Below are 63226 nucleotides of genomic sequence, written 5' to 3' on the forward strand. Positions count from 1 at the left end.
AACCTGATGGACGTGCGGTCATTGTGGTACCAAAGCTGCGGAAAAGAGCCCTCGCTGTGTTTGTTCATATTGTCAAATACCACTTCGCATAGACCCATGTTTCAGAAAATTTCATGGCAAGTAATTGTGAACAATCATTGTAACAAGAGAAGTAAATTTATCAAACAAATATGACATATATTGAAAAAGTTGTTTTTGTCATTTAACCCCATGGAAGGGCAGTGGAAAGAATACTTCCCACCTTATTGTGTGACATCACTTTCACAGTTGGAGCAAATTTGATATTCTGTATGATAAATACACCTATCTGTTAACTACCATCTGATCTCCGTTCATTAAAAAAAACTGCTCAATAATTTTGCCCACGAAAGGGTTAACGTTTACGGCATATGCGTGGCTAGATGACAGCGATTTTGTCAAACGAGTCTGATAGTTTGGGGGGATCTTCGAGACAGGCTCGCCCACAGCGTGCAAATACGACCGAACTTCCAGCCCGGCGCGGAGAAAACCTGCCGAGTGGCGCGCCAGGTCGAGGCCGAGCCGCCGATGGCGCAGACTGTTCCAGAAGGTCTGTTTCCGTACGACCGACCGTGACGTCGCGGCTCGCAATTGGACGGCGCGCCTCCGCGACCGGGCGGGCCCCTCTCCCGTGTATATAGAGGCGGGCGCAGCGCCGCGCGCGCGCCAGTGGCGGCATGGCGTACTACCGACGCAACACGCTGCGCTGCGAGTTCGCGGGCGGCGCCGACCGGCCGACGGAGCGCGACGTGCACCGCTGGGTGCGCACGCAGCTGCGCGTGCCCGACGCCGAGCTGAAGGCGCTGCAGCTGCACACCCAGCACGCCGTCGCCTTCCTCAAGCTGCGCTCGGACGCCGCCTTCCTGCAGCTGGCGGAGCGCCTCTGCGGCGGCGGCGGCGGCGCCGCGCTGCAGCTGCAGTCGGGCAAGCTGACGCCCGTGCGCGTCTCCGTGGCCGACGACGACGGCGGCGTCGAGGTGCGCGTCTTCGACGTGCCGCTCGAGGTGCCGGACGCCGAGTTCCGGCGCGCGCTGGCGCCCTACGGCAAGGTGCGTCCACTGACGGCAGCAATCGATTCGTAACAATCCAGTTGTCGGTAAGCAATCGACTCGTTCAGATATAGTTTTACGTGTCTGTCAGATTACTAACCATTCGCTCCTTTCGAGTGAAACAAGTGTGTGAGAACAAACGAATGAACAATCGATATAGTCCGTTGTAGCTTTGCACGCTGATTGAATTATTCGTTCTACATTTTCACACGGGGCTACGGCCTTGCCGCAGTGGATACACCGGTTCCCGTGATATCACCGAAATTAAGCGCTGTCGGGCGTGGTCGGCACTTGGATGGGTGACCGTCTGGGCTGCCATGCGCTGTTGCCATTTTTAGGGGTGCACTCAGCCTAATGAAGCCAATTGAGGAGCTACGCGACCGAACAGGAGCGGTTTCGGTCAAGAATACCATCATAACTGCTGGGAGAGCGGTGTGCTGACCCCACACCCCTCCTATTCGCATCCTCCTGAGGATGACACGGCGGTCGGATGATCCCGATAGGCCACTCGTGGCCTGAAGACGGAGTGCTTTTTTTTAACATATATTTTCAAACGAAATCAGTCTGTATTCTTCCTCTTGGTCCTGACGGCAAGTCTGAATGCGATTTTCTAGTGGTTTCCACAAGGCGAATATTGGGCTGGTCAACCGTCCAAGGAATATTAACAAATAACAAAATATTTTTGACGAAAAAATTCTTCCGAACAATGGCAGTATGCGCTTAAAAAGTCACCAAACAAACGAATGAACAATCGGTAAAGTCCGTTGTAGCTTTGCATGTTGACTGAATTATTCGCTCTTTATTTTCAAACGAAATCAGTCTGAACTCTTCCTCTTGGTCCTGACGGCAAGTCTGAATGCGATTTTCGAGCGGTTTCCACAAGGTGAATATTGGGCTTGTCAACTGTCCAAGGAATATTAACAAATGATAACAAAATATTTTTGACGAAAAAATACTTCCGAAAAATGGCAGTATGTGCTTAAAAAGTCACCAAACAATTTAAAAATAGTGGTATTTACGAGCTTTCTCTTGATATAGCGGAGATGTTGAGTCGCAGATAGGCACAACAAAAAGACTGTCACAAAATGAGCTTTCGGCCAACAAGGGCTTTGTCGAAGAAAGACAACAGATACACACACACACACACACACACACACACACACACACACACACACTCACACACTCTCATGCAAACACAACTGACCGACACGTGACCACAATCTCTAGCCTCAACATTTAGCGAAACAGGTTATCAATGTTGGACACAAAAACGGGGCCGGCCGCAGTGGCCGACCGGTTCTAGGCGCTTCAGTCTGAAAACGCGTGACCGCTACGGTCGCAGGTTCGAATCCTGCCTCGGGCATGGATGTGTGTGATGTCCTTAGGTTAGTTAGGTTTAATTAGTTTTAAGTTATAGGGGATTGATGACCTCAGATGTTAAGTCCCATAGTGCTCAGAGCCACTTGAACCAGCCACAAAAACGGGGGGAGGGGGGCGGGAGATGAGGAGAGAGCTTTAATAAATTTAAATTACGAAAGTAATTGTTCAATTATCTAAACATAAATTACAATGTAGCAGCAGTAATTATACCTCATAAATCAACTGAAAATCGTTATTTAATGCCACAACTACGAAAAATTCGTGCTTGAGTTCATAAATATACAAATTTTGAAACTGCTTCATTTATAAAAATCTACTTTAGCTCCTCCAGGCGGAGGATATGTTATTTTCACCAGAAAAAGTAGGCATCCCTAGCCGTAGCTCATACACAGCGTGATTCGTTGACGATGTTACAAATTTCCAGAGACAATGGAGAACGGTAAATGTATGTCTGAGGTAAGGGACCCTTGTCCTGAGAGTGATACCTCTGACACTGGAACAAACGCACCAGTACTGTCGGTGCTAAGACTGCACAATAGGCAGTTTTTAGAGATGGTAGTACGGACCAAATAAGAAAAAATATCTAGTAAACATGGACTCTAAACTGTATACCTGAACAGCTATGAGCACTTGTTCATCTTCGTTACTGTGGAAACCCATCATGTAACATACTGCGCATACATAGGAAAAGAAAGCCACTACTTTACAGCTACACCATCGATGACAAACAGCTGGAGACAGCGTCTGCCGTAAAATATCTACACCTAAGTATCCAGAGCGACCTTAAGTGGAATGACCACATAAAACAGATAGTGGGAAAAGTAGACACCAGACTCAGATTCATCGGGAGAATCATAAGGAAATGTAATACATTCACAAAAGAAGTGGCTTATAAGGCGCTTGTTCGCCCGATTCTTGAGTATTGTTCATCTATCTGGGATCCCTGTCAGGTAAGACTGGTATGGGAGATAGAGAAGATCCAACGGAGAGCGGCGCGTTTCGTCACGGGGTCGTTTAGCTGGCGAGAGAGCGTTACGGAGATGCTAAACAAACTCCACTGGCAGACGTTACAAGAGAGGCGCTGTGCATCACGGCGTGATTTACTATTGAAATTTCGGGACGGCACTTTTCAGGAGGAGTCGGGCAGCATGTTACTTCCCCCCACATACATCTCGTGTATTTACCACGAGAAGAAAATTCGAGACATTAGACCCAATACAGAGGCTTACCGACAATCATTCTCCCCATGCACTATTCGCGAGTGGAACAGGGTTGGAGGGATCAGATAGCGCTAAAGTACCCTCCGCCACACACCATTAGGAGGCTTTCGAAGTATGATGTAGATGTATTGAGCGAGTGCCTGTTGCCATTAAGATACGCGTTTTAGAGCCCATATTTACTGGACTTTGTTTTCATTGTTTTGGTCTTCACTACCTCCTTCAAAAATACTATGAAAACAAAAGACTTTGCGGTAGAACATATGTGCTTGACAGTATCACAGATGAACAAGCTCTTAAGGTATACATTTCATATCCTATGTCTCTTAAGGTATACATTTCATATCCTATGTTTACTACACATCTTTTCTTGTTCTCGTCATAGCACACCTCTGAAAGTTGCCTATCCTGCTATCTTACCAACAACAATACCGGTACATGTATTCCACTCTCAGAAGTATCACAACGATTTTGGCTTGTAACTTTCGACTGGCCAGGGTAAAACGTGCAGAGTGAGCGAGAAACAGTCATACACAGTGTTTGAAAAAACCTGAGACATATTACAGGATGTAGGTGAAAACTGCTAGAAAAGTTACTATGCTAAAAAAATAACATGTCTGGAAACCAATGCCTGTTGAGATATGGGTCACTTCACTTGTGACGAGTACTGTGTAGTATTCAGTCGTGCACGACATCTCACTGCTGCAATGAATTACCAGCGCTATTGGAGAATGTTACCCTTGCACAATGACAACAACTGTATGTATGCGTTACGGGACACCACCCTGTTATCTGCAGATCGTATGATAGTACCTCACCGTGACTTCCCATGGACGATAGTTTGGTAGAAGATGTCTGATAGTTTGGCTCGTTCATTGGACTTGAGCTGTTGTATTTCTGCATATGGAGCTATTTAAAAGCAATGATATATGCCCAGCCAGTCGACAATGCGCGGTTGTTACAGGAAATTGCGATCAATGCATGTGGACAAATCCGAATGGAACCACATGCATTTGAAAGAGTGTGTGATTCACTGAGAAACAGATTTCAGGGATGCGTTGCGATGGACGGTAAACGCATGCAACAAAGCCTATCGTTATTTTAAAAATGTCTGAAAGACATAGATGACGATATTGCAGCTGTACTACATTTATGAAATTTTACAGTTGTGAAGAAATTTCGTAAACTGAGAGCAACCTGGTGCAGTTCACCCAGTAAGGAAAAATTCCTGGTAGACTCCACAGAGGGTACGATGGCCAATGCGCACACACCATTTTTGTCCAAAGCACTGGGCGAGGCGAGTTCATTGATTAGTTCAGAAGGGGGTCCCAGTATTGTTTGCCCTCTTTCGGTCGGTCGACGACAAAAGTGTCTACGCGCACCCCCTTAAATCTTTCACAAACTATTTTAAAGAAGCTATTCGATAACAATATTTTATTCTTGGCTTACTTATAGCTTTGTATATCAGCTTCATGATGACATGCCCATCATTTCTTTAATGGTCATAATTATTGCGACATTTGCTTTTAAGTAAGACACCATGCGAAATTCAGAAAAGTTAGCAATGAAAAATAGGGGTCTCTTTGATTTTGCGTTTGGCGCATATTATATAATACGTCGCTATGTGAGATTCAGCTAACATATTGAATTTTTCTGTAGAGTTGGGTGGAGGTCTCTATCTGTCACCAATCTTGAGAAAGTTGATCTGATGTAGAGCACTCATTTGTGACCATACGCGCCAGCTAAAAAGCTAGAATGAAATATTCCTCATATTTCTGAAATACGGAAACGACATTTTTTGCAAATGATAGCTCGCAAAGAGGAGAAGAGTATTTTGGCATACTATTATCATGAAAAACTTCATTACTAAGGATCGTCTATAGTTCATGAAAGGAGAAATACTGTGTATTTTGGTGCAACACAAGTGAAGACATTAACTTTTTTTTTTTTACCAAGAATGCTTTTTTATAATCTATTGACCTTACTTTTCCTCGTCTCCTCACTTAATAAAGTTATAAACCATTGTTTCAGAATTCTCTCGCAGTTGCATCTGCGTAACATGTTTTGCGTTTTGGCAAAAGAAGCAAATTTTAACATGACAGCAAGGCAAATGTAAAATTTACTCAAAATTCGGCACCCATGACGCGTCTCTGACAGTAACAAGCCAGGCGAAAATAAATCGTTATTTTTGTTGCATTTTCAGCAGAACCCGTTTTAAATACCAACCAGCACAGAGGTGACAGCAGACCCTTTCGAATGGTCATCATGCAACCGAGGCTGTGGAGGGGCTCCACTTAATATTTGCAAAGAATGAGAGCACAGGTTCAGCTTAGACCGTCATTTCTCCTCTGGTGCTCGGCACTTCCCATACAGTGCCTGTCTGCAATCCCCATCACTACCACTTTACCCACACATGCTCTGCCGACTGCGCCTCTACCGGTTATGTTATTCTGTGTACACACCAGTACTGGGTAGATGTCACATAGCTACCGTGCTGGCATACTCGGCAATTTAGACGGACAACCGCATGTGGGTACTGAAATTTAGATCGACTGTTGATCTGCTACTTCTACATCTACATCTACATTTATACTCCGCAAGCCTCCCAATAGTGTGTGGCGGAGGGCACTTTGAGTGCCACTGTCATTACCTTCCTTTCCTTTTCCAGTCGCGTATGGTTCGCGGGAAGAACAACTGCCGGAAAGCCTCCGTGCGCGCTCGAATCTCTCTAATTTTACGTTCGTGATCTCCTCGGGAGGTGTAAGCAGGGGGAAACAATATATTCGATACCTCATCCAGAAACGCACCCTCTCGAAACCTGGACAGCAAGCTACACCGCGATGCAGAGCGCCTCTCTTGCAGAGTCTGTCAATTGAGTTTGCTAAACATCTCCGTAACGCTATCACGCTTACCAAATAACCCCTGTGACGAAACGCGCCGCTCTTCTTTGGATCTTCTCTATCTCCTCTGTCAACCCGACCTGGTACGGATCCCACACTGATGAGCAATACTCAAGTATAGGTCGAACTAGAGTTTTGTAAGCCACCTCCTTTGTTGATGGACTACATTTTGTAAGGACTCTCCCAATGAATTTCAACCTGGCACCCGCCTTACCAACAATTAATTTTATATGATCATTCCCCTTCAAATCGTTCCGTACGCATAATCCCAGATATTTTGCAGAAGTAACTGCTACCAGTGTTTGTTCCCCTATCATATAATCATACAATAAAGGATCCTTCTTTCTACGTATTCGGAATACATTACATTTGTCTATGTTAAGGGTCAGTTGCCAATACCTGCACCAAGTGCCTATCCGCTGCAGATCTTCCTGCATTTCGGTGCAATTTTCTAATGCTGCAACTTCTCTGTATGCTACAGCATCATCCGCGAAAAGCTGCATGAAACTTCCGAGGTCATTTATATATATTGTGAAAAACAATGGTCCCATAACACTCCCCTGTGGCACGCCAGAGGTTACAAAGCCGTACTGCTCCGTCATCTTGTCTCGAATTTCCAGCCCATTTGCGTACGAATATGTGACACTTTATTAAACACTCTGTGTATCTGATGTGGTGTAGAGGCTAGTTTTGTTGGGTTGTTCCATTCGAACGGAAAAAACGGTGGGGTAGCTGTCTGTTACACTACTGGCCATTAAAATTGCTACACGACAAAGACGACGCGCTACGGACGCGAAATTTAACCGACAGGAAGAAGATACTGTGATATGCAAATGATTAGCTTTTCAGAGCATTCACACAACGTTGCTGACATGAGGAAAGTTTCTAACCGATTTGTCATACACAAACAGAAGTGGATCGGCGTTGCCTGGTGAAGCGTTGTTGTGATGCCTCGTGTAAGGAGGAGAAATGCGTACCATCACGTTTCCGACTTTGATAAAGGTCGGATTGTAGCCTATCGCGATTGCGGTTTATCGTATCGCGACAATGCTGCTCGCGTTGGTCGAGATCCAATGACTGTTAGCAGAATACGGAATCGGTGGGTTCAGGAGGGTAATACGGAACACCGTGCTGGATCCCAACGGCGTCGTATCACTAACAGTCGAGATGACAGGCATCTTATCCACATGGCTGTAACGGATCGTGCAGCCACGTCTCGATCCCTGAGTCAACAGATGGGGTGTTTGCAAAACAACAACCATCTGCACGAACAGTTCGACGACGTTTGCCGCAGCATGGACTATGAGCTCGGAGACCATGGCTGCGATTACCCTTGACGCTGCATTACGGACAGGAGCGCCTGCGATGGTGTATTCAACGCTGAATCTGTCTGCACGAATGGCATAACGTCATTTTTTCGGATGAATGCAGGTTCTGTTTCATGGTCGCATCCGTGTTTGGCGACATCGCGGTGAACGCACATTGCGAAGCGTGTATTCGTCATCGCCATACTGGCGTATCACCCGGCGTGATGGTATGGGGTGCTATCGGTTACACGTCTCGGTCACCTCTTGTTCGCATTGACGGCACTTTGAACAGTGGACGTTACATTTCAGATGTGTTACGACCCGTGGCTCTACCCTTCATTCGATTCCTGCGAAACCCTACATTTCAGCACGATAATGCTCGACCGCATGTTGCAGGTCCTGTACGGGCCTTTTTGGATACAGAAAATGTTCGGCTGCTGGCCAGCACGTTCTCCAGATCTCTCACCAATTGAAAACGTCTGGTCAATGGTGACCGAGCAACTGGCTCGTCACAATACGCCAGTCACTACTCTTGATGAACTGTGGTATCGTGTTGAAGCTGCATGGGCAGCTGTACCTGTACACGCCATCCAGTCTCTGTTTGACTCAATGCCCAGGCGTATCAAGGCCTTAACGGCCAGAGGTGGATGTTCTGGGTACCGATTTCTCAGGATCTATGCACCCAAACTGCGTGAAAATGTAATCACATGTCAGTTGTAGTATAATATATTTGCCCAATGAATACCCGTTTATCATCTACAGTTGTTCTTGGTGTAGCAATTTTAATGGCCAGTAGTGTATTAAGAGCACTGGGTTGTCCCCTGAGCAGGTGCGCCACGTGCGGCGCGAGGTGTCGGCGCCCGGCTGCGAGTACCGCGTCGCGACGGGCGTGCGTTCCCTGCGGCTGGTGCCGCGCGACGGCGACGGCGCCGGCTGGGACCCGCCGCTGCAGCTGCCGGCGACGCTGGAGATCGGCGGGCACCGGGGGGCGCTGCAGCTGAGCCGCGAGGCGTCGTGGTGCGCCACGTCGAGCCGCGAGGACGGCGCCTGCCGCGGCTGCGACGCCGGGTCGCCGGTGCGGCCGCCGCGCCGCTGCCCCAGGGACGTGGCGCTGGTGCGCGCCTTCCTGGCGCACAGCGGCGAGTGGCCGCCGCCCGATGACGTCACGGGCGCCGCGCCCGCCGAGGACGCCTGCCACCTGGAACAGCGGCGCGCCGCATAGCCGCACGGCCCACTCTGCCCCGCAGGGTGGGATACCGAACGAGTCGCCGCGACCGGCGCTCACTTCTGTGCAATCGTCCACAGCAGCGAAGAGGTCAGCAGAAGTGATAGTCCAATATCAACCTGAGCCGTCTGTTCACCACACTCTTGCAGTATCGTCTACGATATAACACCCGGCATACCAGAGCGCGTTAACGGAATGGAGGGGAATATCACTCTCGAATGGCTCTGTGTTCACGTCAGACGCAACGTAACTTATCTTAGCCCATTACTGACAGGTGTAAGTGAGTATATGATTATCCATCTGCATTATACAGTGTCTGAATATACACTACTGGCCGTTAAAATTGCTACACCAAGAAGAAATGCAGATAATAAAAGGGGATTCATTGGACAAATATATTATATTAGAACTGACATGTGATTACATTTTCACGCAGTTTGGGTGCATAGATCCTAAGAAATCAGTACCCAGAACAACCACCTCTGGACGTAATAACGGTCTTGACACGCCTGGGCATTGAGTCAAACAGAACTTGGATAGCGTGTACAGGTACAGCTGCTCATGCAGCTTCAACACGATACCACAGTTCATCAAGAGCAGTGACTGGCGTATTGTGACGGGCCAGTTGCTCGGCCACCATTGACCAGACGTTTTCAATTGGTGAGAGATCTGGAGAATGTGCTGGCCAGGGCAGGAGTCGAACATTTTCTGTATCCAGAAAGGCCCGTACAGGATCTGCAACATGTGGTCGTGCATTATCCTGCTGAAATGTTGGGTTTCGCAGGGATAGAATGAAGCGTAGAGCCACGGGTCGTAACACATCTGAAATGTAACCTCCACTGTTCAAAGTGCCGTCAATGCGAACAAGAGGTGACCGAGACGTGTAACCAATGGTACCCCATACCATCACGCCGGGTGATACGCCAGTATGGCGAGGACGAATACACGCTTCCAGTGTGCGTTCACCGCGATGTCGCCAAACACGGATGCAGCCATCATGATGCTGTAAACAGAACCTGGATTCATCCGAAAGAATGACGTTTTGCCATTCGTGCACCCAGGTTCGTCGTTGAGTACACCATCGCAGGCGCTCCTGTCTGTGATGCAGCGTCAACCGTAACCGCAGCCATGGTCTTAGAACTCATAGTCCATGGTGCTGCAAACGTCGTCGAACTGTTCGTGCAGATGGTTGTTGCCCCTTGCAAACGTCCCCATCTGTTTACTCAGGGATCGAGACGTGGCTGCAAGATCCGTTACAGCCATGCGGATAAGATCCCTGTCATCTCGACTGTTAGTGATACGAGGCCGTTGGGATCCAGCACGGCGTTCCGTATTACCCTCCTGAACGTACCGATTCCATATTCTGCTAACACTCATTGGATTTCGATCAACGCGAGCAGCAATGTCGCGATACGATAAACCGCAATCGCGATAGGTTATAATCCGACCTTTATCAAAATCGGAAACGTGATGGTACGCATTTCTCCTCCTTACACGAGGCATCACAACAACGTTTCACCAGGCAACGCCGGTCAACTGCTGTTTGTTTATGAGAAATCGGTTGGAAACTTTCCTCATGCCAGCACGTTGTAGGTGTCACCACCGGCGCCAACCTTGTGTGAATGCTCCGAAAAGCTAATCATTTGCGTATCACAGCATCTTCATCCTGTCGGTTAAATATCGCGTCTGTAGCACGTCATCTTCGTTGTGTAGGAATTTTAATGGCCCGTTGTGTAGTATTAGGATTTAGGCACTAGCACTGCAGGTGTCCTCTTCTCGGCGACTCACTGAGGTCTCATTCTAAAGAGAACTACTTTAGTTACTTTAATGTTTTATAATGACACAGCGTAATATCCAAAATTATTTTCTTCAGACAGACATGGTCGTGAAAGCCTGTGAACGTATGTTCCATACAGCTGAGAAGTGAAGGAATGGGAAAAATGCCCTCTCTCCAAACATTTGGAAAGCGTTTCAACATCTGTTTTATCACGAAAATGAGATATGCAACAATGTCCAACAACATTTACAAGGCAATAGCTACCGCCATTTTATTTTACCGTCGGAGTCTTCTTTTCTTTCCGAGTGCCAAAAAAGCTCAAATAAACTGTGTTTCTCTTCTTCATCAATGTTTCCATGCTTCATCAGAGCTGAAAAAACCTATATCTCACGAACTTGTTTTAGCCTACTGCTGTTTGCATTCATTCATAGTGTTGGCCTTTCGTTTGTCCAAGTATTATAAAGACTACTGGTGTCTCTGAGTACTGGTAAAACGTTTGGCTGGAAAATGAAAGGTCGCGGTGTCGAATCCCACACAGACCACGGAATTTTCAGTCTGAGTTTAACCTAGCCTTCATCTCTCAGTGAGGTGAGCATCTGCCAGAACCGAAACGTGGTTCCAAGTTAAATTGTAGATAGTGTATGAGTACAGCGGCAGGTTAGGAACACGGTAGTCGTCCAAGTCACGTACAATCGAGAGATTTGTACAAGGCCACTGAGCCACTCGAAATTATTATTTTTCACATTTTACATATATTTGGCCTATTTGGTGTCAGAAAAATCATAGAAAAAATATGAGTTTCAAAGCACTCTACGCGTAACGTAATGAGAACGGGGTACGTATTTCTATGATCTTTTCATTCTGAATGGTCGACAGTTTCAGGTGTTGAATTATGACCGTTTCTCCCAGAACCATCCTGAATAACTTTTAAGTTTTGTTCTCCTAAATGCGAAGCCCGGCATTAGTTACGTCCTACTCACGCAGTGTAAATGGCAGGGCAAGGTGATGCGCGTGTTCTGAGTCACGATTTTATTGTCTACGAGAACGATGGAATTTTGGCAGTGTACAGAATGCTGTATTCGTAAAAATACCTGTGCTGTTTGCTAAACTTAACGTGTATTTACAATGTTTCCTTCTTTCTTGAGGTACATTGTGATATACATTTTATACTATAAAGCTGTATAGAACATCAAAAATTCAGACAGTGCTGATTTTGACATATTGTATACTTTAAGTGTCGTCTAGTCAGGTGGTTTGTATGGTGCCTAACAATGTATTTCAGCTCAGTTTCTGTGTTGAATATATTATAATGCCATACTAAAAAACTATGTGTCAGTTTTCAACCTGCTTCACTACAGAATGTCCTTCTGTCTCATATCTGGCAGCATTACGTGCGCATCTGCAATGTGCCTTGTTCTAGCCACAGACTTACCTGTTCATTTTACTCTGATTTTGGATCTCATTTTTCTTCCTCAAATTTTCAGACCGACGTATCAATTCCTTAAATTTTTCAGGATACTCTTAATTTTTGTAACGTAGAAGTTTAGATCTGAAAATATGTGGTTAAACAGCAGAATAGTAACTGCTTAATTAAGGAGTGACATTTTGCATAGTTAAAGATGTTATAGCTGGTGCTCCTGACTGCATTATAAGCTCTTGAAACTGACTTGTAAGATGAATGGAGGAAAAAAGAGCAAAGTTAATCAGTATGGATTAGTCAACGAAAGTGGAAGTGCAAAATTGCCTTACGCAAAAGTGTACAGAGTTTCATACAATCTTCCATTTACGCGTAGAATTACTAGACTTTTTTTTATTGAAGCACTTGTTTACACCATTGTCGGAGTATATTATTTTTTAACCATTACGCTCCAAGGTCTCGAAAAATTCGGAAACAAAGTTAAGAAACGAATATCGCATAATTTTTTGTACATGGCTGCACGTTCAGAAGCCGTGAACAGCACCAATTGAAAGAGAAACAGCCCTCGGTCACTGTATTTTTAACAAATTAACCTAGTTTCAACACTGCTAGGAGTGTCTTCTTCAGAGTTTAAAACAAAGAATGATCTATAACATGGTCACAGAATAATGACTAAAAACATATGATAGGGTATAAGTACGGAATCATCGTAAAAGCCGTTACTCGATATCTGACTTCGGGTCTCCTTGTGCAGGTTGCTGAAATGTTCTTTTCCTTCTAAGGTAGTCCTATGTTTTTCAATAATCAAATGTTTCTTGGCTGCATTTTACGTCAATATTGCTTTATACAAATTGTCATTCAGTCCTATCTACATTTTAATAATGATGTTTTCATGTTTTATCTTACTGTTATAAGCTTTGATGTAGACAAAATGTTATATTGTATGCTACTATCAAACAAACATTGCTTTCCATTATGTACCAATTACTGTTCATTTATAATCATTTCTGCCTATATTTCAATGTGAAGTAGCCTAATTGTATCTATGGCTACTAGATGGCGCGCTCGTTGCAGTGCCATGTTCACCTGGCCGCATTTGTTAACGCGGGCACCTCAGTCCGTTTTGCAACCTGCACCACGCAAGTAACGTGCAGCCTTTAGTGGCTCGCCATCACAGTTTTCTTTATCATTGTGACTAATGCCCTTTTGGCATATTTTTTATTTTATAAATGACATATAAGTGCTGTCAGTCTTTTACGATGATTCCGTACTTACGCCCTATCATACGTTATTAGTCATTATTCTGTGGCCATTTTATAGAATATAGATCATTCTTTGTTTTAAATTCTGAAGAAGACACTCCTAGCAGTGTTGAAACCAGATTAATTTGTTAAAAATATAGTGACCGAGGGCTGTTTCTCTTTCAATTGGAATATCGCATACATCTCTTCCGCGGATATTAGCGAGCAATGAGTAGGAGGTACAAGGATTCTTAATTTCAAAGTGAAATTTTCAACCTGCAGTGGCGTGTGAGCTTATATGCAACTTCCTGGCGGATTAAAACTGCGTGTCGGACTGAGACTCAAACTCGAGAACTGTGGCTTTCGCGGGCACTGCCGACAGCGCTACCCAAGCACGACTCACGATCCCTCCTCATAGGTGTACTTCCACCAGTACCACCTCACCTAACTTCCATACTTCACACAAGCTCTCCTGAGAAACTGCGAGGAGCGGCCGTGGGTCGTGCTTAGGTAGCTCAGCCCGCCAAAGTCAAAGGTCCCGAATTTGAGCCTCAGTCCGGCACACAGTTTTAATCTGCAGGAAGTTTCAGCTCGTCATTTGTTTACAACACATTACAAGTACGGGATTGTCACATACTGTGCAGTGGAGACGGGATGCAAAGAAAGAACATCTAAAGGACCAGAACAACAGTTCAACACTTCCAGTAAATGTCTCGTTTATGCACATCACATTCCGTGATAATTTTGTAGTAAAAAATTAAAATAGCAAAAAGTAACAGAAATTCAGCGAAAATTGTAGTAGAAGAAACACAGTCCGCTACGAACGCATCTGTAAATATTATGAAGTTAATGAATTTCAGGTACGTATGCAGCTAAGACGAGTTATGTTGTATAGGTGAAATAAAATAGTTTGACTCAGCGACAACTATTTTTTTTCTATTTTATTTACAAATGTAGTAGCATGAAAAGAGTTCCGTCTCTGATACATGTAACAATAACAGCGCTTTTAATATTTAAGGTAAGGTAATATGAGCATGGCTCATCATAATATGTAAGAACATAAAACTTTTCATTTCATTTCTCGAACATGTTTCCAGTTCCCAAAGGACTAGCTATTTACCCTAAAGCTAAACCAACACTCAGCTGGTATAATAAATTACAAGTTTGTTTCATCTCAAATAGTGAAATTTGACAGCAATCCAAGATACACGATCACAGTCTGCTACATTTTCCAACTTACAGGCTTAAAGTCGCCTAAAATATAGCCATGTGAGGAATGGTTCTGCTTTACAAGAATAATCATGAAAGTTTTAGTGGCTTCCTAGCAAAGTCACAATTGGAACATGCAATGAGAAACTCTAGACATACAGATTTTCCAAGTAACTTGAGTCAAACTGGAGATCACACAAAGGAATCACATTTTAAATTTGGTATAAAGCCAGAAATCTGGAATTGAAATTAAATAGATCGAGAGAAAATTCTTATGGATGGTGTAAAGTCATAACGGATTGGCGTTTTAATGTCATCTAAATCAGAAATGACCAGTAATTAAAAGACAAATAAATATTTCAACAGGCATTACAACTGCAACTTTAACTCATTCACTACATATGCAAACACCTTTGGATATACAGACATGTCAACACCACTTATCACTCTAATGCAGGTTCCCAAACTTTTCCTCTGACAAACACTTTGAGAATTCTGTTACTTTGATGGAAAACCTTTTTTATTTTAAAAGATAACGAAATTTTTAAAAATGAGACAAATTTGTTTTATTCATTGGTTACTTTAATTTTAAATCATACTTAATAACACAGAAACCATAGCAAAATTTTAGAAAAATGATTAGTATCGTCAAAACGTCGAAAAAAACCGCCATGTTATCAACAGTTTTTCCGGCGCACTTGTTCACATCCCGCAGAACGCCTACAGCAGCTCCGACGGCAATTAACAAGTGTGACCTGAATATCCTCTACTCATGCTGTGTATTTAAACTCTGATTGCAGGAGTGTACTATGCCAGCGTAGATACTTTAATGATTCGATATACGATGTGACCATCACAACGCTTACCTGACTGAATGTACTTCTTTTGTTAATTTCTGATTAACAAGGAAAACTTCCAACCCGAGCGGATGTATTTATTCAAATATGTGGCAGCCAGCGATCTTTTTACGTCTTAATTATGTGATCAATGCGACACACACATATACTCACACTCACGCTTACAGAGCATAGAATACAATAAAGATATAACACATAAAATTCACAAAATATTATAACTGCTGCTGCTGTTCTAATTGCTGCCAGTTAATGGTAAGGTGTGGAAGGAGCTAGATGTGTGGGAGAGATTCTCAAAATACGGTTTCTGGAATGATTATACAGAAAATAAGTGAACAAGATAGATTTGCGGATTTGTGTCGGAAGGCCAGTGTACTAAAAGTTCAGATCATCGTAATAACGAAGTGTCAGGTATTGTGTGGAGTAGTAGCATATGACGATCTGAGTCCTAACTGGAATTAGATTAATTGTAACGCTGATTAGTCCTTGAATTCAATGAAAGTTAATGTCATCTCTGTATGTAGTCTCAACTTAAACTAGACGTCAACCAAACGAAAGTCTTCTGTTAAATTTCACTGCAAGATATAACTTTAATTTTATTTTACATGAGTAAATTTCTATAGTCTTTAATTCCATCTGTAGCTTTCTCAAAACGTTTTAAATAAGTAATTCTCGCACCGTCAAGGTTTGACAGTAAGGAAGGAAGAAGATATTACTCCATGTATAACCTCTGAGCTAAACACAAATCCGATTATGTCATCTGATTGTGTTCTCACTGAGATGGAAAATCATATGTACTAATGCAACTCATATTCGTATTAAGATTGTTCCTTAGTTCTGAAGATAATACTATCATTGTCTGTGCAATTCGTCTCACATTATCTGTTATTAGAATAAAGATTCCGTTGTTACTTGATATAAAGAAAGATGTATTCGTTCGTCTAAGCTGACTCGCCGCTGCCATGAAGGGTGTCTCTGGATCCGGCGCTATGTTGTTCTTGAAGACTGCTGGTCTGCTGCAAGATGAAGGTGATAATTAGTAAAATGTTAACGAAACATGAAATAAAATTTTACAGTTGCCTCGTCGCGTCGATTAACTGCAGAGCACACAAAAGAAATGAACTTTAACTGTTGTCAGACTGGATGTGGGACTGGATCGAATCTGTGACCCGTACTGCACATCCGAGTTACTTACTTGAACCAAATGTGCTCATCAGTTGTCTCAAACTTTTACAACGTGTCATTTTTTTTCTACTGGGTCCAAGCTTAGGGAAACACACTGTAAGACAAAAAAAGGTCACACCACAAAATCTATGCACCGAGGGATATTTAGTTCTTCTCTACCAGCACGCGAGACGAGCGTTAAGAATTGCGCCACCACGTCCAGTTAACTAACTAATAATACCTTTTGTAACATTTAAAACACTCCCTGTTTTTAAGAATATTAGTAAAAAGCTTGCCTGGAAAACGATGTTTTTTACTGATGTAATGTCCCATGGCAATCTAGAAGTCGTTTGGAGGGAAACAGGACACTCAGAAAAAATGGAAATGAAGTTACATACAAAAATGATGGCATATAGAATATTTACATATGAAAGCATTACATTTCTTTTTTGTCATGGAGAAATAGATAAATTTATTAAAAAATTATACAAAGTCCTTTCTGTGGATACACTTTTAACAACTGATGAAACACAGTTGAATTTACAATTTGAATCTAGTATTTGTAACCGAAACATAATTTAACACAGAGGAAAAACGTAACGGAGTTTGTTCATGTAATATTAAGAGGCATTCTGTATGACATATTTGTTGATTTCCGTGGATTTTCTCTATTTCCAGTAGGGTCACCAGAATGTAAAAATTCAAGTTCTACATCATAAGAATGATTTCATGTTAAAAATTATCTGCAAAGGCTGAATCTTTCTATGTTAGTCTTCAGCTTCTCTCCTGTTCAGATAACGTAATTGCCACAGATCTGCCAGACTGACCAGTATACAATTTTCGACAGTTATTATAAGCGATTTTATACACACTACTCTGAGCAGAGGGTTGCAATTTGTCTTTAGTATCGAATAAAAGTCTGGTGTGCAGTTGGTATTATAAAATGCAGGTGTATAGTTGCTAGTTTAACATTTTTAGCTGTCTGTCTGAAATTTTGCCAAGATGTGAGATGATGCACCAGTTTTTGTAACCACTAATTAATTTCTGTTGGCACCATACAGAGTTGGTGTAACTCAACGCATTTTATCTTTTCGTTATGAAAATAATAACAGCAACAATAATGATATCCATAACTTGTTTGAACAAAGAAAGAATTATTCTTGTGGAACTGCTGTCTTGTACATAAATAAGTGCAGTGTAGGTCAAGAACGAAATAATGTTTAATCTTCCACTACCCACCGTTTTGCATTTTTGTTCAAGTTCACAAACATATGTATTATGCAAAGAATTAACTTCCAGATTGAAAATAAGAATTCTTACCTTGTAACCAAGTAACAACTTGACGCTTATTGTATACAGGTTTGTTAAATGTTCGCTTGTAGTAATGGTTATTTAATTTCGGCACTCTCTCAGTCAGGGGACCTGGCCTGGTAGGCTATAGCTCCTTTGCGGCTAACTTTTCCTGGTAATTTTCTTTTCTGTTACCACTCAAAACAGATACAACAGAGTTCATGCTGACACTACATACAAATGTCGATTCCTTCACAGTAAACAATCAGCTCCAAACACTAACTACCGTTTGCCGAAATGATTAAATTCAAGTAGTAATACCTTCCAACATGGTCACTTGACCAGCATACAAATGAGGCGCTCAGAACCATAAGGGCCGAAAGCACACCGTCGTCGATCCAACTTTTTAGTGACTATCAGAAAAACCAGTCAGACAGCTTTTAGTGAATGTTCATATATATAGATATAATATAGATAGCCTGCCGCGGTGGTCTCGCGGTTCTAGGCGCTCAGTCCGGATCCGCGCGACTGCTACGGTCGCAGGTTCGAATCCTGCCTCGGGCATGGATGTGTGTGATGTCCTTAGGTTAGCTAGGTTTAAGTAGCTCTAAGTTGTAGGGGATTGATTACCACAGATGTTAAGTCCCATAGTGCTCAGAGCCATTTGAACAATTTTTTTTATGACACAGATAAACCTGACCAACCATAAGATCAACTGATGAATACGTGCTAAGTCTCACAATCGACGATGATGTGCTTTATGGTTCTCAGCGCCTAAGACGGATTACAGTACGATAAAATCCAAAAGTTAATATACCATAGCTCATTCAGATTACCCACAAAATAGGTTTTTTCTATCAATATAATTATAACATGTGCTGAGTATAAAGTCAAATGAAACGAAAGTAGAAGTTGCTATGATGCCGCAAATTCTTCCCTTATTCGCAATGGAAATACAAATCTGGACTAAATTTTCTCATATTCAGAGCTCAGAAGTAGCGACGTATGTTTTACTTGGGAAAAACTTTCAGCAGTCGGGATCTTATATATTGATTTTACTATACAGTGAGTGATACGGCAATCTGAGGAGTGCACTACCTTCTAGCGGGAAAAAAAATCTGCTGCAGTGTGCGTACTACAATCTGGTGGTACTGACGTAAGTTACGTGTAGGTGAGGGCACGCCCGTAACAGTGTACGTTGCTGATTAGTTCCGTATGTATTTGGCCCACAAGACTATTACATCACGCCATATGCACATGCGCAAAAGCCCCTTAAAACGTGCACAACCCGAGGTGTGCTCGCGACCCTGATGCCAAGTTTCACAGAGTCTAGAGAAGTAGCAATGTAGTATAGTACAGTACATTTAGTGCCGTGAATTTCAGATTATCGCATCTACATTACACTGAACAGCATTCAAAGAAAAATAAGCAATAAATCCATAAGGTGCCAAGAGTTAAGGTGTTTATGTGCTCTTACACATCCGCCGCTGAGCGGGTATGTTTAATGGTCTGTAGTTCTCTTTGAAAGGCTAATTCAGATAATGGAACAGATATGAGGCGATTCACAATCGAATGGAAAGTACCGACGGAAAATTCAGCCAATGTTATGAAGTTAACAACTACTTATAATACACTACTGGCCATTGAAATTGCTACACCACGAAGATGACGTGCTACAGACGCGAAATTTAACCGACAGGAAGAAGATGCTGTGATATGCAAATGATTAGCTTCTCCAGAGCATTCACACAAGGTTGGCGCCGGTGGCGACACCTACAACGTGCTGACATGAGGAAAGTTTCCAACCGATTTCTCATAAACAGCAGTCGAACGGCGTTGCCTGGTGAAGCGTTGTTGTGATGCCTCGTGTAAGGAGGAGAAATGCGTACCATCACGTTTCCGACTTTGATAAAGGTCGGATTGTAGCCTATCACGATTGCGGTTTATCGTATCGCGACATTGCTGCTCGCGTTGGTCGAGATCCAATGACTGCTAGCAGAACATGGAATCGGTGGATTCAGGAGGGTAATACGGAACGCCGTGCTGGATCCCAACGGGCTCACATCGCTAGCAGTCGAGATGACAGGCATCTTATCCGCATGGCTGTAACGGGTCGTGCAGCCACGTCTCGATCCCTGAGTCAACAGATGGGGACGTTTGTAAGACAACAACCATCTGCACGAACAGTTCGACGACGTTTGCAGCAGCAGGAACTATCAGCTCTAAGACCACGGCTGCGGTTACGCTTGACGCTACATCACAGACAGGAGCGCTTGCGATGGTGTACTCAACGACGAACCTGGGTGCACGAATGGCAAAACGTCATTCTTTCGGATGAATCCAGGTTCTGTTTACAGCATCATGATGGTCACATCCGTGTTCGGCGACATCGCGGTGAACGCACATTGGAAACGTGTATTCGTTATCGCCATACTGGCGTATCACCCGGCGTGATGGTATGGGGCACAGTCCAATATAACGTCGCGACACTCACTGCTCTAAAAGTTGTTGCCGTTTGACAGGTGGAGCGACACTAGCGCTCCAAGCGGCAGGTAAGGTGAACGTCAGATGCGTCGTAAGCATAATGTTTGTTTGCATCCATTTCCTACGTTATTTCCGAATTATTCGAGTTAGTTTCTTGCCTCCAAGAGTTTGTGTAGTATCAGAAGGCATATATGTTTCTAAAAATGATTCTAAAATAAGCGCAAGTATGGACAAAAACCATGAATATAGTGGCAAGTTACAACACATTCGTGAAGAAACACTTGTGACATTGGACAGAATTGCAGCTTACCACGTCGATATCAAAAGAATATAAACACACAGAATCAAATGTAAGAAGCACAGACATGTACCTCTACATGCAAAAGCGATGGACAGCTCGTTTATCGTTCTGTATGCCTACTGTGTTTGTCATTGTCGCCTGTTGCCACAAGTACGACCTTCATCTTTATATTATTCTAAGTGGGACAAGCAACTAACAAATAGTGGGAGAAATATGCTGAAAATATTATAATTAGCTGATTATATTACATTTCACGCAAAACCAAATATTTGAATAATTTTCAAACACTCTGTCTGTAGGCACTTTCCTTGTCCCATGATAGTTTCGCTCGAAGTCTAGCGATCTGCACATTCTGACACTACACACGCTTTTGTAAGACACGAACAGCTGCACTTAATCTAACCACTTCATCGTCAAAGCAGGTCTGTGTTGATGATTCTCACGAATCTGGCACTAATACATGGAGAGTTGAACTGGCTGCTTCTGTGTCATAGGACTGTTTTGCAGCTTTAGATTGACTGTCGAACCTTTGTGGCAGTTTCCTCTTCATCGTCAGTTGAGGTGGCTTATTTGGAATGTCAAACAGTGTGAGTACTGCATTCCACACGAGTTTGTTATTGTCTGCGTTCATGAACTGGTTTTGTTCGAAATGCAGCGAACAAAACCTAATATTATTATACAGGTAAACCGGGTCTTTCTTCATAAGGTCTTCTCGTCTGCTATTAACTAGCCATTTTTTGCTCCTAAAACGAAACATTCATCATTTATACAGATACAGTTTGCAAGTGAATCCTGACGATACACTTTAGTAACATGATGGTAAATACCTCTCAGGATTCTTAGGAAACCTGAAAAAGACAGCTGTGGTGTCTTCTTCCTATTGCTGCTGCAATTTATTGCGCTACAAACGCTCCCGATGGTAAAAACTGTTGTGTCTAGACAAGACAGCCTAGACACAATGAGAGGAAGCCGAAAGCCACGCGCTACGCTCACGCAGATGGGCGTGAGGTCTGAAACAGGATACGTAATGAATACTATAAAGAAAAGTACGTAGCTTCTGGAATACTTAACTTTAATCCATCCTTTTGGTACATCTGGAGATTGTGGCGATACAAGTGAGACTCTAGATACATGCAATGTTACTAATGGCGCCTTGCTAGGTCGTAGCCATTGACTTAGCTGAAGGCTATTCTAACTATCGGCTCGGCAAAGGAGCGAGGCTTCGTCAGTATAGTCGCTAGCTACGTCGTCCGTACAACTGGGGCGAGTGCTAGTCCGTATCTCGAGACCTGCCTTGTGGTGGCGCTCGGTCTGCGATCACACAGTGGCGACACGCGGGTCCGACATGTACTAACGGACCGCGGCCGATTTAAAACTACCACCTAGCAAGTGTGGTGTCTGGCGGTTACACCACAAAAACCATTGTGTAAATCAAAATAAACAGTAACTATTCGATTCCACGATCGCGCCGAACTCTCAGTTCAACCTACCGGCCGCTTGGGGCGCTGCTGGCACTGAAGGCAAAAAATCTAGGCGAAGTGTCGTGACTGTTATGTTAGACTGTGGTATGGGGTGCGATTAGTTACACGTCTCGGTCACCTCTTGTTCGCATTGACGGCACTTTGAACAGTGGACGTTACATTTCAGATGTGTTACGACCCGTGGCTCTACCCTTCGTTCTATCCCTGCGAAACCCTACATTTCAGCAGGATAATGCAGGACCGCATGTTGCAGGTCCTGTACGGGCCTTTTTGGATACAGAAAATGTTCGACTGCTGCCCTGGCCAGCACACTCTCCAGATCTCTCACCAGTTGGAAACGCCTGGTCAATGCTGGCCGAGCAACTGGCTTGTCTCAATACACCATTCACTACTCTTGATGAACTGTGGCATCGTGTTGAAGCTGCATGGGCAGCTGTACCTGTACACGCAATCCAAGCTCTGTTTGGCTCAATGCCCATGCGTATCAAGGCCGTTATTACGGCCAGAGGTGGTTGTTCTGGGTGTTGATTTCTCAGGATGTATGCACCCAAATTGCGTGAAAATGTAATCACATGTCAGTTCTAGTATAATATATTTGTCCAATGAATACCCATTTATCATCTGCATTTCTTCTTGGTGTAGCAATTTTAATGGTCAGTAGTGTACATGATAATGATAATTCTTACTCTCCGATCTGCAGGTTGTGTCAAACTGTTGAGGTTCTGCCTTACGTGCCATTTACGAAACACATAGTGTCTCAAGGTAATTACAAAAGCTTTTAATCGGTAAACATTTCTTTCTCTCTCTTTTTAGAATGAAAGAGAGCGATCAGTATCAGAAAAGAAAATATAGTCAACGTTCACCCAATGGGGGACAATGGTGGGATTAACGACAGGCCACAAACTCGAACTGGACAAGACTCAGGTGAAAGGGTCAGGAGTCACATGAAGATAACACCTGGATTACATCGTGGTGTGACAGAGATTCCGAAGCTAGATATTGTATTTTAAGTATATGCAGGAAGAAATATAAACTGAAATCGCTATTTAAGAATGGTGAGAACTAGGCTGAAGGCGAAGAGGATCGACAGAAAGGATGAACCTACAAGAAAATGGGATGCTGAAATACTGAGGAACATTGATATTGATTCGAAGTTCGTTGAGACGGTAGATACTGCTATACTGATTACGACAGTCAGCAGTTCTGTTGAGGAGAAATGAACATCTCTAAAAAGTGTAATCACAATAGTTGGACAGGCAAATATAGGTATCAGAAAGTAAATGTAAAGAAATCGTGGCTAACATAATTATTCGACGAAAGATGAAAACATAACAATGGTCTGGAAAAGAAAAGAACATAGGAATATAATTCGTTAATGAAATCAATATAAAGTGCACGTAGACTAAAGTGTAATGGCTCCAGGAACAATGTCAAGAATTTAGTGAGTCAACCCGGTGAAGAAGTTAAGTTGTACAGCTGAAGGCTCAAGATACTGTTCCTGAAGTAGCCTATCATCCATTAGTACAGGGTTATTACAAATGATTGAAGCGATTTCACAGATCTACAATAACTTTATTATTTGAGATATTTTCACAATGCTTTGCACACACATACAAAAACTCAAAAGGTTTTTTTAGGCATTCGCAAATGTTCGATACGTGCCCCTTTAGTGATTCGGCAGACATCAAGCCGGTAATCAAGTTCCTCCCACACTCGGCGCAGCATGTCCCCGTCAATGAGTTCGAAAGCATCGTTGATGCGAGCTCGCAGTTCTGGCACGTTTCTAGGTAGAGGAGGTTTAAACACTGAATCTTTCACATAACCCCACAGAAAGAAATCGCATGGGGTTAAGTCGGGAGAGCGTGGAAGCCATGACATGAATTGCTGATCATGATCTCCACCACGACCGATCCATCGGTTTTCCAATCTCCTGTTTAAGAAATGCCGAACATCATGATGGAAGTGCGGTGGAGCACCATCCTGTTGAAAGATGCAAATAGCTCCCTGCTTGCTTTATTCGTCGACTTCCGCGGGCTACGCGTGAAATTTGCCCGCACGCGTTCAACCGTTTCTTCGCTCACCGCAGGCCGACCCGTTGATTTCCCCTTACAGACGCATCCAGAAGCTTTAAACTGCGCATACCATCGCCGAATGGAGTTAGCAGTTGGTGGATCTTTGTTCAACTTCGTCCTGAAGTGTCGTTGCACTGTTATGACTGACTGATGTGAGTGCATTTCAAGCACGACATACGCTTTCTCGGCTCCTGTCGCCATTTTGTCTCACTGCGCTCTTGAGCGCTCTGGCGGCAGAAACCTGAAGTGTGGCTTCAGCCGAACAAAACTTTATGAGTTTTTCTACGTATCTGTAGTGTGTCGTGACTATATGTCAATGAATGGAGCTACAGTGAATTTATGAAATCGCTTCAATCATTTGTAATAGCCCTGTATTACTGCTCTTCACTGATTACACGACACGTGAGGACGGTAGATGCCGCATTTGAGGAAACCGTAAAAAATCTAAATCAAGATGGACATATGGCCTAATAAAGTTTGTGCTATTGGTCTGCAGAAGAATAGATAACGAACACTTGCGACATATTTTTCTTTTCGAATTTAACAGACAACGCAAAGACAGAGGAGACGTCTCGAAATAGATGGGTCATATTTTAAAGAAATTACAGAAATTTATAGATGATAAGTACTTTTCCACAATGGACTTGACAAATTCGTTTTGGCAAGTCGCAATCACTCCTGATTCCACAAAATATACTGCTTTCATATTCAGGGGGCGAACATATCAATTCTGTGTTCTTCCTTTCGGATTGAGCAGCAGTTCAGGCGTATTTATTACTGCTTTGGATACTGTGCTTGGTGACAAATTAGTTGAGATTGTTACACATTATGTCGATGATCTTTTGATAGCCACTAAGACTTGGAATTAACATCTTGACATCCTCGAAAAGATTCTCGACAAATTTTCACAAGCTGGTGCAACAGCTAATCTAAAGAAGTCAAAATTTGCTTGTAGTGAGATTAGGTATCTTGGACACATAATTAATGCTCAAGGTATACACCCTGATTCAGGTAAGTTGGACGCTATTAGTATTTTTCCTAGGCCTCGCAATAAAAAACAACTGTAGTCATTTCTAGGACATGTTCTTTCTTTCGATGTTTCCTGCCACAAAAACTGTTGAACAGTAAGCTTCTCGTAGATTTATTTAAGAAGAATCAGGTATGGATTTGGTCTGAGCAGTGCCAGCAAGATTTTGATAACATTAAGCACTCATTGGTGAATGCAAACATTTTAGACCATTCACACATTAGTTTAGATTTTTGTATGACGAGTGACGAGTCATGCAGTGGCTTGGGCTGTTGCCTATTGGGTCACTCCGTGTCAAGTGTCCCAGTTTAGAAGATGATCCCAACTCGACCATCTTTAATTTTGATGAAATTTGTGCAGGATGTGCCTGAGGGCCCTACATGAACTTATGCGAAATTTTAGGCTTATCTGTAACTTGGCTGAGGTGCTAGAGCCATTTTCGTGAAGACCACTTTTACAGATACCGAAAAGTCGTGAAGAAATCGTCAAGTTTGGCAATCCACTGTTCCTAATGTAAAAGAGCTAGACTCTTGCTTCTGTGTATAGCGGTTCACCTTTGTGTGCCCTACACACAAATGTTGGAAGTAGAGTTCAGAAAGCAATGCATTTGCCATAATCTCAGTTCAAAGTGGGCAACAAATCATGTCGCGAGAAATTTGCCCCATAGTTTAACGAGGCATAAGTTAGTGGATAAAGTGCGCTATGGACCTTGTCTTTTGACACACTACTGTCTGTCTGTGTGTTTAGTATATCACAAATTTTGGCCTGGCTTGTCCTGTAAAACTGCTAAAAAACATGAATGCATCAAAATATACCCGTGTTCAAAGCCATGTATCTCAAAATGAACACCTACCACATTACATTCATTAACACCATTCAACAGAGCACATTTCATTCTATTAGAAAATCCTATTTTCATTTTGGTGTCTCTTTTCGTAAGGTGAAAATATGTCGCCTAAAATTTGGAATTTTGTTGATTATGTCTTCATTGTTTTGCTGTTCTGTTTTTGACAGGTTCATTGCTAAATTTAACCATTGAACTGTACCAGAGACTGCTACATAATTTTTGGGAAGCTGAATGCTTATTAATTTTATTTCTTTTCTTTATTTAGGACTCCACAATTTGGTTTTAGTGTCTGAAGCATATCAAGTTGTTGCTAAAATAGAAGAACAAGATCAAGTTAATGTATGCAGTTTTGGAAATACTGATTCCCCATGCCATTTAACAACATACAGTGCCTTAAAAGGACTGGAATGACCCTATTTCAAGTAGTTAAAAACGGAGAAGAGGAACACGTAAAAATCATTGGATTTGCAAGCCGTAGTTTAAGTGAATGTGAACGCACTTAATCGACCACTGAACTAAAACTCTTTCTATTGTCTGGGCTTTCAAAAGGTTTAACCATTATTTGTATGGGTAACACACGAAAATTTGTACAGATCACCAAGCTCTGACAGTTTTGTTAACATGTAAGTTAGTTCATCCTAGAGTATCACGCTGGCCTTTATCATTCGCTGCAGAATTACTCATTTGAGATTGTATAATTAAAGGTAAAGACATCATTGCTGATGCTTTGTCCCGTCTTCCACAAGGTATGGATGATTGTAACACTGATCCTGATGATGTGAACGACTGCAGAATACCCCTAATGCAGGATAAACAATATTACCAATATTACATTGATTTGTGTAGAAATATGGCAGCTTTACAGAAATCCGATCCGCACTGGAACAAGATAAGAACTTTAGCCATAGATCAACATGACCATCCACTATCCATTATAATGGACATGAGTAACATTTACGTTATGCAAACCTTTGCGTTATTATTGTATGCGTTATGAATATGAAGTGCTAGGGGCGACACGTCGTACTAGGACAGCTGATATGAAACAAAAAGACATTTTAAATGCAATACTTTCCATGAGAGACAATGGCCAATAATGAAATGTATTTTGCTTTAGCATATTTGGTAGTTTTAAGATTATTGTACCAGTTTTAGATGTTAGTGCATATTTTTTAAAAAAACTTAATGGAATATCCTGTCACAGAGACGTCTTGTGCACACGCACATACGAACTGTATATAAACTGTGATAACCGTGTCGCGAGTTCCACTAACGACTACTTTCACACTGAAATACACGCGACTGCGCATGCGCGGCAGCCGCAAGGCCAACATTGAAATCTTCTGGCCGCACGCGCGTCATTAAAATATTGTATACCATGAATTGTATTTGAAAATGTATGTAAAAATTGTACTGAATGTGCTTTAATGTGAGTTGGTCGCCTGTACGTGCGTCCTTTCGCCTCACAATTCAGGGAGCGATTTAAAGGCGCATTTGGCGGATGGGCGTAGATATATTGCAAAAACGTAGAAATAAGGTATTACGTAAGATATTAATTAGTATAAGCCGTTGTATCGATTGTGGCGTGCAACCGCTGAAACATTGGAGTAATTACAGAGTTCAGTTGTCTTGCCGAGAAGACGGCATCTTCTTGTTCTGGAAGCCGTTCTGATCGGACGCATATCTGCCATCGCTGCAGATAATTTTTTGGCACACCGCCATTATTCTATGAGAGGCAATCTCACTAAGCATACTCATAGATGCACACAGCAACAGAATTAATGTAAGTGTCTATGTTATTAAATTTAGTTTAATATTTTGTGAATACTGTACAGTGATATTATTTAATATAGTGTTTCATTTGTGTTGCAAGCTATTGTTGCAATTAAACAGCATCTTGGCAAGGCTGAAGGTTCCGTGTTACAAATTATATCAAATGTCCAGTACGAACCAAAGCTTTGGAATTATTCAATCTACGAAGTCCGATAAAGAAATATTTTCAGAAAAATCACTCACGGTCAAACTTGCAATGAACGGACCTTATGCAAAAAGCCATTGACAAGAGCGCAGAGATTGTATAAACTGATCACATACTATTATCATTACTTAATATTATTATATGCTTGTTATTTAATATTCTCAAACCAGAGGGGAAAAGCCATGTGAAATCAAAATCTGCGAGGAGATTGCTATTACACGATTCCATCGCTTCAAAGGATCTCATCCGCGTGAGTGATCCTCCACGTCCAGGAACACGATTCGGGGTAATTAGGGCTCTCTTAATCGATGATGGTTCACCTTACTCCACGAGAAAATTGACATAAGCGTTTAGCTTCCAACAGTCAACTAGCGTTATCTACTTTTCGCGTGGAAAATTTGAAAACCGTTGTCGTGTGAGCAGACCACACTTGTGAGAGAACACGACAACAATCAACGGGTGACCATTCGTATACCTGCTCTTGCCCGTTATTAAATGCACCGAGCAGAGCATCAATCAACACATTCCAAAGCTGTTTTCTCGTAACGATCAATTTTGCCATTGTGTAAACATAAAAAAAGAGAAAGCGTGACTGAACCCGGAAAGACGTGAACCACTACTTACAAAACTTTCTGCCCATATACACTGGAGTTGAAGTTAGGCGTCTGATGGATAGAAACGTCATAGTATGCTGTGAACTGTTTCCTAGGAAGTTAAATGAAAATGCTGACATTCACTTTTCAACACGTTGTACGACTTGTGACAGATAGAAAAAACGGCCGGGAAGCGCAGTAGCAAGTGCTGATGTAACACAACACTCGTCCTCACTCCTACATTATGACGAAACTTTGTTCACCGTCTTGGTCCGAAGGTGATTCCACATCCTCCATACTATACAGAACTTTTACGAGCCGTGGTTAGAAAATAATGTCACTATCTGACAAAACAGCATAAAGCAAAAATACGGTGAAAGCGAAGAAAGAGTGTCTAGGTTCTCATCGAGAAGGAAGTCATTATCACAAGCTCGGAATGGACGAAGGTGGCGAAAAAATCAGACGTGTCTCTTTCAAGGATATCACGTGGTCATTCGCCTTAATCGGCTTACATAAACGTAAATCTATATGACACTACCTGTATGAAGCGCACTTAATTCAGTTTACTGTTTGTATACACTTCATCATGAGACTTATTGACACAGAACATATGATGACGCCCTATTTGATGCTGACATCGATTGGATTTTTCCCTGTACAGCTTTTCCACCGATGACGATGCTTGTAATAAGTGAAACCGGTTGTGATATAAAGTTGCACATGTATCGCTGAAGGCCCAAGAGGCCTTACTTCAAATTTTTGACGGCTGTAAGCAGTTAATGCTATACAGTTCTTACTTAGTACGTGATTTATTTGTATTTTGTGCTGTATTTGTTTGAAGTAATGCTACAAATAATCTCTACAGCGTCCGACCTCGGGTTTACATCGGTGGCTTAAAGCTAGATGTGAAACTGAAACAGATCCAAGCCAGAAACTAAGAGTGCTGCGGCAGTTATTTAGTGGGTACCTGGATGACTCGGTCCAAGGTACGCTATGAGGAACTCCCGCGAGACATTACAGAACCATTTCCGGTCTCTAATACACCCTCCATCCAATGCAAGTCATTGGAAAGTTGGTGCACTCGAGAGTGCAACTACTGCTATAAGCAAATATTCAATCTCTTTGTTGTTTGACCCACTGAAGGAGAGTTGTTGTGCGCTATAGCCTTTCAAGAGATAGCCGACACCCAATGACCAGTAAATGCAGTTTCCTTCCAGTGAACACTAGGAAAGTGTGATAGCAGCAGCAGCAGCAGTACCTGTCGTGTTTGAAATCGACTGTCACTGACAAGGAGTGATACTCCTCCCTTTCACTTTATTACATGGCTGTGGGCAGAACACCATTCCTCACAGACTCACTGTACAGTCTACACTGATGCACCAACAAATCAACCAACGTCATTCACAGTGTGGTCATGGGCATATCCAAACACGACAGCTCATTTGTGCCATTGCCTCACATTTCCATGTAGAACCATCCTAGTGCACTGATTCCATAAAACCGATTTGCACATATGATTATAGGGTGATTCAGCTGCCCCTACTGCTGGGTTTCCTGCCACCAGCAACATTTTCAAATACCATGTACAAGATTTTCATATTCTTTCGCTCACTATGTGCAAACTATTAATTGTCCACAAAAAATGAACAGGAACTTTCCATAGGAAATTTTATTTACTTAAACTTCGTACTGGGATACTCTTTTGCTAGAGGTCAGGGTTATCGAATTATTAAAGGAAAATGTGCCACAGTGCCGGCCGGTGTGGCCGAGCGGTTCTAGGCGCTACAGTCTGGAACCGCGCGACCGCTACGGTCGCAGGTTCGAATCCTGCCTCGGAGATGGATGTGTGTGATGTCAAAAAAAAAAAATGGTTCAAATGGCTCTGAGCACTATGGGACTCAACTGCTGAGGTCATTAGTCCCCTAGAACTTAGAACTAGTTAAACCTAACCTAAGGACATCACAAACATCCATGCCCGAGGCAGGATTCGAACCTGCGACCGTAGCGGTCTTGCGGTTCCAGACTGCAGCGCCTTTAACCGCACGGCCACTTCGGCCGGCTGTGTGATGTCCTTAGGTTAGTTAGGTTTAAGTAGTTCTAAGTTCTAGGGGACTGATGACCTCAGAAGTTAAGTCCCATAGTGCTCAGAGCCATTTGAACCATTTTTTGTACAACAATGACCTTCAACTATGTTGTTCTTAAATAACTCTGTGGCCTCCACTGGAAACGTATCCGAGTCCAAAATTTGTCTACACTAAATTTCCTACAAAAAGATCCTGTTCGGTTTTCTGTAGGGCTAATAGATTGCATGTAACGAGCGAGAGAATATGAAAATCGTACACACGGTTTTTGAAGGCGTTGTGGGTTGCATAAAACCCAGCGGCAGGAGTGGCTGAATCACGTTGTATGCATCTCTTCACCGCCATGACTTACGTCGGAGTCAGCCACAGCGTGCCGAACTCAGCTTTGTTCGGTTTTGTTTGGAAGTACTCGATGCAGCGCATTTACGTAGAATTGTGGTGTGGCATGTTTTGGCCAGCACGATTTTCTTCAATTCGGCAGAATCATTGTGTCTGTTTACCCTTCGCTATTTATTCGGCGCTGTTGGTCCAAAAAGAGGCAGTCTAGCGATCTATCGTCACAAGCCTTAAAATGAATGGGAATGACGGAAGAGAAGGATGACAATTCTCAATATTGCGTGATAGATAGGTACGACAAATTTTCTGTGGAAAGACATTACAACACCAGATAGATATAATTTAGAGATTTAGTTGACGATGGAACAGTAAAAATTTGGAACAACTAACAACTGAAGTTTATTGTTGTATGCATTGAGAAGCACTATGTACTAAATTTGCAGGCGTGGAGCACATGATGAAACTGGTGGTACGAATAGTATATTTACTGAAGTCGCACGTGTTATTCCACAGTCACATGGATCAAATCGCTCTCAGCACTATGGAACTTAACTTCTGAGGTCATCAGTTCGCTAGAACTTAGAACTACTTAAACCTAACTAACCTAAGGACATCACACACATCCATGCCCGAGGCAGGATTCGAACCTGCGACCGTAGCGGTCGCGCGGTTCCAGACTGAAGCGCCTAGAACCGCTCGGCCACACCGGCCGGCTATTCCACAGTCAGTTACAACAGTTGTCGACGGAACTGCATGAAGAATATGAAGACTTTATATATTACTGCAGAGTACATTAGTTAAGTCAAGGGGAATACCCGAACGACTTTTTAATTCAAAACTCGGTGTTGAGTTTTGAAGGAAAAAGGAGAGCAGGAACGAAAATCAAAACTCCCGGAATAGGTTACAGACATCGTATTTTAAATGGCTTTGGCTGCACGTTGTCCACAGTAAGACGTTACAAGGCGAAAAACAACTTTTTTCTTCTCTGATGTGGTTGGTTTGAAAAAGAAAATCACATTGTGCAAGAAAAACACCGTCCCTTTCACTAAGCATACTAGCGTTAAAAAATCGCGACGTTTGTTGAACTTGCTGTGATCTCGTAAGCAATACAGCGATAGTTTTCTAAATGTTTTGAGGACAGTGCGAATCTTCGTTTTCGAGTTGTCTTCGGAACCGTTTGCCCTGTCAGCTGAAAGCTCCCCTGTGCATGTGCCGATGGGACTGATTGATGTGCAGTGCTAATTCCGTTTCGAAGTAAAACTCTTTTACGTCAAAACCGTCCAGGAGGCCTACATTGTTTTCCTCGGAAAGGATTTCCACATCTTCATAATGAAGTTACAAACGTGACAAAATATTTCGATCAACATATGTGTGTGAAAGGCGTTTTTCGATTATGAAATTAAGTAAGTCATAGTTATGTGGCAACCCAAATGCGAAAATATGCGAAGTAGTGTGTTTCTGTCTATATACCGACAGTTTGTTACGTCTTCAACATGACTGTATTGCCATTTAAATGCGGCGCACTTGCGGTTCTCCCGTCTTCCCGCTTGTCACACTCAGCCAGTACGAGGAACCCAAGTTGGTCAGTCAAACGAACAGTAGGACTAAGGAAGAATCTTTAAGAACGACTGGGAAGACAAGAGGCTACGGTATTCCCACTGTGTAAAATTTCGCTGCTCCAGCTGATAGGGAACACTTCCTGTATCCTTCACAGTCACTCATGACTTGTTAGTGTGCATCAACGATAATGATTGGTGAAATTGATATTAAATGCCTTGGTGCAGTCCACTGCGAATGAAATGCACTAACCGAACAAAAGTACACCAGGCAGTGTTCTGTTCGACTCAAAAATTGATTTATGGCCAGGAACGTGAATCTGGTATTATTATTGATACCATAGGTACACTACTATAAATCTTAATGTCCGATCAAAAGCTGGTAAATGTTTCAATTTCAACACTTCTTCTTCCTTCCAAGAGTTGGCCTCCTAGCCAGTTGCGGTCTTGTTGAGAAATTTTCCTGCCATCTTTTCACTGCTGGACCTAACTGTCTTATGGTGGTAATGTGGAATGACTTTTGCGATCCTGTTTGAGCCTATTCGTTGTAGATGTTTACTCCAGTTGGTTTGGTAGTTCTGTACACGACGTGTAATGGGTTCCATTTTCAATTCAAATCTTCATTGCTTTTGTGATCCCAGATGTTCGTCTCAAGAGTTTCATTGCACAGGCTATTAAGGTTTTCGCACCTTTCGCTTTTGTTGTCCAGGCTTCTCTGTCGTAACAGAGCACATGTCTTACTAAGGCTTATTCTCCTGTGGTTATGGACTAGGGAAGATTTCATTGTAGTATTAAATACAGTACTTCTAAGTAAGTTATTAATTGATTTTACAAAGGATAAAATTGAAACGAAGAGCACTGATTCGTAAAATTTCCATTGCTGTGAAAGATTGGGTTATTGTATAAAACGGGAAAAACAATCAATGCTATTTTAATAACAACGCTGACAGAAATGAGCGACACACACATAGACATCACATCAGAATCGGTGCAGCATTGCTGAGACAGTAATGTACCTGTTGGCCTTTACTGCCCAGAAACAGTGATCATTGCGTGTTTTGAGAGTAAAGTAAAAGTTGTATCGGGGACAGAAAGAAGGTCAGCATCGGTCGTGAGCCTAGTCTTTTTATTGCATTGCAGATCTCGATTTCAACCAGCAGTGCAGCTATCATCAGTGCTATAAATACAAAAAAATAATACAAGAATCAGACACAGGAATCAGCACATAGATCAAATGCCATGTCGCATTTGTACACAGTTACAATGCCACAATTACAGACCGTTATATGTAGTCATGTAGGCTGAATGTAATTAAACGAAGCACATTCCAATCCAACTCAGCAACGTACAAGCATTAGTGCAATTTAGGTCGCTATTTACTAACACATATAGCCAGCCTCGTTTTGTGTCGTACTGTTTATTGCCCATATGTAAAGGAATAGGTTAAGCTAGAAGAAATTTAAACATAAAAATACATAGAATACAAATACTAACTATAGCAAACCCGCTTTGGGTCTGGAGAGACAAATTTAAAAATATCATTATGCCAAGTGTTACATCACGTCCTACTGGGCAACCAACGCCCTCTACTTTTATTGCCAATATGTAAAAGAGTGGGTTGACATGAATTTTTTTGTACATACATAAAAATACAGTGAATTCATATAACAGTCATAATGAGATACAATTTTGTCTGGAGACGCATCAATTCCAAATTATTACAAGTGTTACCTTAAACTGAAAACGTATCAGGAAGTATGACGGAATATTAAACTTCGTTTTCATGAAACATTGGATCAGAATTAACAAGTTGGTGTAAAATTATTTTTTACTAATCTTAATTTGATTCCATAGCCTAAAAATAACCATAATCGTCCCTGTACATTTATGGAGACACTATGTGATGAAATTTTGAAACAGGTGTTGTAGCTGCACAGAAATATGTCATACAGTAAAATGTTTATAAACATTTTACTGTATGCCACATTCGCTGTGCAGCTACGACACCTGCTCAAATATTTTATCATATAGTCCCTCGACAAATGTAGTGAAATGTTTATAAACGTCTTATAAAGATTTTACTGTGTGCCACATTCTCTATGCACCTACGACATCTGTCTCAAAATTTCATCATATAGTGTCTCCATAAATGTACAGTCGGGATTATGATTACATTTAGACTACACAATTAAATGAAGATTGGTAAGTAGAATTTTACACCAACTTGTTAATTCTGATCTAATATATTATGAAAACCAAATTTAATATTCCAATGACTTTCATAATAAGTGATTCAGTTTAAAGTAACACTTGCCAGAATAATTTTGATGGATATACCTCCAGACAAAACTGTATTTTATTTTAATTGTTATTTGAATTCATTGTACATATGTGTGTGTAAAAGAAAGTTATTATTACCCTCTTTTACGTATGGGAAATAAAAAAAGACGGCATTGGCTGTCCAGTATGATGAAATGTAATGCTTGTCATAATGATTTTTTATTTTGTTTGTCACCAGACGAAATTATATTTTGTTATAATTAGTAATTGAATTCCCTGTATTTTTAGGTATGAAAACGGTTTAACTTAATCTTTTCTATTACATATGGGCAATAAATAGCGGGTGTTCGCTATCAAGTATGACATAAACTGAGGTTACCTGTATGGATTTGTAAACAAGGCCCTCAGTCTGACTAATGCTTGTACATGACAGACTTAGATTGGAACGTGTGCCATTATAATTACGTTAAGTCTGCATGAACACTTAAAACGGTACGTAATTGTGGAATTATAATACTGTGCACAACAGTGACATGGAGTTTGGTCAATGTGCTGTCTCTAAGACTGATTCTTGTATTATTTGTACTTTTAGCACAACGATAGCTGCACTATCATTTGAAATCTAGATCTACAGTGCAATTAAAAAGACAGATGACATTATGACCGATGTTGACCATCATTCTCTCCCGGATTACATCACGGTGGTGGGACAAAATCATTCCCATGGAACTGAACATGACAAAAGTTGTATGCCAAGGCTGCCATTTGTAGTAGAAAAATATTTCTCGCTGGTAGAAAGTTGTATTTATTTGAGTTGACTGGCTATAATCGCGAGTCATTGATATTGTAGCCATAGATTGATACTATGTTTTGTTTTTCATTTTGTGAAGTGCATAATTTTACATGCATGTGTCTTTAAAGCAAGTTGCCAATCCTTGCGTCGCTAAGAAATCTTACCAAGATCTGAGTGAATATTTCTAAAGTGTTCTTCAGACTGATGGAGTGGGACAAAACACAAGGTGTATTTTATTTTTTGAAAATGTAGTGCATAACTGCGTTTCTTAATCTTATAGCGTGAAAGCATAGTACATACGCTTATTATCCCATTAAACAAGCCTATCAGAATCTGCGCCACCTTTGATTTAATTACAACTGTATTACAGGAGGCAGAGATGATAACAGCCTTCGTTAAAGGAAAATTAACTGCATTAAACGAGGCGCAGATACAATACTACGGTATGCTTTAGGTTTTAATCCGAGATACTGGAAAACAATCAAGTAACTAGGAGCTATGTGCATTCATACTTCGCTCTATTTCTTACGATATCCCTAAATGATTTTTTTCCTCGCATTGTAGTTCGAAGTGGTGACCTCTAAGATACGCACAGCCACTTTCTGCCATTTTCAGTTACGCATACTAGCTATTCTTTCAAACGCCAAGCTTATTTTTAAAAAAAGAAATTACACAATTATGAAAACAAATAAGCATTTAGTCAGTTTCATCATCAAGTAAGCAATAGGGAAAGGAGTATTGCCAGACTGCTGTATGTCATTACATGGAAGGAAACGAACTAGTATCCTATGAACTACTGTACTGCAGAATGATTTTCAGTGTTTCATACAAGGGCTGTTTCTCCTCTTGACAGACGTTAACAACTTGCCTTAGCTATACCGTGTTACAAGAAACGTGTGGCACTAAGAGCACATGTTCGGTTGTCAATGTAACACACTATTGGGTTTGCAATTCTCTGTGACAGGTGGTAAACGTCCACTAGAATGCATTAGTGTCGTTTGTGTTTGGTGGTGTACCAGGCCTGGTACAGTATATTAGGGACATGAACAGCTTCAAATGTTGAGAGATAACTGTATAGGATATAGAGATGCCGCCTACCTGTGTGAAACGACGTTATTGGCACCTGAAAGAGTTTGGAGGGGGTGTCATCGTGGAGGTTGCTCGACCCTTCTAGTACCCACATCTGTTGGTCATTTGGATATGACATTGATGTTGGACTGCATGAGAATATGAGGGCAGGTATATCCATCCTCAAGGTCCTGGTCGACCACGTCTGACCACCAGAAGGGAGGATCGTCATATTGTTGACCATCCACACCATTCCCCTTCATATTGACACCTGCCATCCAAGAACAAGTGACGGGCTTCTTTCAATCTTGTGTGTTATTTCATTGCATTGGTTGGAGACCACATCTACATCTACGTGATTACTCTACTATTCACAATAAAGTGCTTAGCAGAGGGTTCAATGAACTAGCAGCAGCAGAATAGGAAACTTACGTCGCATGCCTACTGCCATTAACAGCGCAACACAAACGACTTCGTTTGAGTGCTGGCATGAAAGCTAGCATGCAGTGTTGATGAATGCCGTGCCATTATGTTCAGCAATGAAATGTGGTATAACAGTACCCCGTGCGAACACTGTAAACGACTATGATGGCAACCTGACTATGGCCGTCATTCTTCCAATCTTTTGGAGATGCACAGTGGTGTTACTTCTAGCATCATGCAGTTGGGTGACATTGGGTATGATATCAAGTTCTGACTGGTAATGACAGGGAACTCTGATGGCACAATGGCAAGGTACAGTGGGGCTATTCCGCTCATGGGACTAATCCACCTGAAATCAGAAATGTTGCAACAGTGTGCTAGTTCCTCGCAGAGTCAAAGTCGTTTTGCCCTAAGTTTGTTTTCTGTTACTTTATTGACAGGGCAGAAGAACAAACTCTAGAGGTAAATGAATTGTGATGGATTATTGCCACAGTTAAAGAATACAGCCTAACATATTAAGGTGTACCATGCACAATAAAATAAAATTTTAAACTCTTACTGTTACTTGTATAAGAACATAGGTAATGTAATGTGTGTATTAAAAAATACTGCTGGCTTTTTCCACAAAGATCTCATTTGCCACTTTTTTCGAAATGCCTGCACATGGGACTATTTCGTCTCGTACAAGAGGGGTCACTTCTGCTCAGTCAGATTATTAGTTTATTTGATGTTTTACTGCGAAATTTTAGAGAACACGTTTTCTTGGTTTCTTTTCAGATGGTCCACACATCCACAGGGGAAATGCCAACTGCTTCATGGTTTGAGGAAGATACCAAACAACCAGTAACAGATGTTGTAGGCAGCTCCTCTGGGATGAAGTGCCAGCAAGGTGCCACATGGTTTCATTAAGTGTATGTGGGTGCAAAAGGACGTAAAATGTTTTCTTGTGAAAAATGCATGTGTTTTTGACACTGGAATACTCTGACTGGGTGGAATAGCCCCACAGTTTTTATACACCATAATATCTGCCTTTTTGAGATGTGTGTTTAATACTTTGTACATGTAAAGGAATTTCGACGTTTCACATGCTGGAATAAAATCACAGTTAACATGCAACAACCGCATCACATTGACAGATTTTTAAAAAGGTTTATGTGCTATTATATACGAGGGGCGTTTGAGAAGTCAGTACGAAGTCCTAGAAATGGCACCACCAGCACGTATCGAGATCATGTTTAGTTAGTAGCATCTTTGGAAAGAACGCACACGAAGTTTCAGCCATATTGGTCTATTTCTTTGTGTTTGGCATTCGTGTGAATCAAGGAAATCGAGTGATTGTCAAAAACGGGACGAAAAAGAATTTCGTGTGGTGATGAAACATTACTTTATGAAAGGCAAAACGCCTAAGGAGACTGAAGAGAAGCTTGATAAACATTACGATGACTCTGTACCTTCGATCAGAACAGTTTATAAGTGGATTCAAAATTTTCGGAGGGACCATATGGGCACAAGTAATGCTGAACGTTCTGGACGCCCTGTGGAGGTTACGACTCCTGAGATCATTAATAAAATCCATGGTATCGGGACGGATGACAGAAAAGTTAAGGTGCGTGAGATTGCTAGTGCTGTGGGCCTCTCGAATGAATGGGTACATAATAGTTTGCATAAACATTTGGACATGAGAAAGCTATCCGCAAGATGGGTTCCGCGATTGCTCACGCTTGACCAAAAACGGAATCGTGTGAAGTGTTGCAAGAATGGTTTGCAGCTGTTCAGGAAGAATCTGCAGGACATTAAGCGTCATTTCGTCACTGTGGATGAAACATGGATACATTACTATACTCCTGAGACCAAACAACAATCTAAACAACGGGTTACCAAGGGAGAATCTGCACCAAAAAAGGCGAAGACTGTTCCTTCGGCCAGAAAGGTTATGGCGACTGCCTTTCGGGATTTGCAAGGGATAATCCTCATCGACTATCTGGAAAAGGGAAAACTACTACAGGTGCATATTATTCATCGTTATTGGACCGTTTGAAAACCGAGCTGCAAGAAAAACGCCGGCGATTGGACCGCAAAAAACTCATTTTCCATGACGACACTGCACCAGCACACACCTCGGCAGTTGTGGCCGCAAAATGAATGGAAATAGAATTCCAACTCGTTCCACATCCCCCCTATCCTCTAGACTTGGCTCCCTCGGACTACTACTTGTTCCCCAATTTGAAGAAATGGCTGGCAGGACAAAGATTTTATTCAAATGAAGAGGTGATTCCAGCAACTAATAGCTATTTTGCAGACTTGGACAATTCCTATTACTCGGGAGGGATCAAGAAATTAGAACAGCGTTGGACGAAGTGTATAAGTCTAAAAGGAGACTATGTCGAAAAATAAAAAAGGTTTACCCCAAACAAGTAATTAGTTTTTATTTTTGCACGGGCTTTTCGAACGCCCCTCGTAGAGCATGTAGTTGAAATGAGTGGAATAGCGCCACGGTAACCTTCCTTGTGTCCTTGTGTGTTATCTCTCATGACACAGTACCATCGTACCATTTGTTAACACGATAATGTCCGCCCCGGTAGCTGAGTGGTCAGCGTGACAGACTGTCAATCCTAAGGGCCCGGGTTCGATTCCCGGCTGGGTCGGAAATTTTCTCCGCTTAGGGACTGGGTGTTGTGTTGTCCTAATCATCATCATTTCATCCCCATCGACGCGCAGGTCGCCGAAGTGGCGTCAAATCGAAAGACCTGCACCAGGCGAACGGTCTACCCGACGGGAGGCCCTAGCCACACGACATCTCCATCTCTCTCTCAACACGTTAATGGAGGTACACACACGGAATGTGCCTCTCAGAATTGTGTGAGTGGTGCCGAGGTACTCCCGGCTAGCAAGATCCTCAGATCTGTGTGGGACCAGCTCAGACGTCAATTAAATACCAATGCCAGTAGCCAGGATATCAAGACCCCAGGGGTAGTTGCATTCTTGTGTTGATCCATTGTGCCTTCAAGAATGACGAGATTACACAGGGAATGACCTCCAGCCCGGACCAAAAATGGTTCAAATGGCTCTGAGCACTATGGGACTTAATATCTGTGGTTATCAGTCCGCTAGAACTTAGAACTACTGAAACCTAACTAACCTAAGGACATCACCACATCCATGCCCGAGGCAGGATTCGAACCTGCGACCGTAGCAATATCTCGGTTCTGTACTGGAACGCCTAGAACCGCTCGGCCACCTTGTCCAGCCCAGCCTGGACCCTTCCGACGATTGTTGCAAGGTGTTTGCTTTCAGACGTTAGATCCTGTACATGCCAATGGCCATCTGTCCGACGGTGCATGAAACGTGATTCATCTGAAAAGGCCATCTGCCGCAATTCAGTGGATGTCCAGTTGCGGTACTGGACTGAAAATTCTAACCTTAGGCGGTGATGAACAGCAGTCAGCATGGGTGCATGAATCAGTCACCTGTTACGGAGGCCCATACGTAGCAATGTTCACTGAACGGGCGTTGAGGAGACGCTGTTGGTAGCTCCTTGATTTATATAGGGGCTGTCAAGTGCTCAATACTGGCACGTCTATTTGCCCTACACATCTCTACACCCGTCATTCACCCTTATCAACTATGGCCCATGGTTCACCACAGTTGCCTTGGTAACAGATTTGGATAGCACCGTTTTGCCATCCACGGTATACTTTAACCACGGCGCCTCGTGAACTGTTTACAAACTTAATCACTTCGCAAATGATTCGACCCTTGTCCCAAAAGCCTATGATCAGTCCCTTTTGGACGTCGGATAAATTACTGTGTTTCCACATTATGACAATGACAACTCCAGCAGCTTTTACATATCCTCCACTGCTAGTGCTACCACTTGCCATCTGTGAGTGAATACTGCACATTGATGTCGAACACAGGCGGTGGTCACAATACTGTAACTGAGCCATGTATTTTGTTTGGTGACTGGAGTCTCCAACACAACACAAATAACGCCTCTACTACTATTCATAGAACTTACACAGGACATTTGACCACGTCGACCGCCATCACTCGCAAAAATGTTCAAATGTGTGTGAAATCTTATGGGACTTAACTGCTAAGGTCATCAGTCCCTAAGCTTACACACTACTTAACCTAAATTATCATAAGGACGAACACACATACCCGTGCCCGAGGGAGGACTCGAACCTCCGCCGGGACCACCATCACTAGCACAAAGAAGGGGCAAAGACTTGAATACATTAGGAATTCTGCTACCTCATGCGAGCAGTGATTCGTGAGGTACGATTGGCGGATAGCTGAGTGGAACAAACTCGATAAACAGATCCGTCAGACAGCCCTGACCAGTGTCAGTAATCCCCTACACATGTGTCATCTAATCATAGTTTTTAACAATAATTAAAGAAGTCAAAGGAATCACGTTTCGAGGCGAAAAACTAGCGTATACTGACTACTTGAATATCATAATCGTCAAAGACAATGATATAAGTAAAATACGATAGCTAGTCAGTTGTTGATGTGGTCTTCAGTCCTGAGACTGGTTTGATGCAGCTCTCCACGCTACTCTATCCTGTGCAAGCTTCTTCATCTCCCAGTACTTACTGCAACCTACATCCTTCTGAATCTGCTTAGTGTATTCATCTCTTGGTCTCCCTCTACGATTTTTACCCTCCACGCTGCCCTCCAATGCTAAACTTGTAATCCCCTGATGCCTCAGAACATGTCCTACCAACTGGTCCGTTCTTCTTGTCAAGTTGTGCCACAAACTCCTCTTCTCCCCAATTCTATTCAATACCTCCTCATTAGTTATGTGATCTACCCATCTAATCTTCAGCATTCTTCTGTAGTACCACATTTCGGACGCTGCTATTCTCTTCTTGTCCAAACTATTTATCGTCCACGTTTCACTTCCAAACATGGCTATACTCCATACAAATACTTTCAGAAACGACTTCCTAACACTTAAATCTATACTCGATATTAGCAAATTTCTCTTCTTCAGAAACGCTTTCCTTGCCATTGCCAGTCTACATTTTATATCCTCTCTACTTCGACCATCATCGGTTATTTTGCTCCCCAAATAGCAAACCTCCTTTACTACTTTAAGTGTCTCATTTCCTAATTTAATTCCCTCAGTATCACCCGACTTAATTCGACTACATTCCATTATCCTCGTTTTGCTTTTGTTGATGTTCATCTTATATCTTCCTTTCAAGACACTGTCCATTCCGTTCCACTGCTCTTCCAAGTCCTTTGCTAGTCAGTACTTACTCAAATTCATCCAACGAAGAAATAAACGCTCGCAAGTCGAGACCTATGTATGAGAGTCTTGGCGCTACAGTCTGGAACCGCGCGACCGCTACGTTCGCAGGTTCGAATCCTGCCTCGGGCATGGATGTGTGTGATGTCCTTAGGTTAGTTAGGTTTAAGTAGTTCTAAGTTCTAGGGGACTGATGACCTCAGCAGTTATGTCCCATAGTGCTCAGAGCCATTTTTATGATAGTCTTGATCACGACATAACACTACCGAATGGCTAGAGCTGACTGATAAAATAAAAGCATTAACTAATGAGGAGGTATTGAATAGAATTGGGGAGAAGAGAATTTTGTGGCACAACTTGACCAGAAGAAGGGATCGGTTGGTAGGACATGTCCTGTGGCAGCAAAGGATCACCAATTTAGTACTGGACGGCAGCGTGGAGGGTAAAAATCGTAGAGGGAGACCAAGAGATGGATGCACTAAACAGATTCAGAAGGATGTAGGTTGCAGTAGATATTGGGAGATGAAGGAGCTTGCACAGGATAGAGTAGCATGGAGAGCTGCATCAGACCAGACACTGGACTGAAGACCACAACAACAACAACAACAACAACAACACAGGTATTGTACTCATAAACACCTTAAAAATGTCTCCACCTTAAATATTGGGAAGCAGGTCTAAGAGCAGTGAGAGGAAGAGTACAAAAATATTCACAAATAGATATAAATTCCTTGCAAAGACTACAATGCCTCTAAAAATTACGGTACTTGCTTCATGTCACTCCCACTCCAAATCAAATAACAACGACGCAGTACGAAGAAATTATCCGAAGGGGACGGAACTGGCTAGATTTGATGTACATATCGAGCAGTTCCAAGCAGAATAACTGCTTGCATAAGGGCTACAGGTGGAACAACGCGTTATTGACTTCCTCAATTTTTGATGCTCTTTCTCTTGAATAAATCATTCATTTTTTCTGAAATTATAATGATTTGTTGTCTGTACATGTATATCATATCACCGATCTCCGTTCCATTCAGATAATTTCTTTGTGATGCGTCCCTTTTTTTTTCCTTAGAGTGTATCGAGCAAGTTAGAAATCCCATATAAAAACCTAGAAATTAAATCCTAAGATATAGGTCTAAAATCGTAGTTGGAGTTAACGAACAATGGTGGTCGAGTTTCGGCTTGTTCTGTGCACCTACGTCACATGTTCTCCGACAGCCAATGAGCGTTCAACAGCGTTCAGAGCGCTCTACTGCGAAAGTTGTATGCTATGCCAGCGTTATACACGACCGTTGCGAGTCATTTAGTGAATTTTTATTCATTTGTTGCGTGTTGTCGTGGCTGATTGTGGTGGCTAGCGATAGATTCTACACAAGCAAGCGAGAGACATAACTTGCGCAAAGCACGTGTATAGGCGTACCGCAACCGTCCTTTGGAACCGGTAACAACGCAATAGCCGTCCTCTGTCGACCTGCGCAAACCGCCATCGTTCCCGGATCGGACTGTAGTGGATATTGATTGCCCTGTTCGCGGAAAATTTTGTTGTGACACGTGAAAAGTGCGGTAGAAAGCCATACACTTAATTCCATCAGAGAAACTGCACCGCAGAGCGAAAAAGCACCAATCGATGTCCCCACACACTTCTGAAATTTTGCGGTAAGATCTTATGGGGCCAAACTGCTGATGCCATCGATCCCTAAGCTTACAAACTACTTAATCTAGCTTAAACTAACTTACGCTAAGGACAAAACACACACACACACACACACACACACACACACACATACCCATGCCCGAGGGAGGACTCGAACCTCCGACGGGGAGAGCCGCGCGGACCATGACAAGACTGGTCACACACTTCTGAATATTGTTTATGGAGCAAAGCTATATCCATAATATTATAAACCGAAAAGGCACAACTAAGAAAATGTTCATACACTTCAACGATTGCTGCGTATCGAACGCAACATGTGCCGGAAAACGAAAGTTTAAATTGATATACACAGACCACTGAACAGTTGAAATGCTTACTCGAGGTGTTACAGAGCGGTGTACAGATGTTGTTGTTGTTGTGGTCTTCAGTCCGAAGTCTGGTTTGATGTAGCCCTCCAAACTGGTCTGTCCTGTGCTATCTATCCTCTCCATCTCTACTTCATAACTACTGCAACCCACATCCATTTGAACCTGATTACTGCATTCGAGCCATGGTCTCTGTCCACATTTTTAGACCCTCCCCTCCCCCCTATCTTCCTTACAGTGCCTCAGGATACGGTCCCATCAAAGGATCCCTCCTTTTAGTCAAGTTTCATAATAATTTCTTTTTTTTTGCCATTTAGATACGCTGTCTCTTCATTAGTTACTTGACCTAGCCTTTCAAAGCCAGTACTATTCTGTAAGCACCACGTTCCGAAAATTTCTGTTCCGTTTTGTCTGGACTGCTATCATCCATGTATCAGTTCCTTCCACCTTCCACTACCTTCTCAACTATTGCTTTCCTTTCATATCCTTTGACTCCTAAAACTGCAGTCTGGTTTCTGTATAAGTTGTAAATAGCCTTTTGCTCCATATATTTTATCTCTGCTATCTTCAGAATTTCAGAGAGTGTATTCCAGTGAACATTGCGCTATTGGTGCATAGATAGATAACAATAAATAACAACTCTTCCAGTCAGGGTTTAGTATCTCACCCAAATGTGTATAATGCAGTTTTGAAGCCGCAATAGAGGACAGACTGTTACAGGGCGAATCACTGATGATGAGTAAACGTACAAAACAAATTTTGCCGTTATTATGAGGACATGGCCACAAAGAACATATACTTGTTACGTAGAAGATAATGTGCTCAAAAACAAAAAAGAAGGCATACTACCAGATAATGGCTTAGTTGACCAACTGAGACGTGGTAGAATGGAGAGGGAAATAAGTCATGGAAAACAACTATACGCCATATGGCGAGAGAAGAGCTCTGGCAGCTGATGTGGCCTTGGTGCATGTGCTTCGTGCATCCACGATGCCCAATCAGATCATGAGATTTTGTTTACGTTACTGTGGCAACGCCACAGTGTTGCCATAGTGCTGGGCGACCACTGCTTTCAGTCAGTTGCGACACATGCTACATTCAGGTTTGCGTGTATACGTGTGCATTCCGCTAATTCTGTGAGTTTCTTGCTGTGTGTATAAGTGGAATAGTGTGTATAAGTGGAAAATGGCTGCCTGAGTGCAGAGAAGAGGGATTTTGTGAAAGGAGCTACAGTGAAATCTCAAGCATGCGAATTTATATACAGATTGTGTGTTTATTTTGAAAGGGAAAGGGACAATGGTGGGCCTTTGATTTCAGTGAGTAAAGTGGTTGAACATGTCTACGGCGACAATGAAGAGAGTCATAAATGATAAAGAGGCTGCCGATTCAGCTGCGAGTCCTGTTATTCTGATGCCTGGAAAGTCAAGGAAGAGATCATGTCATGTGACTGAAACAGAAAACTTTGACGACAGTGCTATCATGCAACAGATATACGCACACTACAGCAGGAAGGAGCGTCTGACACTTAAAAAGGTGATGGCATCACTGTCGGACAATGGTTTGTTCACAGGCAGAACGACAAGTCTCTCCATTGTTTTGGAAAAAGTTCTTCGGACGAAAGGTATTAATGGAACATGAAGACATTGTAGCATGGATATGTCGTTTCCTGTGCGAGGTGCTAGCAATGAATCTGGAAAATGTAATATGGATTGACAAAGCATGGGTCAACGTGTGTCGTGCACATTCCGTTGCATGGACAGACGACATGCACCACGGAACTATTTAGTGTGCCAACTGGTAAGGGAGGGTGACTAATTATAGTTGATGCTGGCCCTATGAACGGTTTTGCGCCCGGTACTATGATGATGTCAGTAAAAAAAAACTGTCGACTACCACGAGGAGATGAACGCAGATACATTCAGAGACTGGTTCGTTACTCGTTTGCTACCAAACGCGAGTTCTGGTAGTGCTTTTGTAATGGACAATGTACCATACCATTCCGTACAGTTAAATGAGGCACCGACGGCTGCTGCAAGGAGAGACGAAATAGTCAGCTGGTTGAAAGAGAATGAAATAGGCTTTGAGCAGAATATGCGGAAAGCGGAACTTCTGGAATTAATGAAACGATACAAGCCACAGAAGACGCATTATGTGATTGATACATTAGTAGAGAACCATGGCCACAAGGTTACACGTCTTCCACAGTTACACTGGCATTACAACGTAATTGAACTCATCTGTGCGCAAATAAAAGCAGATGTTGCTGAACGAAACAAAACCCTTACGTTGCGAGGCAGAAAGAGGCCGGTAAATGAGGCTGTCACACGAATAACGCCAGAAAATTGGAAGAACGTCGTGAACCACGTGTGGAAAGAGATTACAAGGTCAAACATTGAAGAAGGTGTAAGAGAGGAATCTGTTCATAATATTGTAATTTCTTTATCAGACGATGAGGACAGCAGCAACGAAGATACTGAAGACCATGTGGTCATGAGGAGAGATGACCAATCAGATGATGATCTCGGGGTTTCCATTCTCCCGCACGAAAAATAGAGGTGGCGTACATATACGATATTTTACACGTGATATTTGTGCAATTGGCTTTACCTTATTAATGTTGAAAATCTGATTGTCTGTAATTTTTATTTTGGCTGGAACCATAGTCATGGTAATTTTTTTAATGATGTTACCGCCGTTTGAAGGTAATAATTTTCATGTTTTTGTTATACGATCCAGAGTTCTGCCATAGGCCATTTTCAAGTACAGTAACTTATTTATGTGTCAAAAGATATCAGACTGGTATGAAATACAGCGAAATTTGCACCCATATAACAATAAAATAAAAATTGTTGCAGTCAAATGGCTGCAACATCATTAACCCATTAAGTCCCAAGTTATTTTTTTTTAAATTGAATTTTTTATTCCTTAATTATAATGTACGTGGTGTACGAACCACAGTAAGTACTTCGGGAGGACGACGGTTCAATCTCGCGTCCGGCCATCCTGATTTAGGTTTTCCGTGATTTCCCTAAATCGCTCCAGGCAAATGCCGGGGTGGTTCCTCTGAAAGGGCACGGCCGACTTCCTTCCCTAATCCGATGAGACCGATGACCTCGCTGTTTGGTCTCTTTCTCCAAAACCAACCAACCAACCAACAGTAAGCACAAAAATAGCCGAAGAATATTTATACATGCTGATATAATGGCCGTCCTCAAAATAGGACGCTGGGATCTAATAGCATCGTATAGCATACTAAACTGTATTCAAGTCTTAACTATTTATTTCTTGTGAAATGGTACAAAACACTTCACACACAGTGTTACACGGCATTTAACACAATATGTTTTTGGTTTCTCGTTGCATTTAGCTCTTACACATCTTCTCTGCGTGCTTCTTTTGTCAATCATATGACGAATTCCATCAAACCTGATGTCTGGAATCACTCTCAACTGATTTGATGGGTATTCCAATGGACGCCCAATATTTGGTCTTCCAGTGTCCAATTTCATGTATGTAACTGTAACAGCACGTCTGAAATTCAGTAAATCCAGTGCATTTTTCTCATGTACTAGTCTGTAGAAGAGCCAGGCATTTACGAGGGCCATTTCCAGTATACGTGTAAATGGGACTCAGTACCATTTTTTCCCTCTAATTACCGTCGCATATTTTCCAAATAACCAGTCATGGTGGTCAACACCTCCCATGTATGCGCTATACGACTTCAAAACGGCAGGTTGTTGCACTTGCGTCTTCTTACTTGCTTCTCTGCTGTATCGCGTAGCTGCTCCCAAAAAATTTGTACCAATTGTAACGCACCTGTTGTCGTGCCATCGAACAAATAAGACTTCACCGTTCCTGTCGAACTGGTAGTCATAGTTTCCTCGAACTGTCTTTTTCAGTTCGTTGCTGCTCAGTAGTGGACAGTCACCAACTCGATTCTCTCTGACAGTCCCAGTTGTTCAAAAACCCAAAGTTCTCAGATGAATCAGAAGATCTCTACTAGTGAAGAAGTTGTCAAAGTACACACAATGATTCTCAGGTTTTTCAATGCAGTCCAGTATGTTTAGGACTACTCATCATCCCAATAGTAGGTCATCCCTTGCAGTATCTTCTGGATCCTTTCCACAGTATAAATCAAATTTGAAACAGTAGCCACTTGCTCCGCAAAGAGACCACAACTTATAGCCAAATCTAATACGCTTGCCTCAAATAAACTGTTTCAGCCCACTTCGTCCATAGTATTTGACTATTATTTCATCAATTGACAAATTTTCCTCAAATATTCCAAATTTTTGAAAAGATTCATTTATCATTTTCAAGAGAGGTCTAATTTTGAATCTGCGATCGTGTATTTTCAAGAGAGGTCTAATTTTGAATCTGCGATCGTGTTTGTTTTCATTGTCTAAGTCATTATCTTGAAAATGAAGCAATGTTTTCAACTTCTGATATTTATTCCTTGATATAGCTGTCTTTATAATTGGTATGCCAACATCTTCATATTCAGAACAGTATAGCTTCTCAGCAGGGAGGTTATGGTAGCCAGCAAAAATAAGAAATCTGACAAAGACCTTCACTTCTTCAACTGTGAGGATAAAATCCTGAATATTCTTCATATTTACTGCATATCTCACAGTTTCTTTCACTATGAACTCGTATATGTTTTCGTTCATCAGTTCTTCAAACATCTCCTTCGGAGTCATGGAAGAAAGTTGTTTCTTCAATTCCTTTCTCTTTTTGCTGCTGTCATGCTCACTAGTTTGAGACAGCTTTGTATAAACTGGAGGTGTCTTTTTCCAATTGCTTTTCCCATCAATAAGACGTGTCTTCTTCGATTTACTTCTGGAAACTTGGGGTGTACTTGGCAGTGAAGTTTTACATACAGTTTCTTCGTTATTCTCTGATGCAACATAATGTAATTCAATAGCCCCTGGCACATCTGAGACTTCCACGGTTCCAGTAACATCGTCTGGACCTTCTTCTTCGTCAGTCATACAGTCTACTTCAGGAGGATATACAGTGATATCAATATGGTCCTGAACATCTGACACCGCATTATAGAATGCGTCACTGTTTATTATTTCTTCTATTTCTTCGTTAGTGAGATATCTATCTCGTCTGAAGGCCATTATAATCTATATAAAATGAAATGAAATAAAATTTAATAAAATAAAGTGAAATGAAAGAATGAAAGAATAATACATTAGCACAAACTACATAAAAGGGAATGTGTATTATGTACTAATGGGTAAAATATTCATAAATATACTTACATAATACGCTGTAAATTTCAAAGTATCTTCAAATCCTAGAGGGGTCGTTACCTACCTCAGGGACGAAATCTGGTAAAATTACCGCATTCTAAAAAGAAAATACATCAGCAGTAGCAGAGTTTCATATTCGAACATGCAGCAATACAAATAACTGAAATGATAACACCAAGTCCCAGTGTCCTATTTCGAGTACACAAAATTTTATAACAATGGAAAATAATGAATATAACTCCAATTGAACTAACGATGCAAGTAGTTTAAAATACACATTGTTGACCATAAATAAACACAAAAAGATCTTTGCCACATATTTCAAATATTACTAAATTGTCAATAAGGAAAATACCTGTGATAACAAAAAGTGTGCCTTGTCCCCTTCTAACAGCCGTGTACAGCAAGTCTCTAGAGGAACGGAAGGTTCCAAATGATTGGAAAAAGAGCACAGGTAGTCCCAGTCTTCAAGAAGGGTCGTCGAGCAGATGCGCAAAACTGTAGGCCTATATCTCTGACATCGATCTGTTGTAGAATTTTAGAACATGTTTTTTGCTCGCGTATCATGTCATTTCCGGAAACCCAGAACCTACTCTGTAGGAATCAACATGGATTCCGGAAACAGCGATCGTGTGAGACCCAACTCGTTTTATTTGTTCATGAGACCCAGAAAATATTAGATACAGGCTCCCAGATAGATTCCATTTTCCTTGACTTCCGGAAGGCGTTCGATACAGTTCCGCACTGTCGCCTGATAAACAAAGTAAGAGACTACAGAATATCCGACCAACTGTGTGGCTGGATTGAAGAGTTTTTATCAAACAGAACACAGCATGTTGTTCTCAATGGCGAGACGTCTACAGACGTTAAAGTGACCTCTGGCGTACCACAGGGGAGTGTTATGGGACCATTTCTTTTCACAATGTATATAAATGACCTATTAGATAGTGTCGGAAGTTCCATGCGGCTTTTCGCGGATGATGCTGTAGTATACAGAGAAGTTGCAGCATTAGAAAATTGCAGCGAAATGCAGGAAGATCTGCAGCGGATAGCCACTTGGTGCAGGGAGTGGCAACTGACACTTAACATAGACAAATGTAATGTATTATGAATACATAGAAAGAAGCATCGTTTACTGTATGATTATACGATAGCGGAACAAACATTGGTAGCAGTTACTTCTGTAAAATATCTGGGAGTATGCGTGCAGAGCGATTTGAAGTGGAATGATCATAAAAAATTGATTGTTGGTAAGGCGGGTACCAGGTTGAGATCCATTGGGAGAGTCCTTAGAAAATGTAGTCCATCAACAAAGGAGGTGGCTTACAAAACACTCGTTCGACCTATACTTGAGTATTCCTCATCAGTGTGGGATCTGTACCAGGTCGCGTTGACAGAGGAGATAGAGAAGATCCAAAGAACAGCGGCGTGTTTCGTCACAGGGTTATTTGGTAAGCATGATACCGTTACGGAGATGTTTAGCAAACACTCAAGTGGCAGACTCTGCAAGAGAGGCGCTCTGTATCGCGGTGTAGCTTGCTGTCCAGGTTTCGAGAGGGTGCGTTTCTGGATGAGGTATCGAATATATTGTTTCCCCCTACTTATACCTCCCAAAGAGGTCACGAATGTAAAATTAGAGAGATTCGAGCGCGCACGGAGGCTTTCCGGCAGTCGTTCTTCCCGCGAACCATACGCGACTGGAACAGGAAAGGGAGGTAATGACAGTGGCACGTAAAGTGCCCTCCGCCACACACCATTGGTTGGCTTGCGGAGTATAAATGTAGATGTAGATGTAGTGCTGAAAGATATAGCCGGAGGTCCTGACATTACACCATATCTTTACTCTTCCATTTAAACCAAACACACACTGCTGTCCACATTTTGCAAAGTAGCATTTATTTTGCCGCAAAACGGTATAAACAGGTGACTGTAAAGTAGTTTTTGTGTCGCATGGTCTATGGAGGGTGCGTGTGGCACAGTAAATGGGTTGTGGTGAATTGGAAACATGCTACTGGACTTTCAGGAGAGTTTCCATGCGGTGACCATAGCCACATTAGTCTCTCGGAGAGAAATCAGCATGGAGCTTGCAGAATCCAATCACGACGCAATTCCTGTGTTACACAACAACCCGTTTGATGTAACCCTTGCACCCGCACATTGACGATGCAACACAGAAATAGCGTCGCGATATAATAGAACAGGCTCCTAACTGACTCCTCTGAGGCACTAATGCGGTTACGGTCACCGAATGGAACCTTTGCTGGTAGTCCAGTAGTTTGTTTCCAATGCACCACAACACGTTTACTGTAACCATCGCACCACCATATTAACGATGCAACACAGAAGTGGCGTCGCGATAGAATAATACAGGCTCCAAGTACACTTCTCTCCGAGAGACTAACGAGGCTATGGTCACTGAATGGAACCACTCCTGGGAGTCCAGTAGCTTGTTTCCGCAGCATCACTACCATGAAGATGCAACACGGAAGTTGCGTAGCGATTGAATACTACAGGCTCAATGCTGAGTTCAATCCGAGAGACTAACGTCTATTGGGTAACCACATGGAATGTGTCTTGGGAGTCCATTAGCTTGTTTCTGATGCACCACAACGCTTTTAGTGTAGCCCTTGCACCCTCACTTTGATGATACGACATAGAAATTGCATCGTGACTGAATACTGCAGGCTCCATGACGACTTCTCTCTGAGAGTCAAATGTGACTACGGTCGCTGCATGGAACCTCTTCTGGAAGTCCAGTAGATTGTTTCCGACGCCGCGCAACCCATGTACTGTATCCCACTTACCTCACATTGACGATCCATCACAGGCATTGCACCGCAATTGACTACTATGGTTTCCATGCCGACTTCTCTCCGAGAGAGTAAGGCGTCTATGGTCACCTTATGGAACCTCTCCTCGGAGTCCAGTAGATTGTTTCTGATTCACCAGAACCCATTTACTGAAACCCTTTGATCCCTCATATTGAGGATGCAACACAGAAATTGCGTTGCATTGAATACTACAGGCTCTATGCTGACTATTTTCCAAGGACTAACGTGTCTGTGGTCACCGCATGGAACCTCTTCTGGGAGTCCACTAACTCATTTTATATGCACCAAAACCCGTTTCCTGTAACCCACACACCCTCACATTGACGTTTCAACACAGAAATTGCGTTGCGATTGAATACTACAGGCTCCACGTCGACTTCTCTCTGGGAGACTAACGTGGCTATGGTCACTTCATGTAACCACAGCTGAGAGTCCAGTAGCTTGTTTCCGTTGCACCACAACCTGTTTATTGTAACTCTCGCACCCTCACATGCCAAACATGAATTGCATCAGGACTGAATACTATGGGCTCCATGCTGACTTCTCTACGAAAGGCTAACGTGACTATGGTCACCTAAGGGAACCTCTCCTGTGACTCCAGTAGATTGTTTCCGATGCACCACAACCTGATTACTGTAAGCCTCGAAATGTAATGTTGAGGTTGTATATGACGCTAGTATCTGTTCCCGAAAGAACAGTTACCGTGGATGACCATGCAGCTTTGCTAGAAATGAAATGATAATTAAATGGACACCCTACCTGCAAACAGGCGTTGATGTACTTCATTGGGGACATGTTGAAAATGTGTGCCCCGACCGGGACCCGAACATCTATTAGGCGCACTACGAATCTAGTGGAGTGGACATGTTGGGATTGTGGATCTCACGGGGAGCGTGCGAGGGATAAGTCCCTGCAGACGCACTATCCTCTGTGCCCGCGGTGGCTCAGATGGATAGAGCGTCTGCCATATAAGCAGGAGATCCCGGGTTCGAGTCCCGGTCGGGGCACACTTTTTCAACATGTCCCCAATGAAGTACATCAACGCCTGTTGGCAGCTAGGGTGTCCATTTAATTATCATTTAATGTTGAAGTTGCAACATCGAAATTGCGTTACGATGAAGAATTACAGATACCATGCAGATTTCTCTGTGAGAGACTAACGTGGCTACGGTCACCATACAGACCTCTCCTGGATATCCGGTAGCTTTTTTCCGATGCACCACAACCTGTTTACTGTAACCCTCACACTCTCACATTGAGGATGATACCCAGAAGTTACGTCACGGTTAAATATTACAGACCACGTGCCGACTTTTCTCCGGGAAACTAGCGTGGCTATGGTCACTGCATGTAACCTCACCTGGTAGTCCAGTAGCTTGTCTCCAAAAAAATGGTTCAAATGGCTCTGAGCACTATGGGACTCAACATCTTAGGTCATAAGTCCCCTAGAACTTAGAACTACTTAAACCTAACTAACCTAAGGACATCACACACACCCATGCCCGAGGCAGGATTCGAACCTGCGACCGCAGCAGTCCCGCGGTTCCGGACTGCAGCGCCAGAACCGCTAGATCACCGCGGCCGGCTGCTTGTCTCCGCTGCACCACAATCCATTTACTGTAATCCTCACAACCTAACATTGAAGATGCAACACCGAAAGTAACTGAGAAAGTAACATGGCTATTGTCTTGCATGGTACCTCTCCTGGGAGTCTAGTAGCTGGTTCAGATGCAACACAGCCTGTTAATTGTAACACTCGCACTATCACATTTACTATGCGACACAGAAATTGCGTCGCGATTGAATACTACAGGCTCCATGAGGATTTCTCTCTGAAAGACTATCGTGGCTACGGTCATTGCATGGAACGGGAGTCCATTCGGTTGCTTCCGATGCGCCATAACCCGTTCACTGTAACCCTCGCTGCCTCACACTGACGATGCGAAAAAGAAATTGTGTCGTGATTTAAAACTATATGCTCCTTGCCGACTTCTCCCCTAGAGACTAACCTGGCTATGAGCACCGTACGGGTCCTCTCCTGAGGAGCGAGTAGCTTGTTTCCATTGCACCACAACTGGTTTACTGTAACCCTCGACACCTCACATAGACGATACGTCACAGAAATTTTGTCGGGATTGAACACAACAGGGTATCCACCGACTTTCCTCCGAGAGATTAACGTTTCAACGGTCACATCATGGAACCAATGCTAGGAGTCCAGCAGCTTGTTTCTGATGTTCCGCACCCCATTTACTGTAACCCTCGCATAGACAATGCAACACAGAAATTGCGTCGCCATTCAACAGCACAGGCACCATGCTGACTTTTCTATGAGAAACTAACGTAGCTATGGTCACAGCATGTTATCTCTCCTGGGAGTCTTGCAGCTGGTTTCCGATACACCACAACCCATTTACTGTAACTCTCGCACACTAACATTGACAATGCAACACAGAAATTGCGGTGCGATTCAATACGACAGGCTCCATGCCGACTTGACTATGAGAAAGTTACGTGGCTACGGTCACAGCATGTTATCTCTCCTGGAACTTTACCAGCTTGTTTCTGATGCACACCAACCCATTTACTGTAACATTCGCACCATCACATTGACGATGCTACACAGAAATTGCTTCGCGATTCAACACCACAGGCTCAGTGCCGACTTTTCTATGAGACTCTAACACTGCTGCAGTCACCACATGGAACCCCTCCTGGGAGTCCACTAGCATGTTTCCGATGCACCACAACCCATTCTCTGTAACCCTCGCAACCTAACATTCAAGATGCAACACCAAAATTGGGTCTCGATTTAATACCACAGGCTCCATGCCGACTTCAACCGAGGGACTAATGTTGCTACAGTCACCGCATGGATCCTCTGCCTGGGGGGCCACAACTGGTTTGCTGTAACCATTGCAACCTCACGTAGATGGTTCAAACCCAGAAATTACGTCGCGATTGAATACTACAGGATATATGCCGTCTTCTCTCCGAGATACTAAATTTCAACGATCACTATATGGAACCAATTCCGTGCGTCCAGCATCTTGTTTCCGAACCTCCACAGCCTGTTTACTGTAACATTAGCACCCCCGCATAGACGGTGGAACACAGAAATGTCGTCGTGATTCAACACTGTAGCCTCAATGCTGACTTCTCTATGATAAACTAATGGAGCTACTGTAACCGCATGAAAGCTCTCCTGGGTGTCTTGCAATTGGTTTCCGATTCACCACAACCCGTTACTGTGACCCTAGCACCATCGCATAGACATTGCAACACAGAAATCGCGTCGCAATTCAACACTACAAGCTCCACGCCGACTTCTCTGTGAGAATCTAACATCGCTACATTCACAGCATGGAACCGCAGCTGGAAGTCTAGCAGCTTGTTTGCAATGCATCACAACCCATTTACTGTAACCCTCGTACCCCCACAATGACCATGAAACACAGAAATTGCGTCTCGATTGAATACTACTGGCTCAATGCTGACTTCCCTATGAGAGACTTCTGTGGCTACAGTCACCGCATGGAACCTCTCCTTGGAGTCAAGCAGCTTGTTCCTGATGCACCACTACCAATTTACTGTAAATTTAGAAAACTAACATAGACAATGCAACACAGAAATAGCGTCGCGATTCAACAGTAAGGCTCCATGCCGACTTCTCTATGAGAAACAAGAGTGGCTACAGTCACCACATGGAACCTCTCCTGAGAGTGTAGCAGCTAGATTCCGATGCACCACAACTCGTTTACTGGAACCCTCGCACCCTCACACAGAAATTGTGTCGCGATCCAACACTGCAGGCTCCATGCCGACTTTAGTATGAGAGACTAACGTTGCAACAGTCTGTAAATGTAACGTCTCCTTGGAGTCTAGGAGCTAGTTTCTCATGCACCGCAACCCATTTACTGAAAATCTTGCACCCTCGCATTGAAGATGCAACACAGAAATAGCAACGGGTTTCAACACTACAGGCTGTATGCCGACTTCTCGATCACAGACTAACCTGGGGACGATCATCGAACCTCTACTGGGAGTCCATTACCTTGTTTCCGATGCACCATTACCTATTTACTATAACCCTCGCACACTCACACTGACGATGCTACACTGAAATTGCGTCGTGCATCAATACGACACTCTCCTTGCCGATATCCCTATGAGGAACTAACGTGGTTACGGTCACCAATCGTAACCTCTCCTCGAAGTCCAGTAACTTGTTTCTGATGCACCATATCCCATTTACTGTTCTTGTCGCAGCCTCACATTACTGATGCGACACAGAAATTGTGACGCGATTTAATACCACACACTCCATCCCGACTTCACACTGCAAGACTAATGTGGCGACGGTCACCATATGGATCCTCTGCTGCGGGCCAGTAGGTTGTTTCCGATGCACCACAACTGGTTTACTGTAACCATCGAAACCTCACATAAACGATGCAACACAGAAATTGTGTCGCAATAAAATACTACAGGGTATATGCCGACTTCTCTCCGAGAAACTAACGGTGCAACGGTCACCGCATGGAACCAATCTTGGAGTCAAGCAGCTTGTTTCTGATCCTCCACAACCCATTAACTGTAACTCTTGCACCCTCATTTTGACGATGGAACACAGTAATTGCGTCTCGATTGAATACTACAGGCTCCACGCCGAATTCTCTATGAGAGACTGTTGTGGTTACGGTCACTGCGTAGAACATCTCCTGGAAGTGTAGCAGCTTGTTTTCGATGCACCACAACCCGTTTGTTGTACCCCACACCATCGCATTCACAATGTGGCACAGAAACAGCGTCTCCATTCTACACTATAGGCTCCATGCTGACTTCTCTATGAGAGAGTAACGTGGATACAGTCACCATATGGAACCTCTCCTGGGAGTCCAGTAGCTTTTTCTGATGCACCAACCCATCTTTTGCAACCCTCGCACCCTCACTTTGACGATGCAACACAGAAATTGTATCGCGAATTAACACTACAGGATCCATTCCGACATCTCTATCAGAGGCAAACGTGGCTAATCTCACTGCATGGAATCTCTCCTGCGAATCTAGTAGCTAGTTTCCGATGCACCACAACCAATTTACTGTAAGCGTCGCAACCTCTCACTATCGATGGGACACAGAAATTACGGTGCGATTGAATATGATAGTCTCAATGCCGACTTCTCTCTGAGAGACTTACATGGCTACGGTCTCGGTATGCCACGTCTCCTAAGGGACCAGTAGCTTATTTCTGATGCACTACGACCCATATACTGTAAACTCTCACATTGACGATTCAACACAGGAATTTCGTACTTATCTCCGGTAGACTAACGTGGCAACGGTCACGGGATGTAACCTCTCGTGGGGTCCAGTTGCTTTTTTCCGATGCACCACAACTAATTTACTGTAACCCTCACACCCTCACATTGACAATGCAACACAGAAATTGCGTCGCGATTGAATACTATTGGCTTCATTCCGACTTCTCTCTTAGAGAGTAACATGGCTACAGTCATTGCATGTAATCTCCCTTAGGCATCCTCCAGCTTGTTGCCAGTATCTTGTTTGCGATGCTCCACAACCCACTTCCTCTAACCCTCGCAGTCTCAGATTGACGATGCAACACAGAAACTGCGTCACGATTGAATACTATAGGCTCCATACTATCCTCTCTCCGAGATAAAATACGTAGCTACCGTCACGGCATGTAACCTCTCATGCGGTCCAGCAGCTTGTTTTCGATGCACTACAACCAATTTACTATAACCGTCGCAACCTCACATTGATGATCCAACACAGAAATTACTTTGCGGTTCAACACTACAGGCTCTATGCTGACTACACTATGAGCGACTAATTTGGCTGCTGTTACCACATGGACCCTCTCCTTGGACTCTAGCTTCCTGTTTCCGATGCACCACAACCCATTTACTGTAGCACTCGCACCCTCACATTGACGCGCAACACAGAAACTGCATCGCTATTCAGCACTACAGGCTAAATGCCGACTTTTCTATGATAGAAAGATGTGGCTACGGTGACTTAATGTAACCTCTCCTGTTAGTCCAGTAACTTGTTTCCAATGCATCACAACCCGTTTACTGTAACCCTCGCACCCTCAGTCTGACGATGGAATAGTGAAATTGCATCCCAATTCAATACTACTGGCTCCATGCCGACTTCACTAGGGGAAAGTAATGTGGCTATCGTCACTGCATGGAACCTCTCTGGTACTCTAGCAGCTTGTTTCCGGTGCACCGCAACTGACTTACTGTAACCCTTGCACCCTCACAATGAGGTCACTGCATGGGACTTCTCCTGGGAGTCCACTCAACGGCTTCCGGTGCGCCACAACCCGTTTACTGTAATCCACGCTCCTAAACATTGATGACGCGAAACAGAAATTGTGTCGCTATTTAATACCACAGGCTGCATGCCGATTTCAATCCGAGAGACTAACGTGGCTATGGTCTCCACATAGATACTGTGCTGGGGGGCCGTAACCCTAGAAACCTTACATAGGCGATACGACACCGAAATTGCGTCGCGATTGAATACTAGAGGTTCCACGTCGCCTTCTCTCAGAGGGACTAAAGTGGCTACGGTCACCGCATGGAACGTCTCCTGGTGGTCTAGCAGCTTGTTTGCGATGCACCATAACCCGATTACTGTAACCCCACACCCTCGCATTGACGATGCGACACAGAAATAGCTTGAGATTCAACACTTAAGGCTCCATACCTACTCCTCTCTGACAAACTATCGTGGCTACGGTCACCACATGGAACTTCTCCTTGGAGTCTAGCAGTTTGTTTCTGATGCACCACAACTCCTTTACTGTAGTGCCTGAATACTCGTGTTGACTATGCAAAACAGAAATAGCGTCGCGATTCAACACTACAGGTTTTCAGGTTTTATGCCGACTTCTCTATGAGAACATTTCGTCGCTATGGTCACCGCATTGAGCATCTCCTCCGAGTCCAACAGTTTGTTCTCAATACACCACACCTCATTTACTCTAATGCTCGAATACTCGCATTGACGACGCAACCCAGAAATTCTCTCGCGACTCAACACCACAGGCTCTATGCCGACTTCTCTATGAGCAACTAACGTGGCTACGATCAGAACCCATTTACGCTAACGCTTGCACCCTCACATTGACGACGCAACAAAGAAATTGCGTTGCGATTGAACACTATTGGGACTACGGCGATTTCTCTCCGAGAGACTAACGTGGCTACGGTCACCGCATGTAACGTCTCCTGGTGGTCTAGCAGCTTGTTTGCGATGCACCACAACCCATTCACTGTAAAAGTCCCACCCTCACATTAACGATCCAACACAGTAATTGCGTCGCGATTTAATAACACAGGCTCCATGCCAACTTATCTATGAGAAACTAACGAAGCTACAGTCACGGCATGTAATCTCTCCTGGAGGTCCAGTAGCTTGTGTCTGATGCACCACAACCCATATACTCTAACCGCCGCAGCCTTACGTTAAAGTTGCAACACAGAAATGGCGTCGTGGATTAATGCTACATTCTGCATGCCAGCCTCTCTCCAAGAGACTAATGTGGCTACGGTCATGGCATGTAACTACTCCTGGGGGTCCAATAGCTTGTTTCTGATGGTCCACATCCCATTCTCTCTAACCCTCGCAGCGTCAGTTTGACGATGCAACACAGAAATTGCCACATGAATGAAAACTATAGGCTCCATGCTCACCTCTCTCCGAGGTACTAACATGGCTACAGTCACGGCATGTAATCTCTCCTGGTGGTCCAGTAGCTGGTTACCGATGCACCACAACTCTTTTACTCTATTTATCTCAGCCTCACATTGACAATGCAATGGAGAAATTGCGTCACGATTGAATACTACAAGCTCCATTCCGACCTACCTCCCAGAAGCTAATGAGGCTACCGTCACCTCACCTAAATGGCCCTGGAGATCCAGTAGCTTGTTTCCGATGCACCACAACCCATTTACTGTAACCCTTCCAGATTCACATTGACGATGGTACACAGAAATTGCCTCGCGACTTAATCCAATTGGCTACATGCCGACTTCTCTCAGAGAGACTAACGTTTCTACGGTCAAAGGATGTAACTTCTTGTGGGGGTCCAGTCGCTTGTTTGCGACGCACCACAACCCATTTTATGTACCCCACGCAGCCTCAAATTAAGTATGCAACACAGAAAATGCATCACGACTGTATACTATAGGCTCCATGCCTACCTCTCTTCGAGAGACGAACGTGGCTACGGTCAAGGCATGTAACCTCTTCCGGGTGTCCAGTAGCTTGTTTCCGACGCCCACCAACCCATTTTGTGTAAACCTCCCACTCACGTTACAGATGCAACACAGAATCTGAGTCGCAATTTATTACTACAGGCTCAATGCGGAGTTTTCTATGAGAGATTAACGTGGTTACGCTCACGGCATGTAATCTCTCCTGGGGGTCCAGTACCTAGTTGGCGATGCACCACGACCCACTTGCTGAAAACCTCCCACCATCACATTAACGATTCAACACAGTAAATGCGTCGCCATTTTATAATACAGGCTCCATGATGATTTCTCAATGAGAGACTAACGTGGCTACAGCCACGGCGTGTGCAGTAGGTAGTTTCTGTTGCACCACAACCCATTTACTGTAACCCTCGCACCCTCACATTGACGATGCAACACCGAAATTGGGTTCGAATGAATCCTATAGGCTCCATGCCGACCTCTCTCCGAGAAACTAACTTGGCAACAGTCACTTGATGTAACATCTCCTGGGGTTGGAGTGGCTTGTTTCCCATACACCACAACCCATTTATAGAAAACCGGCCAGTCACATTGACAATGCAGCACAGAAATTGCGTCGCCATTTAATACTACAGGTACCATGCCATCTTCTCTATGATGGAATAACGTGGTTGCGGTCACGGCATGTAACTTCCCTGCCGGTGCAGTAGATTATTCTCGATACACCACAACACATTTACTATAAACGTCACACATTCACATTGACTATGCAACGCAGACATTGTGTCGCGACCGATTCCTATAGGCTCCATGCCGACTTCTCTATGCGAGACTAACGTGGCTACAGTCACAGGTTGTAACTTCTTCTGGCGTTCCACTGGCTTGTTTCCGATGCACCACAACCCATTTTCTGTAACCCACGCAGCCTCGTATTCACTAGGCAACACAGAAATTACGTCACGATTGAGTACTATGGGCTCCATGCCTCTCTCTCTCTCCGAGTGACTGACATGGCTATGGTCACTTTCCGTAACGTCTTCCATGGGTCCAGTACATTGTTTTCGATGCCCCACAACCCATTTGATGTAAACTTCCAACTCACATTAACGATGCAACACAGAAATGGCGTCACAATTGAATACTATAGGCTCCAAGACTACCTCTCTCCGAGAGACTGAAGTGACTACGGCCATGGCAAGTAACCTCTCTTGGGAATCCAGTAGCTTGTTTCCGATGCTCCACAACCCATTCACTGTAATTCTCGCAACTTCACATTGACTATACAACACAGAAATTGCGTCACGATTGAATACTCCATATCGATCTCCCTCTAAGATGCCAAAGTAACTATGGTCACGACACATAACCGGTCCTGGAGATCCAGTTGCTGGTTTCTGATACACCACAACTCATTTATTGTAAGCCTCCCAACCTCACATTAACTATGCAACACAGGAATTGAGAGGAGATTTAATACAACAGGCTCCGTGTCGACTTTTGTGTGAGAGATACGTGGCTACGGTCACTTCATGTAACCTCTTCTGGCGTCCAGCAACTTGTTTCCGATTCAACACATCCCACTTACTGTAAACATCACACAACCACATTGACGATGCAACACTGAAATTGCGTCGCTATTCAACACTACATTCTCCATGCCGACTCATCTGTGAGAGACTTCCATGGCTACACTCACTGCATGGACCCCGTCTTGGGGGGACCAGTAGCTTGTTTTCTATGCACCACAACCCATTTTAGTCTAACCCTTGCAGCCTCACATTGACGATGCAACACAGAAATTTCGTCGTGATTAATTACTACAGGCTCCATGCCGACATCTCTATGAGAGACTAACGTGGCTACTGTCACGGCATGTAACCTCCTCTGGGAGTCCAGTAAATTGCTTCCGATGCATTACAACTCATTTACTGTAAGCCTCCCACTCTAAAATTAACGATGCAACACAGAAATTTCGTCGCCGTTTAAAACTACAGGCTCCATGGTGACTTCTCTATGAGAGACTAGCGTGGCTACGGTCACATGTAACCTCACTGGGGGTCTAGTGGCTTGTTTCCGATGCACCACATCCCATTTTCTCTAACCTTCGCAGCTTCAGATTGAGGAGGCAACACAGAAATTGCGTCACAATTGTATACTATAGGTTCCGTCCCGACTTCTCTCCGAGAAACAAACGAGGCTACGGTCATGGGATATAACTTC

The 63226-nt window shown here is 43.1% G+C and overlaps 1 protein-coding gene and 1 non-coding gene across 3 annotated transcripts; both read left to right on the forward strand.

The window, feature by feature from the left end:
• Positions 1 to 551: 551 nt before the first annotated feature.
• On the forward strand, positions 552 to 38277 carry LOC124605177. 2 transcript variants are annotated; one of them, XR_006978615.1, is made up of 3 exons: positions 552 to 1067; positions 8701 to 9186; positions 38146 to 38277. XR_006978615.1 is itself a non-coding variant. In XM_047136689.1 (2 exons), exons 1-2 carry the CDS (start codon positions 696 to 698, stop codon positions 9091 to 9093), a joined length of 765 nt encoding a protein of 254 aa, XP_046992645.1. In that variant the 5' UTR covers positions 552 to 695; the 3' UTR covers positions 9094 to 9492. The 2 variants fall into 2 exon arrangements, 1 of the variants encoding a protein (XP_046992645.1); XM_047136689.1 differs by lacking the exon at positions 38146 to 38277 and having other exon boundaries at positions 8701 to 9492.
• Positions 38278 to 53677: 15400 nt separating this feature from the next.
• Positions 53678 to 53752, forward strand: Trnai-uau. Its single transcript has one exon. It is a non-coding gene; the product is annotated as a tRNA-Ile (tRNA).
• Positions 53753 to 63226: the final 9474 nt, after the last annotated feature.

This window comes from Schistocerca americana, chromosome 3 (genome assembly GCF_021461395.2).
Source record: "Schistocerca americana isolate TAMUIC-IGC-003095 chromosome 3, iqSchAmer2.1, whole genome shotgun sequence".
Taxonomy (NCBI): domain Eukaryota; kingdom Metazoa; phylum Arthropoda; class Insecta; order Orthoptera; family Acrididae; genus Schistocerca; species Schistocerca americana.

Coding starts and splice junctions, on each gene's coding strand:
- LOC124605177 (XM_047136689.1), top strand. CDS start 696: ATGGCGTACTACCGACGCAACACGCTGCGCTGCGAGTTCGCGGGCGGC. Junction 1,068..8,700: donor CGCTGGCGCCCTACGGCAAG/GTGCGTCCACTG, acceptor TCCCCTGAGCAG/GTGCGCCACGTGCGGCGCGA.